General features: G+C 41.1%; 1 long non-coding RNA gene across 1 annotated transcript; it reads right to left on the bottom strand.

Annotated features, from left to right (window-relative positions):
* Positions 1–11,679: 11,679 nt before the first annotated feature.
* On the bottom strand, positions 11,680–29,257 carry Gm39461. The gene is made up of 3 exons (XR_880297.2): positions 29,122–29,257; positions 13,683–13,874; positions 11,680–11,857 (listed from the first exon to the last, which is right to left on the bottom strand). It is a non-coding gene; the product is annotated as a predicted gene, 39461 (long non-coding RNA).
* Between the last annotated feature and the right edge of the window lie 40,896 nt (positions 29,258–70,153).

Genomic DNA, 70,153 nt, shown 5'->3' with positions numbered 1-70,153 from the left:
CTTTGTAAACTCGGACAACTTTTCCTGGAGTCCAGTTCATTCCTTTTGTATCGTTGTGTGTTATGCCTTTATAAAAAATTAATTTCTGAGAATTAAACAGCACAGTCAGGATTTAGACATAAATTCATGTCTAATTATAGTAGCAGGGCCACCCTTTAATGAGGCCCCTGTTACGTTGTGCATTGTGATGGGTATCTTGTCCCTAATCTCCTTTAATTAACTCTAGGATATGCCTGTGATGACCTTCTTACTGAAGAAAACCAACACAGAGTGGCTGATGAAGACATACTTAAGAAACTGGGATGAATTTCAAGGTTTGGTATGTCTGAATCCAAAGGCCAAGGTTAGTAATCTAGGTCACTGTTAAAACACTTTAAAAATATTACTTTTGCTTAGGTCTATTACTTTTGCTTAGGTCTCCTTCTGCAGATAATATACAGCATGAAAGTGGCTCTCATTTTGACACTTCTCACCTCAATTTTTATCCTTCATCTCCTCCTTTATCCCTCATTTTCCCCTGGTTCTCTTCTCTGGCATCTAGCCTCAGAGGGCATGCGATTTCACGGACAGACAATAAATTTATTACTGATACTTATGGCTCACTAGGCTGACGAAAGTTACCTTACATTACCGATCGCACTCCTGTTTCTTCAATGCACGCCCCAACAGAGTTCAAACTCACTAGGTTTGCAAAGTCTGATTCTAACCACTTCGTTCTTGAGGGGTTTTACGACGAGTGCTTGACTCAGAAACACAGTTAGGAAATTTTGATCTCAGTCCTGTGAAATTTGAACTTCCTTTGGGGATTCCCCGTTTACCCAGGGGGGAAGAGAAAGACATAAAAAGAGAGTTGAGAAGAGATTAAGGACTTGAAACACAGCCCAAGTACTGACAGCCTCTTGCATTCAGTGTGGGTATTCAGTTAACGTAGAGATAAAATTGGTTGACCTTAGTTTTGCTTTCAACGGCAGAAAACATCCCAGATATTAAAAGAGAGAAATGATGTAAGTACTTCCTACCTGAGGCAGTGTTCTGGGTACATTAAAGTTCTTGCTTTTTAAATGTGCATGCCCCTTTCCATGGGATCTGATTGCAATATGAACTCACTGATGCATGTCTAGAGTGGTCCCTGAGAGGGAGCTCTTTCAAGTAGATCCCAGGAAGTCCTGAGGCCATTGGGCAGGTGATCCATGAGAGCTTAATCGAATTCTACCATTCTCAGCATATAGCCCTTTAGTTTACCCATAGTAACCCGCTAGTGTTGGGGAATGGCAGGACATTCGCATGTTATCACTGACGTCAGGTAGTCAAACTACTAAGCCTCACATTTTTCAGTGTATCTGAAAGAAAAACAAGAGTCTGTTTCTGCATCCAGCTCCAGGCTGAACCCTGCGACATGCATGCTGATTCCTGGGGTAATTTTTATCCTGAAGTAATATCTTATTTTTTCTTTCTTTTTTTGTGATTTTTTTAAAAGTATTTAATCTTATTTTACACTCCAGATTTTATCCCTCTTCTGGTTCACCCTCTGACTTTTCCACATCCCAGACCCCTTCCCTCCTCTTCCCACTCTCCCCATCCCTCACCCCATCAGACTTCCACACTCCTTGAGGCCTCCAGTCTCCTGAGGGCTAGGTGCATCTTCTCTGATGCGCCTAGCCCTCAGTCCTGGCAGTCCCCCGCTGTATATATGTTGAGGACCTCATATCAGCTAGTGTATGCTGCCTGGTTGCTGATCCAGTGTCTGAGAGATCTTGGGAGTCCATATTAATTGAGACTGCTGGTCCTCCTACAGGGTCACCCTCCTCCTCAGCTTCTTCCAGCTTTCCCCTAATTCAACTACAGGGGTCAGCTGCTTCTGTCCATTGGTTGGGTGCAATTACCTGCATCTGACCCTTTCAGCTGCTTGTTGGGCCTTTTGGAGGGCAGTCATGGTAGGCCCCCTTTTGTGAGCATTCCACAGCCTCAGTAGTAGTGTCAGGCCTTGTGACCTCCCCTTGAGCCTCATCCCACTTTAAGCCTGTCACTGAACCTCCTTTTCCTCAGGGTCCTCTCCATTTTTGTTCCTGTGGTTCTCACAGACAGGAACAACCATGAGTCAGAGGTTTTGACTGTGGGATGGCAAGCCCATCCCTCACTTGATGCCTTGTCCTTCTGCTGGAGGTCGGCTCCACAAGTTTCCTTGCACTGGTTTTATCATCCCCGGACCAAGATGGTCATTCTGTTTCCTCCAAACAAGGATCACATAATTGAAAAACTACTCAAGCTCAGCCTAACGGGGATGTTTGAAAGGGAATAAAACTGTAGCTTTCTTGGTGTTCATACCCAGCAGTGGGTGGTTATTGGATCACGGGCTTGTGTAAGGAGGCTTTGGTCTTGAAGGTTGTATCCCAGTACCTATATCTTAGTGAGCGGTAAAGCATCTGTGTTTGACACACTACTTTTAAGTATCAGTGTAGCCGGGCTTTGGTCAAACACTAATGTAGATGCTGCCATGCTATTCCTCAGATGTGACTGACATTTGCGATGAGATGTTGACATTCTTGATTACTCGAATGAGCCTTATCTGGGCATTTGAAGGACACACGAGCACACAGTAGGGTTTGCTGAAATGGAAGGGCTTATGCCACGACTGCAACCCTGAACTCTGCCTGGTGTCCTGCGTACAGACAGCTCAGTGGCTTTGAAGCTTAAGACTGTGACATCATTATGTTTTAGCTTTATTTTCAGACGGCAATTTGATCTACAGACTTTTGACTAGCCAGGGCCTGTAATTATGTGTGCCTATTTATTAACAGTAAATCCCTCACATAGGCTCACACTCATATGCACAAGCACACATGCACTTATACTCACACACATACATGTAGGGAACAAATGCTCATATATCGTACATGTGTATACACACAATACATACCTCTCTCTTGTTTGCTAAATAGCCCTTTTGATTGACATATTAGACTTTTCATCTTACTATCCAAATGTATGGATTGGCTTATGTAGGACATGTTGTCTGAAATAATAGCACTATTATTATTTTCTCCAAACAAATACACATTGGCATTATTCTCAAATTACACTCACAGTATCCAGAAGTTTAATGGCCCTACATTTTTTGTAGAGATAGGTGTGAGTCAAAGGTACTTTATCAGTTACTAGAGCACAGACAGAGGCTTTTGCAGTGTATCTACAATCTCCAAAGCAAAGCGTTCATATCTCCGCACAAGTGCACCTTTAGGGTATGTACCGCAATTTTGGGAGAGTGACCATTATGGGATAACCGAAACAGTGGGCAGGATTGAAAAGCCCACTGGGCCCGTGGACTACTGAGTGTAAGAGACACCACTGTTCAACGGTGGAAGGAGAAACTTGACTGTAGTGGGTAGGATTGACTGGAGCTGTAGAAGAAGTGCTCAAAATATATGGTCTTGTGAGGTCGTCAGGATTAGGACATTAAAACACAGCTAAGCCTGTAAATCAGCAAGCAGGCATGAAAGAGATATAGTGAGATAGAGGGAATCCAGACTCATCAGGTCATCTTGTTTCTCTTACTCCCCTCCCCCCACCACACACACAGATTTGCAGCATCTGTCACCTGTGCAGCCCTCCTCCTTCATGACAATGCAGGCAAGTATTTTGAAAAAGCTGAGCCTTCCAAGAGAGTGTGATTTCTATCATTGCACGTGAAGGACTTTACAAGGTGAAGTTGTACACGGCAACCCATACAGCATGATGTGATGGAAATTAACAACACACAATATATGTGTATGCATGTATGTGTGTGTGTGTACACGCACATGTGTGCACGCGCACACACACACACATATAACACAGCTCCATTTGGACTTTTTAAAATGACTGCTTCCTGCATCTTATGACTAAGCCTACGTAATTAAACCTAGATCACTTTTTCCTTTCCACCCATACTCCATAAAAACCTGTTGTAATTTTTTTCTTGATTTACTTGCTCTTTGTATTTTTTTTCAATGTGTTCAGACTAATGATTTTAAATGAAAGACTTTCAAATCATGGGTGACCCAATGATTAACTGATTCTTTTAAAACTGTAAAAAGAGAAATCCATTATGTGCTGGGGTGGGGGTGGGGGTGGGGGATGGAGCAAGGCAGAGAGGGAGCCTCCTAACAGCGGTATGCTATATTTATAGCTTTGGGCTCTGGCTCCCGAAGAGGTGATGGAGGTGGTGGGTGGGGGCTGTGGTGGTGGTGGTGGTGGTAAATGATACTCATTTATAAGCATCAGCAGTATTCACCAGGAAAAATAAAGAAGTGATTTGTGGAACCCATTAAGATATAAGCATGAATAATAACTTGAGAGCTAGCAGTGTGGGCCTTTAACAGGTATTTGAGTTTTAAAATGCATTATGCTTTGCAATTTCCAAAGCATGTGTGCTAAATGGTTAGAGGTATGCCTAGAATTGCTCCACGAAATAAAACATTCAAATCAAAAACTTTATGTACTTTGGCTTTACTTTAACCTTCCTCTTTTATCTAAAAATGTGTCAATCAATTAACCTTTTCAAGGAATCAACTTTGGCCCAGCAGTGAAGTGGGGAATATGGAAGAAACAAGGATTATTTATAGAGAGATTAAACAAACATCTTTGAAACACAGGACAGTTTTCTTGTGGTCAATCTTTCCTTTCCCATTGTCCCCCCAAATATCTATTAATTCATTAGCCCAAGTCTTCACATTTAGGCTTGCCAGCTTTAAATGTAAAATACCTCCATTTATCTAGCAACCAAACTGTCCTTATATTCCTGAAAGTTTTCTTCTAGATGAGACTATCAAAAAAAGGAAAGGTGTCCATTACCTCTTCAGATAAAGGTGTGGGCTCCTGATCATTTAGATCCACTAGAGATTGGTTATTGGAGTCATTACTTTTAACACTAAGATCAGTAACGCCTACTGTTTCTCCTGCCTTGTTCTTTTTCTCTGACCTCATTTCACTACACTGACGAGGTCTTTGCTTTCATGCTAGCAAAGCTGAAGGGCAATCATTGACAGAGCCTACTAAGGAGTAGTCAAGTACCTACAAAACCATATCCACTTTGTTTTTTGGCACCCACTGCCATGTTGCCCACTTTAATACCAGCACTTTTAACAATTAAACTATACTTAAGAGTAAAAACCTTCCAGGGCCTTTTCTCTGTTCAGTTTTTCACGGCAAATACACTTTTTCTCAATTCTCTGGCACTGTTACCCATGGATGGTTACACCCCCAGACTGTGGTAAAAGTACCAGTTCTGTTACGTTCTCTTTTAACATAAAATCTCAGAGATCTTTGTAACAGTAATCCCTTGGAGGAATGAGTGGGCTTCAATCCAAATCTTCAGAATATTACATTTCTATAAAGATAAAATTGTATTTGGAGGGGGCGGGACCAAAAATAGAGTCCTTCTCTCACAGCTCTTATCTTTCACTCTGCCTCCTGTGTCTTTGCTGTCTCCTCCAGTCCTGCTTCGGGAAGCGCTGGCCATCTAAGACCTCCTCAGCTAGTGAAACTGTTCACTTGGTAAGGCTGCCACGACTGTGGGCAACCTCTGCTGCCAGCCCAGTACCAAGGCCAGGCCTGTCTAGCATTTCGCTGACGCTTGCAGACCATTTGGTACTTGTAGACGAAGCTATGATTACAGATGGAACTCGTTTGATATGTGGTCACTCGTGTCCCCGTCTGGCAGAGGAGATGATGCTTCGTTTTGTGTGGGTGTCTTGGGAGGGTGTGCAGAAGAGGAATGACAAGCACCAGTGACGGGGAAACCTCTGGTGAATTGCGATTGCCATGAGTCACTTACCAAACCTCCAGCCCAAAAGGCTTAAAGGTTATCTCTTTCCTAATAGAATGGTAATTTATGTCTACTTTGCATTTCTATTGGGTCCTAGAAGGACTCTCAATTCCCACCATCATTCACTTGCCTCTTGAACAGAATAGACGACTTCGGGCAGTGTCAGAGTCCTGTAGAATACGAATACCATGGTGACTCAGCAACACAGACTTGCTGTGCCTGGTGTTTCTGGCCACAGCCATAGTGGAAGAAAATGATACCTAACTCCAGTTTTCCACTTAGTTGTGGGAGTTAAGTAGACCACTCCTGCCGTTACTCAATAACCAGAGTTAGCATTCTTACGGGCTAATAACATGGCACATTTCTTAAATCAGGAGAGCATTTGAACATGGCACCCTTACTTAGAAATGGATTGTAGATGATTTTCTTTGTTGATCAGTTGATCAGTTCAGGATGGTCTCTAACAAGCAGTGCCTGGCCTCCCTGCGTCAAGTCTTTATCAAAGTCAAATCCAGATGTATCTGAAGTTTCCAGATGAGTGCCGTCAGGGGAACCACAAGAGTCTGAGAAGGGGTGTCTTCTTGGCACAACTCTTGTACCTGGAGGCTCTGAGCTCTCAGCAGGGAAAGAAATATTTATAATATTTCTTCTTCCTCAGTGAAAGCCTTCTTGCATGAATTCCGGGGTAACCATTCTTTTACATTGTCCTCCAAAGGAGAAAGAATATGTACTGTTCTCCCACTGTCCGTTTCTTGCTCTGAAATGGCTCACACACGTTAGCAAAACCACTTCCTGCTCTGAAGGAAGGGCCGTGCTGATTCCAAATGCTACAAGTCATCAGGTTGAAACTGTTCATTATAAACTTTATTTTTCTGGTTAATTTGAGGTCTTGTCTCGGATTATTTCTTATGTCAGAGGTAGAAGAAATAAGAAGGTAAAGGGACTATTATTGTACCATGGGATCCCAGGCCTGGGTGTGGTTTTCAAGTGGTACCTCCAGACAGCAGCAAGGTGCCAGGTTGAAACTCAAATTAGGCCTGGCAAGGTCGTGTAAACAAAGCAGGGACTGTTAGTGTTCTTACTCCCTTGGGTCTGCTTTTCCTTCTCTCGTGTTTTACCTCCCTTCCCATGCACTCTGTTCCCAATCCCCTCTCCCAGACATAGAAATAAGCAAAACATATAACTGAAGAAAAATACCTACCTTTGTGGGTATGGATGTGACCACTGCTAATGGCCCCTGTGTTGGGTTCCTAACAAACTTAGCATCCTACAGTTTCCCTAAAAGCATGAGAGGCAGTCATTGAAGTTGCAACAAAGAGGGTATATGAGCACCCCCAGAACAAGGTTTCACAGCAGCTTGTTGTGGTGAATTTCAAATTAATATCTGTTTACAAATATAATCTAGATTCAACCAACAACATTTCCTAAGTTCATACATATATAATTTTTGTGAATCTCATACACACAAACACACACACACACACACACACACACACACACACACACACACACACACACACAGAAAGAGACAGAGAGAGAGAGAAAGAGAGTCGCAATTCAGTGTCCTGCCTCCCAGGCTGGCCTCAAACTATGAAGTAGAACATGAACTTTTGTTTTGTTTCTTATTTTTTCGAGGCAGGGTCTCTCTGTGTAGCCCTGGCTTTCCTGGAACTCACTCTGTAGACCAGGCTGGCCTCGAACTCAGAAATCCGCCTGCCTCTGCCTCCCGAGTGCTAGGATTAAAGGTGTGCGCCACCACACCCGTCGAACATGAACTTTAACTGCTCCTCTTTCCGCTTTCACCTCCCGAGTGTTGGGAATACAGATGGAAGCTATCACAGCAGTTTATACAGTTCTGGGGCTTGAAGCAATAGCCTGTTACATATGAGACATGCAAGCTACCAAGCAAGCCACACTAGCTCTGTCAGACCTTTTGAAAGGAAATCATTTCACATGTTTTAGAGAGATAAGAAACAAAAGACTTGGATAAGTCAACTTTTTGTCCTTCTCAAGCCTTGAAATTAAACTTCTGCTGGGTATGAGGGGAGTGGCGACAGAGTTCTAGAGTTCCTGCTAACAGTGAGGCACAATTATTTACCAGAGGAGACGGTGATAATGATGATGACCGGCATGGTGGTGAGCATTCTACGTGTTTTAATGCTGTCTTCTTTCTGTGCATTGGCTCATTTGATCTTAAAATAGATATCATTAATGAACTAATGTCAATTAATTTTTCCATGGCCACATAGCTGCATGGATCCGAATCCGTGCTTTTACATGTTCAAGTGAGACATGGGTTATGCTCTTGACAAGTGAGCAATAACACAGCACTTCACTGAGCAATGGCTTGTGACTTCAGAGAATGCAAGGGATTCCTGATCGTGACTGTAGACTTCGTCTGTGGCCAGGAGGAAGAGACACCATAGACTAACTAAGTAAATATGCATTGAAGGAAAAGCAAGGGTTGACCTTAGAGAAAGATGGTTGTTTTTAAATCATTTACTTGCATGTGAGTGAGTGTACATGCATGTGTATGTGTGTGTGTGTGTGTGTGTGTGTGTGTGTGTGTGTGTGTGTCTGTGATCTGTGTGTCTATGTTCCTGTATATAAGTGTGGCGTGCAAGTGAAGGGCAAATACCGATCTTAGATGTAGGCTCTTGCCTTTTACTTTGTTTGTGATAGAGTCTCTTGGCATTCACCTCAGCACCCTACACAATAGCTGGCCTGATGTCTTTCAGTAATTCTCTGCTTCTGCCTCCACATTCTGGGATGATAAGACATGTGAAATCTAAGCCTTGAACTAGGGTCCTCATGCTTGCCTAACATGCATTTTACCCACTAAGCCATATCTCCAGGCTAAATTGAATTATTTTTTATTTTCCTTTGACCTTTATGAAGTAATGATCTTAAGAAACATCTATGGGGAAGACAGGTTAGGTGTATGTTTCATTTACCTGGTTGGCTCTTTTTACAGTTCAGTTTTGTATGCTGTGTCCATTTTGTAAGGAGGAAGAAGAGAAGATGTTAGGGGGAAAAGTCATGGCAAATAATTGAGGACCCAGGGAAGTGAAAGGGTTGCTTAAATGCTTGCTATCCAGAGATGCTTATCTTGTTTTCAAGGATGGATGCAGAGCACAAAATCTCCTACACTCCAAGTTAAGACTTTCAAACTAACAGGTACAAGACAGAAGAGAACAGAATTTCTTATCCATGGGGCTGGTGAGGGGGCTCAAGAGTTAAGAGTACCTAGTATTGCTCTTTCAGAGGACCTGAGTTTGATTCCTAACATTCATGCCTGACACACCACAAATGCCTCTCAACTCTAGATCCAGGGAATCCTGTATTGTCCTCTGGTCTCTGAGGGTACCCTTGCACATAAGGCATATACTCACTCATACAAAGAAGTAGTGCAGATAAATGAAAATACATACTTAAAAATAATTTCTTCCTTGTGTCCCTTCTCTACTGTAACTATTTCAAATAACACTCTGTTGTCTTGACACTAGTTTTAGCAGGTCAATATTGTTATATTCAGTCACAAACACTGGGGGTCAATTGTAAGTAATTTGGTCTAAGGTCACACACCTCATTAGAAAGTCAGAGATGCCTCAGACACAAAAGCGAGATCTTTCTGGCTGTAGATGGAACGTCAATTTAGTACATCCCACTGTCAGCTATGTTTAAATCAAGATTGTTGCTGCCATTGAGATGGTGCAGTGGAAAAGGGTCATTGCTGCCAAGCTTGGCCACCTGAGTTCAATCCCTGGAACCCACATGCTAGAAGAGAAAACAGATTTCTGCAAGTTGACCTCTGACCTCCACATGAGTGCTTCTGATATCCCTCCTCCCCTTTCATATAAATGAGATTGATTTCCTCTCATTTATATAAATGAGAAATTTACATCTTTAATTATGGAGCACAGGTCATGGTAGCATAAATTTTTTTTTTCTACTTCTAGCGCCTTGATTATGCTTACCAGCCTAGCATCGAAAGGACGTGTAACATCAAGGAAGTTCCTTTCTTCTTTTGAATGCAAACAATCCAGAAGTACGTGCCCGAGAGGTCAGGACTCTGGAATGGGGTCACCAGAAAGGCAGGCTATCCCTGGCATCTCTTTGCAACTCCATGCTTAAAGGTTACATCCATCCCTCATGTCCGCTGATGTTCCTAGGTGACAGCTGGAGTTTCAGTCATTGGGTTTGTACTTTCCGCGGAAAAGTACAAGGCATTTTGAGACCAAAGAGCCAGCGCATGCCTCAAGTACTGCTGCCCAATCCGGATCTCTCAAAAGACACCCCCTCCCCGCTTCCAAATTACACCTTATTGGCCACCCTTAGCATATGGGAGTTTGCAAATCAAGTCTTTTGGCTGGGCATATTGCCACATGGATTAAGTTTGGGGTTCTATTACTATGAAAGAATGGGATAATGGATATTGGATAAGCTACTTGAAGTATTAACCGCAATAAGCTAATCAAGCCCTCGGCCCCAGTGGCAGGACTTCCAATATAAATTCATTAAAATAACATCCTCATTGCTGTGTGTGGTCTGTGATCATTAATAAATAATTGGATCAGCTGCCCACTCAAGGGAGAAACCATGGAGCAGGCAGGGTTTGGAGACTCTGGGAACCAAGGAGTCTCTCAGCTGGGAAAAGGATGGATGACTCACCGGCGTTAAGAGATCTTCGTCAACACCCTCTGAAGCCATGTTCAGTAAGCATAAGCCAGCCAGGGGTGAGACAGATATTTCAGGGCTACAGCTCCGACTGGCATCAATCCAGAGAGACAAACAGGGGGCGCACCCACCGTAGGTACGCCAGCTTTTTTTTTTTTAAATAAGCTGATTGGATTCTAAATATGTGTTTTATTATAGGAAAACAATCATGTGATCATAAGACTAGATGGAACTTAGGGTGGTTTTTCTACTGGAGGTAAGACGATGTCTGTACCTTACCCACGTAGCTTTTCAGGGTAGGTGTCCAGTCAATCACACAGCAGAGTCTGGGCTTATTAAATACTTTAAGAGTTTTAGCCATCTACCCTTGAATTAGTTTTAACAACCCCAGAGATTTTTCTGTCTTTCTCTTCCCGGACTCCTACTTCCTTCCAGCGTTTGAGACAAGCCTAGCTAGGGGCAGAGGCGTGGCTTGGATTTCCATCCTGCAGCCTCCCCTCCAATCAGCCATGTCATGGTGGAATTTTTATTAGCCATAAATTTTTTTACTGGCTAGATTAATGCGATTGAAAGCATCACACCCAGTAAATAGTGTCTGCTATTTGTTTTAGCAATACCTGTGGAAAAAGGGCAATTGGGACCCAGGCACAGCGGAGCTGGTGAAGCCATTGGCTGCACCTAACTGTTGGGGGCCCCTTTGACTGATGACCAGGGGATGTTCTTCTTCGAGGGAGGTCCGCCCAGCAAGAGGCTCCATTGGTGCATGCGGCTGCCATGTGTAGCCATGATTCACTTCACTGACTATCAAAGCTTTCTACAACTTTGCTTGCTGACTTTTGACCAGAAGTTCCCTTTCAACACAAGGAAAACCTGCCTAGAGAGAGACAGAGGGAAAGCCCACTGCAGGGAAATAAATGGTAGCCGTATTCCTGGCGGTCTACGTTTTATGGTCCGAGGCGCTCCGGCTTGAGTCTGCCCCGTGGTGCTGCCTGGTGTGGGTGTGTTTGGTGACATTTTATGGAGCATGGTTTATAATCAGCATGGATTATTGTAACAACAACAAGTGGGAGGGATATTCAATAAAACCTTGTTGGATAGCAAATGCCCTACACAAAAACACTGTTTTAGAGGCCCAGGACCCAAGCGGTGTGTTTATAAAGGCACCTTCGGAAATGTTCTTTCACAGAAACCTATTTTTTTTGAAACAGATTTTTAAAAGAAGGTGTGGGATCTGCAAGACATTGGTCCCCATCTGTTTTCTACCCCCCCTGACCTTGGTTGTTTGACTACGTGGTCATGACCCCTTAGTGAGTAGGGTAGACGGTCTGGGGAAGACGGTTAGTGGAAGCTTCGGCATCGGCGTTTGCTCTTCCCTTCCTGGAAGAAGAAGAAGAAGAAGAAGAAAGAAGTCAGATTTCTCTTCTTAAAAAAAAAAAAATGTTATAAAAGAGAAGCACAAACAGAAAACGAGCCAAATTGCTAAAGGGGATCAAGAATTGAAATACAGCCTCCAAAGTTGCATGTACAGAAAGAAACCCTAAAACGTTCCCAAACCCCAACCTGGAGCGTTGATCTGCCTGAATTTCTTTAGTCTCAGGCCAGTTTCAACCATTAGACGACTTACAATTATAAAGTTGGCAGTGGCTACAGCCCATGGTGGCTGGAGGGGATTCACTTTGTAAATTCAGTTCCTTGGGTAGGTGGTATTGGCAAGATCATCCTGTTCCCCCGCTGCCAACCCCGAAGACGCAGAATGCCTTTCCTGGATCGAAGTCCAGCAAGGCATGCTGGGAAGGGAATGAGTCTGGACTGAGGATGAGGTGGAAAGACCAAAAAAGGTGAAGATGGGAAGGTTACGGGGAGGAGGCAGAGGGATGGAGGACACGAACAGTAACTGAACAAAGAAAAGAATGTGATTTGAGGTGCAGAGAGAATGCCTATAGGAAGATAGACTGATAGGTAAGAAAGAGATAGGTAGATAGGTAAGGAACAGATCTTGAGGAAATAGATAAAACAATTATAAACATCTTCTTCTGAAATCTTCATTTTTGAGGTCACAAATTTTCTTGATATTTTGGAATATCAGCCTCGTATCTTCTCGTTCCACGGACCAAGCCCTGCTCACCATAGACAGGATGGTTCGCCTTGTGCTTGCCAATGTGCATCGCTCCACGGTGGTAACTCTGCCTTTCTTCCAGTGCAGTGATAGATGAGTCACAGAAACGGCTTTTTCCATGAACTGCCATCCAGTCCCCTACCAGCCAGTGGCTCTAATCTCTGCCGAATGTGCAAGTGTTTATTTTTCCAAGCCTGGTACCTTCTATGAGTCACAGGGCTCAGATGCCACTTAGTAATGGGCCCTTGTAGAAGTCAAGAATGTGACACACGGTGAGGCACACAGCTTAACAATCACAAACAACAGCACGGTTAATGGGGGGTGAAACTTCGGTGACATGTGTCACACCAAAGAGCCGACTCCTTGGGCTCCCGGTGTCAACAGATGAAGGGTCTCGGTATTGGGTAATAATGATAAAATATTGCCATCTGTTGGCATCCTGTGTAAGCAGACTCTCACATGCACACCATTGATGACTTTCCAGGCTGCCAAGGGAGAGGGTGTATGGAAAATACTGAGTAAAAAAAATCAGAACATGGAAGGTTGAATCTCTAAGAGAAAAAATACAGCCTTCTAGATATTCAAAAGAGAGCCGAGAACATCACAGTGACACACTCACTTACCGCCCATCCCAGGCAGGAAGGATAGGAGCTAAGCCCACTAACAGTAGCTGACCTTTAACTCAATGAATCAGAGGATTTGGACTTCTGGTGGGTTGTGTCATTAAATAGTACTAGGAACGAGAGTCCTTGGAATGGGCTCAGAGAGTTTTCTATCATGTCTGATCTTTAGATCTTTACTACAAGAGTAATAGGTACGGATGTTAAGTTGTGTGTGAAGATTATGCACAGTTCAGGCAAAAATGGTAAGCCAGAATAATCTAAATTATCTCCTAGTATAACTATCCACACATTCTGAGGACAATAGAATAAATTAGTATTTCTTATTTAACATTTTATTGATTCTTTGTGAATTACATATCATGCACCCCAATTCTACTCATCTCCCCACCCCCTTGTAGCCACCCCTATTCTTGCAACCTCCCCACCAAAAGAAAAAAAAATCCCCTTGTGTCCCACACTATACCCTTTTGTCCACACATCTGTACTTGTGAATGTTCATTGCAATGAATGAGTCACTTGTCTGGTTCAAGGCCACTACACCATCAGTACTGGATCTTCACAGGGACTCCTCTCTGGTCTTCTGTTGTTCCCCTGTGCCATGATGATCTCTCCTCTTTGGATCTGTAGGACCTGCCTCTTCATGTGTTCCAGTAGTCTATTCATGGGGCAAACAATAATTATAGTCATTCAGATGCCCAGAGAGGATTTATTAGGCCTGATAATCTAGACATTGCCTATAATGCCCATTCATGAACAGCACTATATAGTATTTTAGGACAAAAATTCTATAAAACCAAAACCCCAAAACCAACCAACCTAACAAACAAACAAACAAGAAGCTGGGATCTTGGGGCTGGGGAGAACAGCCCTTGAGTTAAGAGTGCCCCCTGTTCTTCAGAGTCCCTGGATCTGGTTTATTGTGCCAGTAACTGGCAGCTCCTCTTCTCTTATAACTCCAGTTCTGAGGGATTCAACGATCTTCTCTATCCTCTATAGGATCTGACATACACATTGTATAGACTCACACAGAGATGCATGCATACATACAGATAACAATCCATCTCAAAACCCTTTAAGATTTATAGGTATTTGTAGTGTCCATAAACAATATATAAAAAACAGAACAACTTTAAACCTTTCTGAATCTCATTAATTATTTCCTTCCATATGCAGCTGTTAAGCTTTCTGTTCATACTTATCTTGAAAGATCACAAAAACGTAAGAAGAAATAGGCAAGTCCAAATTATGGAACCATTAAATATTGAAGAGCCAAAGCAGGTGGCAAACACAGAAATTACTCATGATGATAAAATAAGGGTTTGATTACATAAATACATGTCACTTTCCCCCCTTGAAATTCTTACTTTTAGGGTCATAGAAACTCAACCTCAGATTTGCCTATCTTTCTTTTGCTGATCTTAAAAGGCAATAATGCATACACATGGATGGCTGTACCAGACTACAGGGAATATTTTCAGTGTAGTGTATATAGTGATACAGTATGATGTATGCCGTTATAATGTTATTGATAACATCCATCCTGCATTATCATACACTGTTACTGTCTCTTATTTTCCCTTTTCCTCTCCCTTTTTGTTTTCCATTCACCCTCCAAGCCACCCCCTTTGGCTTTTGGATCCTAGTGTTTTCTTTTCTAGTTATCAAAAATGAGAGAAAACATGAGACTTAGCTTTTTCACCTGACACAGTTGTCTCCAGTTCTGTCCAGTTTTATACAAGTGACTCATTCCATTCTCTATCTCTTCTTTAAATCACCGAGTAAAATGCTCAGCTTTACAGTCCTGGCTGATACTACATCATTTGACTAAGGTAGTCTGAATGTGGTGCTTGTCAAGTTTGTCATGTGAACCCTGACTCCTGCATGGATGAGTTCAGTAGGCTCTGCTTTCTGGAGAAATACCACAGCTCATATTCTTGTGTCAAAGCAAAAATGGAGTGGCGACTGGACAGATGTCTCAGTGGATAAAAGTTCTTGCCACACAACCTGGCAACCCGAGTTCATCTTAAAAACCTGGGTGATGGAGGATCCAACTTCACAAAGGTATATCTGATTATAGTAGCATTTTGGTTCATCTCACAAGCCCTGCTTCTCTCTCGCGTGCACGCTTACACACACACTAAATGATTATGAATGTTAAGAAAAATGGAGAGACTATCAAAGAAACTAGAGCAAGTAGATCAGCTATCCAGAACCAGCAGTCTCTTAAACTTCACATAGATTCCTAAACCCACAGGCCTTAACTCTTATCTGGACAATTTACCATTAGAAAGTTCATCTCATTGTTCATCACTGCAGTTGGGCATCACCATTCAAGAATCCAGTTTAAGCAAGAGGCCTGTGCTGCAGAATTAAAACTACAGTTTCCCCACAGGCCCTTTCACAGATAGTGATGGTATTATGATGCAGAAGGATCAATCTATCAGCGCTGAGAGAACACTAAAAGCTGGACGTTGGATGCTGGAGGAATAGATAGGTCCTTCGAGCCTGGGTAGCAATACTGACCATGCTGGCTGCTCAGTAGCATTTCTAAAATGAGACTGTGTTTTGTTTTTTTTTTTTTTTAGCTGAATGAAGTACTGTGTTCAGAGCAGCATCCCCACAGCCATTTCTGCCTCCGATGTTTATCAATCCATCACTGGCACACCTAAGATCTTTAACATTCAGTCGATTAAAAAAATAAAATAGAAGTGTTGCAGCGTGCCAACAATGTCACAAAACGGGGCTCTCGCCTGGTATCACCTTCCTGGGTACAGGCTCCACTCAGAATGTTAGTCCCGTTACAATTAATCACATGCTTTTCAAATGTCAACATAATTTTCATGGTCTGCTAAAAAGTAGTATTCATAATAGAGAAAAATAATAGAGTAACCATTAAAAATTGATCTGTCACTGTTCATTTTGAAATCGTTGGTTCTGCCTGAACAAACCATATGGAATTTTCAAAGTTTCCATCCATGGATCCCCATGTGACTGCTTGAAAAGTCTACCTGGTTCTCTGTGATCGCCAAACTTCACCATTAAGCAGTGCTGTAACTTGAACAAACATAGGGTGGAGGAAGCACGGGGCTTGTTTATTTCAGATATAAAGTCAGATCGCAGTGTCTGATGGCCTTTATTTACAGGCAGTAGTGCTATAGCTCATGTCCTCTATGCATTGAGAGTCAAAGTGTGGATGGCTATTAATGCAAAATAATGTCAATGTAAAGCCATCTTGAGTATTTGTAAACTTCCTAGATGAAGGGGCTTCTGAGAGGGGCGATCAATTCCTCTCTATCCAAGAGTACTCTGTAGTTGGGGTGCCAAGAATGAAATCTATATTCTTCATTTATGGGGGAGGCTTTAGAGGCATCTATCTGTTCTTTGGAAATAAATGTATTCTCTATTTAGAAAAAAATATTCCTCATGGAAATCATGTTCTTGCTTGGTTAAAATGCCCCAAACTTACACTATAATTTTCCATAATGACTTCGAGTCATAGGGGTTACATAGACTAAAAGAGTCCGTAACTAGAAACAAATCATTTGGAATGACTGAGTCTGCATTTTTCCCACACTTGACTTTTAGGTTTCTATACAGCTAAAGATTAGGACTTATTATAAGGTACCCAAGAGAAGATCTACTATTAACTGTATATTTTAAAAGAAAGAAAAAAATAAAGAAATGAAAACTAATCAGATAAAATATTCAGCTCAATGTTTTTTAGTGATTAAATATCACCTAGGCACTATAAAATCAATCAACATATCAGACTGACTTGTGCACGAACACCCTCTTATCTCGTCAATATAAACTACGGTAACATTAAATAACTTGAGAAAATGTGAGGAAATCTCCGCGTAGAGGTTTTCACCACTCTGTTCATGCACAGATGAATCCAGTTAGAGTCACTCAGGCATGCATTTTAGCTCACAACCCAAGGCCATTGATGGAGACGTCTAGTTCCATCGATCCATTCGGCTGCTCTTGATCCACATTACCCAGGATGAAATTGTCTGAATCTGGGGATGAAATCTGTAGCAGATTTGCTGATGAAACCTAGTAGGCCTATGTAGAAGTCAAATCTATGCCCACTCAGACATCACAATTGCTTTCTTTCCCAAGAACCAGCCCATTGCCAGCATATGTCAATAACTGCTTTTCGAAAAAACAGTGATCTCAAACTGTGTCACAAATTGCCATTCAATCACATAATTTATAAACTAAAAATACCTGGAAACTAACTTGTAGATTTTTAGTTGTGGGAACTGAAATTTGCCAACATTATTATTTTTTCTTTAAGTTTTTGTGTTAATATTGTGGCTTCCCTGAGATGGACTGGTACTTTTTGATGAGGTGAGGGAGAGGGACAGCTGTCTTCTTTTTGGGGAAGCCAGTGAACACTGTCATCAGTAGGAGGTATGGCTTTCTAGTGTGTAAAAAGTCTTTGGACTTTTCTCCCTTTCATATGTCCCCCTTTAAAAAAAAGTCACCCTGAAATCCTGGAAACTTTTCTGAAACACATATGTTCAACAAGGGTTTAGAATACTGCAACTGGATAAGAAGAGGATCAGTGGGTAAACTATTTAGTGTACAAGTATAAGAACTCAACTTCAATCCCTGGGTCTTACTGCATGTGGTAGTAACCCCAGCAATGAGGTGATGAGAAAGGGGGATTCAGTGGGGACTTATTATTCTACAGCCCAGCTTAATGACAGACTTAATGTCCAATAAGCGGCCCCGTGTCAAAAGCACAACGAGAAGTACATTCAGCTGGAAGATGGGGCCAATGGCTGGGAAACGCCATCCTCAAGAACCGTTATCATCATAATCCACAACAATTGTGGTTACCTGTATCAGATTCGCATAGGACTGGTCCTTCTGTCAACAACAGTCATACTATGCCAAAGAGGATCATGGAGCCCCACCCTTCACTGCTGAACTATGTGGCTATTAATCGATCCTAGGAGAGAAGTCACTGTTTCTAGTTGTGTACCACCTGCTGAGCCTAGACGTCTACATGGGATATCTCCAGATCTACGGTCACATATTTTTTTTTTCTGAACATACAAATATCCTCATTACAAATAGCCATCCATTAGGTGTTCGCTGAAAGGATGGTCATTTCAAGAGGACAATCTTCTAGAGCTGTCAGAGAAAATGAAGAGGTGCCCCTGTGCTTTGTATGGGAAGAAAGCTGTGAAGCATTGGCTGATAAAAGCCAGAGATGCGCCCATGCAAGATAGTTGACATGGTACCACTTATATAAAAATAGGAGGCGCCTAATCATATCTTCAATCGATTTTACTTTTCTAAAACGAAATGAAGAGGTATGGGAACATCCACTAGATCATGGAAACCAGCCGGTGCCCTCAAAAAAGAACGACTCTCATTTCCCCAGCAGCCATCAACTGCTAGCGGCTCCTCCACAAAAGGAGGGGGCTGGGAATTATCCAGTTCAACCTAATTGACCTTAGTGTGTCAGATTCTTTTTAAAAAAAGAACATAAAGTTATGACAAGAAGAGAGTGAAGTGATATTGAAGTAATAAGAAAGGAGAAGTGGAAGGTGGATATAATCATATTTTGTTTTATATATATATATATATATATGTATATATATATATATATATATATATATATATATATATATATATATATATTTGTTTTTATTTTTTTCGAGACAGGGTTTCTCTGTATAGCCCTGGCTGTCCTGGAGCTCACTTTGTAGACCAGGCTGGCCTCGAACTCAGAAATCCTCCTGCCTCTGCCTCCCGAGTGCTGGGATTAAAAGTGTGCACCACCACGCCTGGCTTGTTATATATTTTTATACAGTTCTAGAGAAAAAAAAATCTTAGAAATGTGTGACTACACAAAGGCTAAGAAATGTAGCTACCTATGGGGGTGAGAATGTTTAGTACTATACAGATTTGATAAGATAGAAACAAGATATTAAAGTAACTTTTGGTGAGGGAGTTAGATGTTTATTATAAATTCATAAGTAAGAGGCAGGGGACTATGCCATTTGAGTTAGGTGTGGCACCCTGTCACCCGGGTGACATTCAGCTGCATGGCAAAGGAGGGAGAGGGACTTCAGAGAAAGAGTCTAGAAGCCGGGGTACGGCAAAGGGATACCTAGGTTCTGGCCAGCAGCTGAAAGTAGAAAACAGAAGAAAAGGGGAAAGATATGTCCTGAGTTAGGACTTAGAAAGAAGAGCAGAACCTCAAAGCAGCTGATAGGGACTGCCTAAAAGCCCTTTATTGTTCAACATATATTTAAAGATGAAAATTAGGCATTGAAGAAATGCCTTTCTGACACTTCTTCATCTCCCACCAAAATCTCTCTTCCAAGTAAGCCCTCCTCTACATCTTATGTCTCTGTTTTGTCTCCGATCTACTCAGTTCACGAGCGCTTCTTGCTCTAGCATGATGGGAGGTGATTTATGTGAGGAGAGGAAACTGATCAGTGACCATTCCACTGAAGAAGACGAAACCATGTCTCCACTGATATATCACGAGTATCACATCCTCCAAGGTCCAGAGAAAATGCCAGAAAAAGAGGCAGAAAGGGTGTAAGAGTCAGAGAGGGAGAAATATGTAGAAATAAGTTGTCTTCTGGATGTAACATAGCCACTGTATGAATGAACTCATTGAAAGTAGACATTTCATGTTTCTTAAAAAAAAAAAAAAAAAAAAAAAAAAAAAAAAACTTTTGAAGCCAAATAAAACTTAGCCCCAACATAATTATTTAAGTAATCTAAGCATGAAAGCAGTTGTGGTACATTTTTAAAAGTTTAGTTTTAGAGATTTTAGATGATGAGAATTTACAACCATAGTTTTCTCTTGACAGTACAGTCTTAGAGTAAAATTCAACATTACTTTTGAGATATGCCTTTAAAAATCAAATCAAATAAAGTCCAATGTTGAAGAGGCCAGGGCTTGCAACAGGGTGCTGTCAATAGTATATGGAACTCTAAGTGTTTTCTAAATCTTATAGCATGCTCACTTTACTTTCCCAGAGGTTTCTGTGATAATCTTTGCCCTTCATCTCCACTTTAGTAAAATCCTGAGACGGCAGCAGACACAGAGCAGTGGTAACATCCTGCTGATGCAAAAGGGGAGTCATCTGAAACTCAAAATTCTAGGGAGATTCTGGAGGAGGGTAAAGAGGTCAGATAGCAGATAATGATTTTCATGAGTATCCAGAACACCTGGGAGGCCACACCCAGATCATCTTCCCTTGGTCCTTTGTGTTTGAGGTACACTTGAAGAATAATCAGGCACACATATGCCCACTTGTGCAGTATGAGCATGTGATATAGAAAAGTGGCCATTATTTGAAGTTAGAGTTAGGCGCTTTTATGGAGTTTGGGTGTAAGAAGGACAGTATAGACTCTCTTAGTAAGATGTTTCTTATATATATATGACTTCACTCTTCCCTAGCATGCCAGGGGAATACTTTTGACTGTTAGGCATATGGGGATTTCCAGTTATCCACCGGACCTCATGCATATCGCCATGTTGAAGCTTGCAGAAGGGATGGGCAGGTACCCTAAGGCTTCTACCTACTTTTGTTTTCCCAAAATATTCACCTCCTCCTCCTCCTCCTCCTCCAGCAAGCATGGCCCTTGTGGCTAAAGGGTTTGGATCCCTTTTTCAAAATAAAAGAGATGAAATATGTAGTCATTTCATTCCTAAGAGGGTGACTCATCCGTGTAAAAATGGCATAGATAAACAGAAATAAAAGATAGTTGCAAATATACCATTATTCATATTTATCCCCTTCTCAGACAGATTGGGCACTAGGCCTCTTTGGAATGGCAATTGGTGCACTGTCCTCTCCATTTGATCTTAGTTGAAAGGCTGGGAAGGGATATTATCCTCTCATCGTCTCTTGAGCTGATAGTCCTTGTTAATTTTTTAAAGCTTTTATTATATGTAACAGTTGCTTGAATCTATAGGCAGAGCTATGGGGGAACCAGTGACCCTCTCCCTTCAGCCATGGAAATGGATTCCAACCCAAAGAATGCACCCTGGGCATGAGTAAAAACCAACTACAAGTCTTGCTATGATTGGCCTTTAGTGGTTCCCTAAGATGTCACAGCCAACCCCTCTGATGCTGTTAAGTTCGGTCTTTGGTGAGTGTATAGGACCTAGAAGTTAGAGATCCCATAATGTTCCCACACTTATGAATGTTATGAATGTTGCTCATATCTCAGTCCTTGCCACATACATACTACACATCATATAATATGTTAATCATATTAATAACAGTGGCAACAATAATAAAAATAACCCACCACAAATGAGGTTTGTTTTGGAAGGAACTTTACTGTATTTCAAGCTTAGTTTTTCCCATAAGAGAAACAGCTGGCCATGAGACAGTGAGATTTACTTGGGTCTTCATCGACTTAGAGATCATGGATGATACCTAGGTGACAAACCTCCTGATTTCCAGCTTGGGATTACTTCAGACTCCCTTTGTCACCTTTGCATCATCGTTAAAAACATTGTGATTCTAGGATTTAAAATTGTGTACGGGACTGGGAAGATGGCTCCATGGGTAAAGCGCTTAATGTAAGGACCTCAGTTCAGATCCCTAGCTTCATATGAGAGCCTAGACATGGAGGTGTCTGCCTATAATCCTAGCACTGGACATGGACCAGCCTCTCTAATCAAAAATGTGATGTCTCGGTTTTGTGAGAGACGCTGTCTTGAAAAATTAAGGTAGAACATCGGAATGATGATAGAGAGGAGCCATCCATGCCTGTCCTCCATAGACACATACAGGAGTGAGATACACACACGCACACACACACACACATGCACATACACTCAGACACATGCACACACAAGTGAACACAAAGACACACACGCACACATACAGACACACACAGGCACACACACAAACACATGCACACAAATGAACACAGACACATGAACACACACATGCACACATACCCACTCACATGAGTGCACACACACACACACACACACACACACACACACACACGCAAAAAAGAAAAAAACCCAAATGAATAAGCCTTTCCCTTCTTAAATGTGTACAGTGTTCGTGTCAAAAATGTTTTTAAATGCTCTGTTTTCTTCTTTAAAATCATGTTTTATTGGTCTTCTTACAATAAGCAGTAATTATTTTATAAGCACTTATAAAAGTACTTTTAAAAGATGTAGTGATGACGTCACCCTGTCTGGAAATTTCTGGAAAACAGAAAACACAAATTAAGAGAGAAAGCATAAAAGCAGGATGGAGCTGAGCCAAGGAGATTAAAGGCTGTTTTGTTTTGCTTTGCCTTTGATTTATGCTATCCCTTCTGCTGCGTTCTGTAATGTCTAACTACTGGCTTTTGACCCTCAGGAGCCAACTCACAGTCTCCCGGGTAATAGTCCTAGTGAAAAATGAGAGCCCCAGACAAGTTTTGTCCTATTGTTTATTCTGCCTGACTCATTTCTAGCTGGTTCTTCACTGGGCATGTGGTAGGCATTAAGGACGCTGAAATCTTCAGTTAGAGTGATACACGTTGGTTTGGATCCTGTTATTAACCTTCCCAAAGTCCACTTTTATGATACTGTGCTTAAGAAAGTTAGAGATAACTTGTGTAATATGTTTCACAACTTGTGTAATATGTTTCGCCTATGTTTCTCACCTTCAAAGCGGGACTTTTTAATTTTCCTTGTCTTCAACATTGTCAGGAAAGATGGTAGGGAGAGTTGGAAATTCTAGGCAGATCAGGGTTTTGAGAATAGTGGAGTCCTCACATAATGTGTTTGGGTATGCAAACCACAAACTAGTCGAAGACATAGCTTTTTCCTAAGTTACTGTATCTTTTTGTTTTTTCGAGACAGTGTTTCTCTGTGTAGCCCTGGCTGTCCTGGCACTCACTCAGTAAACCAGGCTGGCCTCGAACTCAGAGATCCGTCTGCCTCTGCCTCCCAAGTGCTGGGATTAAAGGCATGTACCACCATGCCTGGCTAAGTTACTGGATCTTATCTGAAGATGAAGCAAGCAGTCTTTGTGCTCTCTAAATGATCAGTTCCTGTCCATTTCAGAGAACTGTTGAAGAATATGTGGGCTTTTCCCTACTTTTTTTTTTTTGGTGGTGGTTTTATTTGTTCTTTGGGGGGTGATTGCCTAGGAGGCAAGCTAGGGGTGTAACATATAGGAATACAGAGCTGGATGTTTGTCTGAATGCTTCTGCTCCAACGTCCATAGTTTGGTCCATTAGCTAAGTAACTTAACCATCAGCATGCATTTCCTAAATTGTTAGAAATTTTCTTGGATTTCATGTTCTTTCCATGGAGGAAAGAATATATTGATGAGGTTGAATCCTTTTTCGTAGATGTTGTGGAAATACCTAGGATGGGAATGTAGAACTGTTGGGGTGAAATCATAGAACAGATATTCTACTTCTTCATAGCAACTCAGCTCATACCTGGAAGCAATGTTATACAACTAGGGAAGGTTTTTATGTCCCCGCCCCTCGAAGGATTTGACTGACAAGGTGAAGAATTTGTTCACCAACACTTTCTTTAAGTTCTAGGGGTTTTCCAGCTCTAAGAATCTCAAGCTGTATTTGCTTTTAAACATTTTTTCTTTTTGTATATAGACTGGATTTTTTTTTCCTGCATGTTTGCCTTTGCATCTTGTGCATGCAAAGCCTGCAGAGGCTGTAAGAGGGCTTTGAGTCTCCTGGAACTGGAGTTACAGATGGCTGTGAGGTTTTTTCCTGAGTACTGAGAATCAAATCTGGGCCCTCTGCAAGAGCAGTGCTCATAACCAGCGAGCCACCTCTCTAGCCCCTTAATATTGTATTTACTAGGATAGTGGTATAAAAGTTGGCAGTCTCCTGTGCTCATACTTAAATGTACAATATAAAGGCAGTTTGTGGGATCCTGTCATAATTTTCATCCTCTCCAGGGAATCATTACAGTCTATTTATTTTAACTTTCAACATTGCTATCTCAATTAGAATTAGAGACAATCAAAATAAGAGGAATATAGTTGGTTGCCCAAGACCACACAGTGAATCACATGAAGGCTGGCAATAGGACCCACATTTAAAAACAAATTTTGTTGAGTATGGAGTCTAACAACTCACCTGAAAATTGAAAACAAGTGTTTAATCTATTGTCGCTGACACGTTGAAGGGTATTTATAGCACTTTCAGAACGCTCAAGCGGGAAAGCTGTTTCGAATCACCTAGATCTAGCTCTGAGATCTGCACAAGTAGCCCCGGGGAATGTTTCTAGCAGTGTCTCCATTGAACCAACCTCTTTACTCTAAGGTCAGTCATAAAACTTTCTAGCCCAATACAATAACAACAGCAAAATGATCCAATATGAGACTTTATCAAAACTTGACTTAGAAAATAAAAGTCTAATAAAAACTGGTTATGGGGGAACCTACATTACAAGTTCGTTTTATCAAGTCTATCAAGGTTACAAGATATCAAGGTTAAAGTAACTGACATACTTGGTTTTGGTTGACTGGTTAAACTTGCCACTTTCTAGTTAAGTCTTTAATAGACCCCTTGAGGGACACACAGTCAGTCACCTATTTAATCTGTTTCCAAAGGCTACTGTGACAGACCTGGGTGTGAAATCAGAGCAAGTTCAATACCAGTGAAGAAACGTGAGTCTCGATTATAAAAATATTCATCCCGATGCCACTAAAGGGTAGTGCCTTGGACCCACTGGTCACATGTCATTGTAGGGTGATTACTCACTACATCTTTCTCTTGCTCTGTCACTCTTGTTCTTCTGTATCCTTTAGTGTGAGCTAATGCTGCCATCTAAAAGACACACCATTAATGAATGTCTAGCTCAAATGTTGGTATGAACCATACACTAACTGTCATGAACATATTGTGATTTAAAATAAGGTATGCTAACCCTACCTTCAGTCAGTACACATGCTATGCCGAAACTGCTGTGCAAGAATGCTCTAGACTCTGTGTCTTACAGATGCAGTATCCGGCTCACACCTTATCATGGAGAGAAGAGAGTGTGGCGTGAAGACGTATTCATGGCAGTGTGCATGACACTTTGGGTGCAGCTTCCTCTATACCTTACCTTCTCTTGTCTCTACTACTTCTGAGGATCCATTTTATCTCCCACTTGACAGTTTGGACTCTATTTTCATCCCACATATACACGCCTGATTTTGTATATTTAAACAAAAAGCTAGGAGCCACAATGAGAGAAAGGAAAGGGTATTTGCCTTTCTGAGACTGGCCTAACTTGCTTCACTTAAGTATTTTTGCTTGTGGTCGCTCGCTCTTCTACGGAGGGTAAAAAGCAGCATTGTTAATTCTTACTACCAGTCAGTTGAAATTTTCTCCTACAAAATGGACACCTGTGAAATCAAGGTTCTTTGTGAAAAGGTCCCTTCGTATCCACTTTGAAATTCACCTTGAACCAAAATTAAATACCCTTTAACTTACTCCTGACCCCTCACTCCTGGCTCCCCTTACAGGGTTCTTATGTATCTCGAGATTGTGCAGCCTCAGCTGCCTTCCGGAAGTGGTCTACGCGTCAAGCCAATGGCTCACTTGGACTCTGAGTGAGAATTCCCACTACGTATCAAGCTCGCATTTTTAAAAAATAGGATTGCCATTGTAAATTTTCATGTAAACCCTCTATCTGTAATAAACTCAAGCACGACTATCTGCAGAACGACCCTTTCTGGGATCTATGAAAAGAATGCCCCAGAGTCAGGTACAAGGTTGCCGTTCCCCACGGACAGGACTTACGAGACTAGCTTTGCCTGATGCAATCTCCCTGCCAAGGTACCCAGAGACTGTGTCTTTGAAATATTCCCATTCCAGTAGTTAAAATAAATTAAGAGGTCTGCCTATTCCAGGAAGGGCCCCTAAAATGACTTTTTTTTTTTCACGTCTTAGTGATTATTTTTTCAAAAAGGTGCTTTTTAAAAACCACCGTTTTTTGCTAACGAAATGCATAATCTGTCCAAAAACAAGGCTGCGGCTTCGCAGGTTGTTCTGCTGAGCTTTCCAACCGAGAATAAACAGGATGCTTTGCTTCTTTTCCCTATTTTTCTTCATTTACAGTCCTGCCGGACCGTCTCCTCCCTCATAGCCCAAGGCAAGTTCAGATGGCGCCACTTCCATGCGGTCATACGGAGAAAAGAAAACGTTTTATTCAAGCCCTTGCTTTTAGCCCAGAATTTGAAAGGAGAATGAATTAAAGCAAGGATGCTGGGCTTTTTAAATCTATATGGTGATATGGTGGTGGGGGAGGGGGGAAAGATTCCACGGAGTGCTCAAGGAGACCCCACAGTTTACAATTATTACCGCTGTCAAATATATGGAGGAACTCCCAGGAAGACATAAGGCAAGCATGGAGTTTTGGTGGTTGGCGTTCACAAGAAGAAATCCTTAACAGAATCATAAGACACATTTCTAGTTTTGGATTTGCAGCAACAACAAAAAAATTAGATATTGAGAGTGTGATCTGTGGGCATTGGTGTAGAAAGACTCTGTGGGGATTGTTGGTGGATCATGGGTAATCATTTGGGGTTCATGAGATATACGCAGTGATAGGTTAAAAGTGAGCCAAGTGTAAGCTATCATCGCTTTCTTATTTTTCTAGTTTTACAGAGGCACAAGTCAATAGAAGTGCAGGCTGATGTCTTTGGCCAACTAGCTACACTCCTCAGTCAAAGGCTGTTTGTTTTGTACATGCAAAATGTACATTGCTGGGGCTAATTATGCTGTATCATCCCCTTACTCGATGTTTACTCGATGATATTTTAGTATTCTAGGCATATTAGAAAATAGTAATTGGTATCTCTACTTTGTAGTCTTGCCTATTGTCAGTACCATCCAGCAATGTTCAAATGGGTTTGTTTATTGTGTACATGTATGTATGCATGTGTGTGTGCCTGTGTGTGTGTTTGCCTCTGTGTGTGTGTGTGTACTTGTGTGTAGGATACAGTTCAACTTCAAGCTTTGTTTTTGTTTTTTGTTTTTGTTTTTTTATCAATTATTTACTTTAGTTCTTTGCTTTAAAATGGGATCTTTGCTAGACTGGGGTCCATCAATTCAGCTAGCCTGGCTGGCTACTGAGCCCAGGGATCTGCCTGTCTCCAGTTCTCCAGCACTGGGATTGTGAGCATATACCACCATCCCCTGCATTTTTCACTCGGGGTCTGGGGATCAAATTCAGGTCTGTATTCTTGCAAGGTAAGAACTTTACCAACTGAACCTTCACTCTAGCCCTGTTTTTTTTTTTTTTCTTAATGCATGCAAGTCAACACTCTTTTCCTAGAGACAGCAGCAAAACCATCTTACAATTGAGTATTCCAGAGATGACCATCTTTTAATTATGACGACTGTGATGACTGCCAGTCTTTTTTTTAAAAAAATATTTTTATTAGGTATTTTCCTCATTTACATTTCCAATGCTATCCCAAAAGTCCCCCATACCCTCCCCCCCACTCCCCTACCCACCCACTCCCCCTTTTTGGCCCTGGCGTTCCCCTGTACTGGGGCATATAAAGTTTGCAAGTCCAATGGGCCTCTCTTTCCAGTGATGGACGACTAGGCCATCTTTTGATACATATGCAGCTAGAGTCAAGAGCTCCGGGGTACTGGTTAGTTCATATTGTTGTTCCACCTATAGGGTTGCAGACCCCTTCAGCTCCTTGGGTACTTTCTCTAGCTTCTCCATTGGGGGCCCTGTGATCCATCCAATAGCTGACTGTGAGCATCCACTTCTGATGACTGCCAGTCTTAAGCACTCTGACTTATCCTAACATTAAAGACTGTCTATAGGCTCTTCTGTGGCAAGCCAGATCCACCAGTGATTACTAAGAGTGGAGCTACTCTTAGAAATGAAAAAAAAAAAAGAAAAAAAAAGATTTATAAGTTTTAAAATCTGTTTCTAGACCCCTGTCTCCTGTAGGTATGCTTATATAAAGCATACAATGAAAAATAATAAAGAAGCTACACTCATGTGGACCGGGTACCAGTTCCACGATGGGTTCCTGGCAAACAACACTTAATAGGATGCCATATTACATAGAATATATAGGACATTGGTCAGCAGAAATAAACATTTCCTGTTCAAAGGTCTACACCTTGGGCTACCCAGTAGACTAAGCTCTACGTGAAAATCGAGAAAACCAATGATTTGAGGTCATTAAAGTGAGAAAAAAAAAAAGAAATACATATACAAAAAAATCAAAGTACTTCAATTATTTCAGTTACAGATGAAGCTCTGGGCTTTGAGCTGAAGTCTCTCTATTTTTCTTTTAGCACAATGCTCCTATGTGGTTACTAAATCCAAAAGAGTGTCCGATTTCTCATAGGGCTTTAGGCACCCAGGGCTTGGTCAGATTAACTTTCCATTCGTGAAATGCTTCATTCAACTGCTCAGCCATCTTGCAGGAAAAATAAATGAGACCTTAATATGCATCTGCATCAAGTCATTTCACCATCAATAACCCGGGCTTACTGGAAAATTAGAAAGATCAACTGTAAAATTGTTTATGTTCATTAGGAAAATATGCTATCCATATTTAGCAGACCTGTTCACACAGCAAGATGAATGCACACCTTTCTGTTTCCTCCTCCATAAACAGACCCAGAAGGGACCATGAAGTTTATATACACAACAGCGAGTTTAACTTAAATATCACTCATATTGCAGTTGTGTGGTGTGTTTGCTATTTGGGGGAGGGGAGGCGGTTATTTGGGTTTTTGTTTTTACAGTGAGTACAAATGAAAATTTATCATATGGGCCTTTAGTTGCCACCTGTGTAGGACATATTTTTCTTTCTGGTGGAACATGGTGCTTCCTATATTATAGTTTTATACCTTCTTGTGCTGTATAATTTTTGAGTGGGCTCTTTCTTTTTAACATTTACCTTTAATCTATGTGCATGCAGATATCAGAGGAGGTGAGCGGAGGGCGTCAGAGATCCCTTGGAGCTGGAGTTACGGGTAGTTGTGAACCACCGGAAGTGCGTCCTGAGAACTGACTGCCCATCCGCCGGAAATGGAGTAAATGTTCTTAACCGTTGAGCCATCTCTCCTGCGCTGTGAAAGAGCTTCGAAAGAAATCTCATTCCTCATAGGATAAACCATGTCTTCATTCATTCATGTTGCCTAAGAAAATGGATCTTATAAAAATGTTTTAGATTTATTCATTTACTCATTTTGCCTGATGTATGCGCACCACATGTGTGTGTGGCACCTACCAATATCCGAGGAAGACATATCATGGATGCTGAAGTTATGGATGGCCATGAGCTACCATGTCAGTGCTAAGGACCAAATCTGTGACCTGCGAGGGCAGCCAACGTTCGTAACCTCTGTCAGAACTGTATGTGCAGAGAACGTCTATGTGAACATGAGGAAGAAAGACGATGGAAAGGTCACCTGCCCAGAAAGGAAAAGTTGACTATGAAACCTTAAAAAAGAAAGCAGGTGATATTTGAGTATGTGTAATATAAAATGGCTCCAACAACATCATACGTTCCGGCTGAATCATCCTTCATCCCTTGTTACGTCATTCCACTTGCTTTGATTTAGTTCCTCTCCTCGGTGTTTAGTTGGGCTTTTGCAAAGCTTTGCTTTGCTGTGCCAATGCACTATGTCATTAGACACTGAGTGCATGAATGTACCCAGGAAATGAGTCGGCGGCTGGGACACGTTTGTTACTTCAGGGGTGGCAGCTATTGTAAGAGACCTAATGTCTTTGCTTGAGAAGGCAACTGAATCCTGATCCAGACCCAGTCCTTCAAAGACTAGGAGAGCAGATAGGTCATGTATATGTCTGATTAAATACGAGGATAGATTTTGTTTCAAACTATGGTCATGCCATCCTAAAAATGCCCACCTTGCATCCTCATAAAGCTACGCAGGGTTGAGAAGGATGTGACTTGGATGGGAGGCACGTTTTCATCAGCACACACTTATCTCTTAGGTTAGAGCTTTCCGCAGTCTATTTCAAAACACTCATAGCCCCCTAGACATTTAAAGTGGAACCCAAAATACCTTCTTATAAAGAAACTGGGCTGTGTGATGGTTCAGTCAGTAAAATGCTTGCAAATCTGAGGACTATCTCTGGAACCCACACTTTAATAAAAAAAGAATGGGTGTGGGTATACATGCTTGTGATGCCAGCACCGGGCTCTTAGAATCACGGGGGATCTCTAGAGTTTGCTGGCTAGCCAGTCTAGCTTGCTTGGTAAGAAAGACCCTGCCTAAAACAAAGCTATACTGCCTGTGGAGTGACACCCAAGGTTGTTCTGTGTCTACACAGACACCCACTACTTGTTCATACACGTGCATCCACATCCACACGAACCACATACAATCACTTTATGCACAAGCTTAATATTTTGTGTTCACTTGAAGGAATCTAGAAACAAAATACGATGTCACCTTCTGCATATAAGGATGGCAGGGATTAGAGTGTTTCCCGACTCTCCACTTAATTCAGTGAGACCTGTTTAGTTAAATCAGTCCTTGTGTCTCCATAATCCTCCACTTTGTGTGTGTGTGTGTGTGTGTGTGTGTGTGTGTGTGTGTGTGTGTTTCCTTCAAAAGATCAGTGAACATTACAGTCATGAAGCATCCTCAATGAGAGCTCCTTTTCACAAAGCGGAAGTGAAGCCAGTCACTTCCGGGGTGGGGGTGGGGCTGGGGGAGTGAGTCAGACACAAGATTAGCTCGTACCTGACTGGCCTATCACAGCTTCAGCCTTAGGTGTTTCCTATCTCATCCAGAGCACAAGAAGAAAACTGCTTTTACTTGACCCACTAAGTTCATCAATTTAGAGCAGACACGCTCCCCAGATTCTTCACAAACCGCTCTAACAACTTGCCCGCTTCCCCAGGCAACCTTCCCTTTATCTTTCTCTACAGCAGTGAAGGGTTCCAGGGTTTTGAATTGCCTCTGAAAGGGGCACTGGAAATGTCAACATAAACTGCTACCGCAGGAGCCTTGCTGCTCGGGGGAAGACTTTAGTCTGTAGACACTAGCCTGTGTGACAGCGAATTTTGCAAGAAAGTGGATATTCTTTAGACTGTCACCCTGCAGAGCAGCTGACCGTTTCCTGTCTGTCAATACAATCATATAAATCACTTCTTTGTATCTAAATCTGGGAAAAATAACAGCAGTGAGGAAATGACGGAGGATGTGGTTATCTTGAGATAATAACTCCCTGGGGAGATCAGACGCACCTGTGTTACCCCACCCAGGAGAGTGATTAAGGCAGAAAACCTGCACCTCGCTTCCTTCACCCCATCACACCTCGATCAGCATTAGCCCCAGCTTACAAATACATCCTGATAAGATCAGCTCACGTTGCACACAGCCAGCGCAGGCTGTCCACAAAGACAAGTCACAAATATCACGGGAAGCTCGGACTGTTATTATTTTTCTGGCAATGATTCCTAGACAAAAATGAATTGCAAGAACAGAGACTAGGGAGACCACAGCTGGGTCCTCTGGGATTAACCCTGTAAGCCATACCTGTTGCATCTGGGAGAGGCCCACCCGAGGGAAAGACTTTGGAGACACACAGACACACACACAAATTCCTCCTCTCAAGTCCAAGAGTTGGTGCATATGAAATCATTAGATGTAACGGGAAAGACAGGGTTCTCTTTATTTCCTTTGGGTCCAAACCTGTTTTGCTGAGGAGCCTTTGGTCACGAACCACTTTTCTGCCAGGTGAAATGGAGTGTTTACAGGCATGGAAAAAAATTAAAAAGATGAAGAAGGTTTTATTTCCCCCTCTCTGCTCTACATGCATTTCATTACCCCAGACTCTGCAGGCTGGGTGCCAGAAATGTCACATACGAAGGAAAACTAGTTAAATTAAAACAAAACCAATCCCGCCCATTTCTATTTCAATGTGGAAAAAAAATCTTTCCAAGGGTCAGTTACAAAGCAGGAGTGAGGAGCCACGGCAACTGGAACTTGCGTGTGTGGTGTGTGTGTGTGTGTGTGTGTGTGTGTGTGTGTGTGTGTGTGTGTGAAGGATTCCCACTCGCTTCTTTCTTCCTGTAGAGAAGGTGGTACACTAAGACAGCCTCTTTAGAAGTCTGAGCACCACAGATGCTAAGTATTCTTTGGCTTTAAGTTGAATGAGCACAGGAGGCTTCCATCTGGTCAACGTGCATGCAGCAGCAGCAGCATCCGAAGAGATGGGTGTCCTCTCAGGAGAGATGTGTTTGCCCACCGTTTCGAGATGGTTTCGGTGCCCAGGCCTGCTGCAAATGAGGTCTGTCTGTGTTGAACTTTTGGGCTTTCAAATGCAGCCATTATTTGAGAGGTGAAAAAGGTCTTTGAAGGTGATCAGTTTGGAGACAGGAGAATCAGTTAACAGTAGGGAGACAGGACTGGCGGAGGGATGAGAGGAAACCGGTGTTTAGTGAATACACGACTCTTACATCACACTGATGTGTGCACACTCACTTTACCCTTTACCTCTGTTCCTGGTATCATCAGCTCTTTCACAGTATCTATTTTTTCCAGTCTAGTGTAGTGAAGGAATGTCCTCTGTCTTGTTACATTTCCTTAATGATTAGACTATGTGAAGTCATTCAAATCTATAACTTTTTCTTAAACCCGTGTCCATACTTGGGGAACGAAATTTCGCTGGGCAGAGGGTCAGTCACATGGTTCAGTGACATTTGTCACACCTTGTCACACGTGCCTGGCAATCAGAATCTGATATCTGGAACTTACAGAAAGGTGGGGGGGGGAGGGGGGAGGGGAGAGAAAAGACTTCATGAAGTTGACCTCTGGCCTTCATATGTTCAGTGATGTACACGAGATCACACACGAACGCACAGTGATAACATACGTAAATCAAAGTAAAATTGTTAAGGTAACCTACACACATCATGAACTATGCCCTAGGTTAATATGTGAATAGATTGTACCCAATAACTGAGCTGAAAGTTGACTCAAACATTGCCATGTGAGGCAAATGCCAAGTAAAGCCAGTCATCTTGTTTTGCCATGCCAATTCCTTTGCTATGACTGGGATTATAACTAACACATGTGGTGATACGGGATGTGCACAGACATTCTGCTTTTGACTGCTGTCCAATTCTAGATTATTTTCCTTATTCAAGCAAACATCAAATTTACATGCTTTTAATTTTTCTTTAAACATTAGGTATGAATTGTGCCACTAGATTATCATTCAGTGGCTCATTTCCCCCCAATTTTTTAGTCAACAATTAGGTGAATTTTGTTATATTTTTATAATATACCCTGCCTTTTATCCGTTCCTAAGCATTATTTTATTATTTTATGTGTATGGATATTTTGCTTGCATGTAAGAAAGTACAGTTTGTGCGTGTGCATCTGACCTCTTAGAACTGGAGTCAGATGGTTGTGAGTCACTATGCGGGTGCTGAGAATTGAATCAGGGTCTTCTGCAAGAGCAATAAATGCTCTTAACCACTGAGTCATCTCTCCAGCCTCTAGTTTTTCCATTTTTATTTAAATGTTGTGTGTGTGTGTGAGATGGGAGGGAATGATGGGAGGGAGGGAGGGAGGGAGAGAGAGGGGAAAGAGAAGGAGACCATGGGGGGAGAGGGAAAGAGAGAGGGTAAAATGGAAGAGAGGAAGGGAGGGGTCTCAGAGGAGTATTCTCAATTTACTCTTTCTTCTGCCCACCCGAAGCACAGGCAGGTGGGTTGCGCACATTTGAATTTCAACTTGTTCTAACCACCATGCAACTTTGTCTTTCCCAACAGCAGCCAAGAAGATCACACTGCCAATGCAAGGACCAGGTTTTAATTATTCCCAGAAACAGATGGTGGTTTCCCCTGGTAGGGTGCCCACCTACCTTGGGAAACTGTGCCCTGCTGTCTTGTTGGTGATAAGGCAGGTGTACATTCTCAGAGTTTCCTACCCAGATTTCAACATCACTGCCAACTGGCAACCTTTGAGAGGTATGGCCTAGGGCTACAAAGATGTCTCTTTGTTTCCTCGAGGTTGGTGTCTGCATTTATTTCTTTTCTTCTCATTCTTGTTTGGAGTAATTTCCAAAGATGTGCTCTTGTCTTTCCCCTAATTATCATAGAAGTGAAATTTTATTCTACTGGGTTGGGTTTGTGATATGTTAGTGATTCGACTAGAAGTGTTTCGCAACCTTTGCTGTGCTTTCTTTCATGTGGTCATGGTTTATATAAAATATTGATTTTTAGAGTCTATACAGATTTCTTTGGTGCTAATTTTAAATGATTTGCTATGTTTCCAAACAGTTCAAGAATATGGCTGTGAGTGGCATTTTAAATTTGTTGGTTTCTGTTTTGAGTCTTCAGGTATCTTACTCTGTTTTGTTTTAGAAGTTTTATGTGTGTTTCCAAGAAGAAAAGAAAAGAAGAGAAGAGAAGAGAAGAGAAGAGAAGAGAAGAGAAGAGAAGAGAAGAGAAGAGAAGAGGAGAGGATTGTACATTCTGGATGCCTGCGAATCAGAAAAGGCTATTAATGTTGCTGTTAATATTCATAGGATTATTATTAAATTTTGATTAAATTTAAAAATTTTTAACTCATTAGAAAATTATTTTGGGCCACCTCAATGTCATTCTAGATTTATCTTTTCTCCTTTGAAATTCTCTTCTTTCTTTCTTTCTTTCTTTATTTTATTTTATTTTATTTTATTTTATTTTATTTTTTATGGCTTTGCTTGCAGATGCAGGATACTTCCTGTTTTGGGATCATTGTTGTCATATTAAGAATGAATTAAGAATTCCCTAGTGGCTTGAGCACCCTCCTCGTTTTTTCAGACCTGCCTTTTTTGAAGCCTTGTTGAGGTGCCACCTTGCTTTGGAGTAGCACATTCATGACGTTCCTCGCAGGACAAAGGACTTGGTGGCAGTGGCACAATCTACATGTCCGGTCTAGCGAACACTGTCTCAGGTGGAGCGGTCCTTCACGGTCAGGGAGAAAAGGCCCTTGCAGTGAATCCATCCCTGGCTCGTGCATCTGTGCTTCCCATGTGGCATGCAGACTAGGAGGCAGAGAGCTGGGCCTCAGTGAGAAGCAGGGTATACCTTTTCTAGTAAATAGAATTATAAAAATTAAATATAGTTTCACATGTTCCTCGACTTTCACGACTATGTGGCTTTTATAACACTGGGGCTGGAGAGATAGCTTAGCAGTTACCGTCTCTTGCCACTCTTGCAGTGAACCTGGCTGGATTCCCAGCATCCACTTGATGGCTCACAAGATTTCCTTAACTCCGATTTCAGGAGATCCAGCGCCCTCCACTGTCCTCCATGGGCATTGCATGCATATGGTGTACATAACATAACATTTCTAAATACATACAAAATGCATATATACATATATACGAGCAAAAACCCTATAAACATAAAATAAAACTAAGTAGTTAAACATAGAAATATATGCATCGCGATTGTGCTTACACGGTAACAACCCAAAAACATTTATCTAAAAGTTCTTTACTGCCTCCCAAGCAATCTCTTGCTGCCTCCTTTGTCCCCAGACTGCCAAACAGGAACGCATCACCTAGTTCTCTGTATCCTACACTGAAAAGAACTTTCAGAGTCGTGATTCAGATGATTATCGTCCTCTGGCTCAATATCTTCCTGCTTCATTTCAAATAAATTTTAATCACCTCACCATGGCTATCTTCTAAACCTAGCTTCCGATTTACTTTATTTATTGTATAGTTTAATAGAAAAGATTGATTTATTGTAATGAACTCACAAATAAAAATGCCACATCTGAACATTTGTTGAATACCATCCTCTATACATCTCAATGAACTGTAATATTAGAAAGGTCATGAGTCACAAAAGAATATGTAAAGATAATTGTATTTTCTATTTTTGTATAATATTTTTATTGATAATTTGGGAAATTCACATGATGAACTCTGAACTCAGTCACTCCCTGCCCCTTCCAGGAGCTTTTCCTAATCTTTATGAAACCCCCTCCAAAATAAAACAAACAAACAAAAACAAAGAAGCAAAGAAAACAGAAAAGGAAGGAGAATAAAAAGAATGTGTTCAACTTATGTTACCTGCATATTCACTGGAGCGTGGTCAAACCCCTTAAAGAAAACTGAGTCCTTCCCCGCATGTACCCTGCCAGAAGCCATCAATTGTGGAGTAGCACACTTCACCATCCTTGTCACAGTTTTCAAGAGTTGTCTTCAATGGCTTTCTGTCTAGGCTGTTACCTTTTGTGGGGCAGTGGGGTGGGCATGGGGGAGGGTGTCTGGAGTTGGGGTTTTGGTTGTCACAAGAGGTTTTTATGTCTCTCTTTCTCAACCCCGAGTCTTCAGTCATCAATACCACGGCAAAAGCAGCTTCCTTGCCCTTCATCATACATACATCATCACACAGCTCCCTGGCTCCATCTCCAGTCTTCGCCTTCTCCAGCGGGTCCTCCATGACAGCAAACACAGGCTGGTCCTTTTCCAAGACACTTTATGTAGATTTACAAGTCTCTCATTGTATCCCAGGCACGTGTCAACATCCAGGGCCTGCTGTATGGACGGCAGAAGAGATAAGGTCTTGAATTTAAATGTGGGATCTACAGCATTCTGGTCATGGAAGGTTGAGGACTGCTCCACACAGCTTGAAGCTCAGCTGTACCAGCCATTACCATAAATTGCAGGTATAATTAGATCTGTTTTTTTTTTTTAAATCATCATCACTACAGTTAAGCATTTATTAATCACAATGTGGGGAAGGGTTAGAGTGGAAGAACTGGCCCTGACCCTCAGTAGCTGCAACCTCACTTGGGCAGCAGGGTAGAGCTGGCCCTGCTTGCTGGGTTAGTGCTGAGCTAGCCCTGGGGGTGAGAGTGCAGGAGAGCTAGAGGGCTGATTAGCTCAGATACCTCTCAGATCCAGATCCAGGGCTTTGAATTGGCGCAACATCTACCCCAGTGGTCAGCTGCTGGAGTGCATGAAGGGCCTGTCCTGCAGATCCAAAGCTACAGGGTCTCCATGACACAGGGCTACAACAGGACATCTGAAAGGAGTCCCAGAGAGGTTCCAGTCTGAACAGAGTAGCAGAAGCCAGAGGCCTCCTACCAGACAGACCACCAGTCACTGCAATGAGCATTTGGAAGTAAAGAGACATCTGCAGAAAGTACTACTGTGGGACTGTGACACACTGCAGCTTTTACAGTGAGGTCCCCCCCCCCCCCAATCTGGGAGGGGGAGGTCTGCAAGGGTGGGAATTCAGGTACAATGGGAGGGAGAGATGAGTGGGAATGGGGTGCATGAAGTGAAATTCACAAAGAACAATACAAAGTTAAAAAAAAACTTTAGGGAAGATGTCACAAAGACAAATGTATAAAAAGGTTGTATCTTCGTTTTTCTGGGAAAATCCTCAGTGGCCATTGAAGAAAAAGCAGTTTGAGTTTTTTTCCTACTACGGAATTTTAATTGTTTTTACTTCAATGAAAGTGGTCACTAATTTTTTTTACTTGTTCTCAGAGTTAAAAGTTATTCTGATATTATGCTAAACATTGATACCAGGCAGTTATTGAGATACAAACCCCTAAACATCTCTCTCTCTCTCTCTCTCTCTCTCTCTCTCTCTGTCTCTCTCTCACACACACACCAAAACTATCTGCCACACAAATAGTTCACAGTTTCATATAGAAAATCTGTTGTAATTCAAGGTGCCAATTCCAAGGCATGAAACATACCATCAAAAATCCAACAGCAAAGTCTTAAAATGTATTTAATGTAAAACAATCTGGATATATCTAAATTATTAATGCTTTCCTATTGCTGTGTACAGGATATAATATACTTTTTGGAAAACAGTGGTTTAAAATCATTTACAAAACCCCATGCATCTCAGAATGAAAATAATAATAATAATAATAATAATAATAATAATAATAATAATAATAATAATAAATAAAGCTCTAAAAGATAAGCGAAAACTAATGCTGTCCCACTCAAACTTGGCTGGTCATGATGCAAAGTCAATCCTATTTAAGAATAAAAGCTAAAAGCAAGCAAACACAGCACCAAACAACTCAACATTAAGCATACACAAATATCTGGCTTCACAGCATTTACAAGGTTTGCACTGGGAAACAATAAGATATGAGATGCTCAGCAAGATTTCATTTGTAGAGCAGGGGAGCAAAGCTTGAATGGGGGCCCTGAGGACACAGCTATGGCATTTTTTTTCCTGAAGGTCAAAATCATGTTCGCTTCACTGTAAGAAACAAAGATGCCAGTAGCATGCATTCTCCAAACTGGTCTGACTTGAGAGTGATTTCGAGAACAAACCTCAGCAAAGAACACAAGAGCAAGGCCAATTTGAGATCAGAACCAAAGCCCAGAATCCAGAACTATACAGAATTAGTGTATAAAGCAAAGGAAATAGCCTGTCTTTTTCTACAAGTAGAACTAATAATTTCAGAGAAATCTATTTGCTGGTACTGATATAAAGCTATCGAATTTTAAGGCAAAACAAAAGTCAAGCATACAATTTAGGACACTTTTTTTTTTTGGTAGTATGCACACATGAGAATAACCCTGAGTGAACTAAAAGCTATTTTTCTTAAAAATATTTAAAATACAGATTTTATTTGTTACACTGCTGCAGTTGGTTATATAATGTCATGTCATAGCCTTTGTTTCATTTGATTAAAATGGAGCCAACTTTTTTAAGTTCATCGGGAACGGTCCTCAGACTTGCCGAATGCCGCTTAGAAGCTGGAAGCATGATTGTTGGCCCTCAGGATTTCCCAGCTGCTCATCTGTTTTTCAAGGTTAATAATACTATTTCTGGTTTATTGGGGATTTATAAGTGCAAACATATTTTTGTTTTTCACTTTGTGGTCTTCCATCAGTTCTTTATCTGCCAATGTAGTAAGAACCCCCCAGCAAAAGCCAGGTGACAAAGGAAGCATTGTCCTAGGCTTATAGTTCCATGGTACTGTCCACCGTGGTGCCTGGAGTTTGAGGAGGCAGCTGGCTATCATTTAACTTTCTCCTTGTAATGCAATTCAAGACTGTAGTCCAGGGATTGGAAACACCCTTGTTTAGGGTGAGTCTTCCCACTTCAATTAACCCAAGGAAGATGATCCCTCACTGAGATGATCAGAGGCCTGTCTCCTAGGCAATCCTAGCGCCTATCAAGTTGACAATCAATATGTATCCCAAGCACGTTTACTCATATTTCCGATATGATCCCCACATTTTACCTTGTTCTAAAATGACACGTTTGTAGTATTTTTTTCTATGATTCTTAATATAAGGTTAAAAAAAAGGGTAAAGTATGTGGCCATTTGTTGGCTGATATGTTCTCAGAAAAACAAATAAACAGACAGACAGAAAGAAAGAGAGAGGAAGGAAGAAAGAAGGAAAACATAGCCTCCCTTAAACTTCTGTTGAGTGAATTAATGTCTAAGATTTTTTTTTAATAATACATAGCTTAATCATATAGATGAGAATTACCTAAAGTCTTCTCTTGGAAAGACAAGTGTTATATGTGGTTGATAGTTTTATATGAAGAGAATGGTTCTGTAGACGTGGCAATTCTGGGAAATATTTGCCTGTGCAAAGCTAAACTTGCCAATGCATTTTTCCCAGGTTCCCATTTGCTGGAACTATACTAGTTGGTTCAAGGACAGCGGTTGTCTACGCTGACCCAACTACTGTCCACCCTAATTGCTATGAGTATTCAAAGAAGAGCATCACACGTCTGCTTTCCTTCCAAGTTCTTTGAACAATGAACCCCTTCTGAGGGACATGTCGTGGTACTAGTATTTCATGGAACACCCTTTGGGAAACCTGGCTTGAGCCATAAAACTAACTATTTTTAATTCAGAAACTAGTTGGGAATTTTTATGTGCAATTAGTTCCAGGCTCTGTAGTAAATGGGGACTAATAGATTATAAATAGTACCAGATAGGGTACTCCAAACCCAACTGCATTTAGGAAAAAGTAGTGGAAAAACTAGATCCCAGCGGAGATATCAATCAACACTTAGTTCCAAGGAGGGGGAAACTAATGACTTCACTTACCAGTCAGCTTTCCAAGCCAACCTCCGAGGTAAAACCCATTGCATCTGGACAACATGCTGTCCAATCAGAACCCATACCCTGGGCCTTGTCACACAGGAAGTGTCAGAATTTCAGAAAGACACAATGATGCTGTGGAAGACACTGCCAGGCTTTCCCAGGGAGCTGTTTTATAGGCCGACCATCATGATGGATGTATTCACATACCAGTCCACCTGCGTTACCCAATCACAAATACCTCAAGCTCACAGGGGATGTGTTGGAGGAAGGCCAAATGCTATTAATTAACTTTTATCTTTCTATTGCTCTTTTTTCCTCTGTCGTACACACATCCACACTTCTTTTTTTAATGTAATAAAGTTTCAGTAAACCTTAAGAATCGGATGTTTATTTTAATTAGCAATAAGCTTTTGAACAGGAAAAACACAGAGTTGCAGTATATTAGCATATTGGTCTCCATCCCTACATAATACATGCTAAAATTGTCATTCCTGGCTTTCCTTACTTGTTTGTTTTTTTATTATTTTTATATTTTCTTTTTTTTATTTCAGTTTTGTCAGCGCTACAAGATCCTCTTGAGGTTAGCATATAAAGGTGAGACACATTCACACTGATAGATTGTAATAGTAACTAAATTCCCAAGTGATATTCAAGTCAAGTGATATTCCATCCTACTTATGATTATGATCAAAAAATATAACAATAAACTGTCAGAGAATTCACTAGGATAGATGCTGGCATTGCCTAATACACTGAAGAAGTGAAGGAATACACTCAGATTATAATACCCTAGACAAGCTTACACTTTACTTCAAAGAAAGTCCAGCCAACCTGTAGCTAAAGAACAAATCATGGTGGCCTTTACACACAAATCAGCAAAACAGGAGGATGTTCAGGAACGAGACAGTTAGTGTTTCTTTAACTCTTTACTGTGTATGTTAAATTGAGATGTAAAGGCAAAGTCATTTTTATCCCGTGGGAGTTATAGTAGTGAGAATATAAAGAAGCCAATCGATACAGCAGGGCTCATAGGAGAACAATAGAGAGGATGTTCGTAAATAATAGATATTTCACCAGAGCCAATGTGTCCAGTAGTTTATGGTCACATTCTGCCCACTTTGGCAATGGTCCAGAAGGAAGCGGTTTGTATTGACATTGTATCAACTTGAGGTAAAGTGAGACTTGACAGTATTCAGTGCATTGCTTGATAACTTCTTGCGTGGAGGACTCCAGTCAAAGCCCGGCTCCATCTAACTCCGTGATTCTTTCCAACAAGTCAATCCCCATCTAAGACACAGTCCTATTCATACCTCTGACATCAGATTTAACTTGTCCTTAGTTGATGTCTCCAAATCAATTGTTTTTCCCCATGAATTAATTTAGTTATTCATTTTACATCCTGTCTGCAGCCCCCTGCCCCCCATGCCTTCCCCTCACATACACATAAAAGAAAACAATTATTGTCTTGTGTGTGTTGTGAGAGCCAAGGACACATCTCAGTTAATGTCAGTAAGCCAGGAAGGATGTATGTCTGAAAAGCATTAGCAAGGTGCTCACAGTAGCTCAGGAGACTAAATACTCTTTGATAAAGGGGACAGGTTTGATCAAAATACATTCTGTGTATGTATAATATTATCAAACAATAACAAAGATTCTAAAATACTCTGGACATTTGATCCTAGAAAGAATGCCCATTCTCTAAGCAAACAGCTGCCAACCTCTATCCCAGAAGCCAGGACATGGGTATGAGAGCTATTTTCCTGCATCATTATACAGGCCTAATAGAACCATCTCTTCAATTCATGTGACAAGTTACTCTACCTGCACAGACTTGTGTGGGAATCGGTTGCTGAGAGCCTGTCTGGGCAGGTTGAGGCCAGGAGGTAGATACAGAAGCATTTCAATCATACATACACCTGTGCGCATGTGCAAGTAAGCACACACACACACACACACACACAAGGTTCTACCGCCTACCCGCTCAGACACCTGTAACTTCATTTGCAATTAATAAATTAATTAAAATGTTCTCATGGGAAAATGCCTTAGTGCAAACATGGGTTTATTGAAATGAAACTCAGCACTCAGAGCCTGTCTGTAAAGCCAATCATACCAGGGGGCGGAATGATTGGCTGACAATTTACCCAGGCAAAATTGAGTGGTCCATCTCACTGCCCAGTGTTATGCTCTCCCTCTTTCTGATCCTAGGCTGGCACTGTCTACTTGATGAGATGGACATAACTTAACGAACAGAAAAGGAGAGGATTTAAAGGATGGGGTATCCAATATCAAAAGATAGATCGATGACAGCCATCTCTATCTGATGTCTCTGTCCTCAAAACAATAAAAGTCGACATCAAAATACACACTAAGATACATTGAGAAATAGTTTTTAAAATTAAGTATCAGAAACTTTAGGCAGTGTACATCACTGTGTAGCTTTTTCTTATTCGTTTTTATTACATGCACATTACATTGACATGGGCACAGAACAGGAGGTAGGCTGTGTTTCTCCTCAGAATCCATTGGAATAATTAATATATTAATAGGATCATAGAATTGTTTTTAAAGATCTGTTTTATTTTTTAATTATTTGTATATGTGTGTTTGTGTGTGGGTCTGTGCATGGGCTGGGAAGAGAGACAAAGATTACAGATCCTCTTGGATTTGAAGTTACAGGAGGTGGGTGCTGTCAAACATGGGTACTGGGAGCAGAACTCAAGTTCTCTGCAAGAGTAGCTCTGTACTCTTATATGCTAGTTCATCCCTCCATCCTTGCTGTGTAGTTAGCGCACATCTCAATTGCAGTGACTGCAATGGTTGATGAAGATACAATTCAATAACATGTACCTCACTGGTACTACAAGGTATAGCTACTGAGTGACCTAGATATAGCTACTGAGTGACCTAGATATAGCTACTAAATGACCTGCATGTCTTTTCATGTGAGTTGGCTCTAGTCATTCATTCCCTTATCCACTTGGCTTGTTTATTTGCAGGAACTTAGAGTCTAAAGACATGTAGTGAGAGTAGAATGACCATAGACTTAGCTTCTTAAGTTTCAGCCCTAATAGGCCTCTTCAAGTCTATGTTGCCCAGGGTTGTCTGGGTTTTAGATTCCTGTGCTAAAAGGCGACTTGAGAATGATGCTGTCTGCTTAGCAGGACTTCTGGGATTATTAAGTACAGTGATAGGATAAGGAAGAAAGATAGTGTGTGATCCATACTAATGCCTCAATTTGGTTTTTGAAAGCTATGCAATTTTTTTGAGCTTCTAGCACCTAGACCTTGGGTTTTTTTTGTTTGTTTGTTTTGTTTTTTTGTTTTTTTTAACCTTGTGTAAAATGATGTGGGATGTAATTCCCAGCTAGCAGATGGCTTTGCTAGACACTCAGGTGTGTCTGATCAGATCTTGATGCAGCGATGAGTCAGAGCTGACTCTGTTTCAGTTTCTCAGTCCAGTGAGTGTCTGATGGAGCTACTGCATCCAAGGCCACTGGCTGTGTGGTCAGGCAATCAAGTTTCTCAGTTGTTCTACTTTGTGGCAAAAGAACTACTATAGGACTCTGGGTCAAATATTCTGGCACATTAATGGGAGGATATATTAAGACAGAAACAGAGCTTCAAAATCTTCCATTTTGCAATGTTATCTTGCTTTGGTAGCTGAGATATTTGTAAACTAACATATCTTTAGTATATCTCTTTTAAAAACTTACTTAGCTGTGTGAAAGTATATGCTTATCTGAACAGATGATGGAACCATCAGAGCTCCATACCATGAAAGAATAATTCCAATGAAGAATAAAAAGCCCTGTCCTCTATTCTCACAGTAGTATCCTGCCTTTTTGTGTGACCATAGTGGAAACTTTGTTGGTAAATACAGTCTTTGCCTCCATGATAAAGGCCTCAAAATTTAATAGATGCCCTTAGAACATATCTACTATTATGCGTTATAATATTTTTTAGGCTTAGAAAAGCTGGCTTTGTGCATTTAATTTCTCTTACATATTTTCTCTGCAGTCTATCAGTCTATTTATAAGTTTTACTCTTTCCTCCTCACTTCAGAGTAACTTAATCTTTTTTTTTTTTTACCATCATTTGTACCATGAAATAATGACTAGAGTGCAGAGAAGCAGAAGGAAGAGAGAAAGACGATTAACATTATTTGTCAGCCAATAAGAACAATGGCATAAGCATTTGGAAAAGTTAGCACAGGTAATCATGATAATGGCATCTTAAAATCCATGATTTTGCAAGCTAACAAAAATTGATTTCATTCAATCTCTAGTGGTGCAGAAACCAGACAAAACAGCCACAGTTCCAGCAACCAGGTAGATAGTGGCAATAGATCAGAAGTTCAAGGCTAGCCTCAGCTACATAGTAAATTTGAAGGTATCCAAGGGTATGCGACACCATGTCTCAAAAATTAATAAGATATTAAAAAGAAACTAACCCCATTTAAATTTAATACTGACCTGGAAAGATATTTCATATGCATTTTCATTTGAAAGGCCAGAGAAATTAAAGTGTAAGGAAATTAATTAACACAACAGAAGTAATAGCTGTTGAGTTAGCTTTGTACTTCTATGGATTCTCGATAAATTGTATTTGACATATCTCCCACACTCTTCCTCTCCCTCTGTTTCCATCAGAGCAGGGGTGGGCGGAATGATTCATGTGGAGTTTTCAGTCATCAACTGAGTCTTTGCCAACTCTGATCTCTGAGACTTAGTATGCAGGTTCAAGACCACTTCCCATGTGTGTTTCCAGGTTTGATGCTGATGTAGCTCAGATTCCAGAATGGGGTGAGCATGTCTCCCCCTTTTCCTTAAGCAAGCTAGGCAGCAGTTATTTCAGTATAGAAGAGGAAAGCTTAAGTTGTTCAAGGCTCATTGAAGAATAATTATGCATTGAATACTTTGATAAATCTTCCAAACTCCTAATGACTCTACATCTGTTGCCCTCATGATGTAAATGAGGGCACTGTGGACTGGCTATGGACCAGACTAGGGATTAGAAGGTCCAAGCTTGAGATCATATGACAGAGCTGGGAATCAAATCCAAGCTGAGTCTACCGACAGACTAGACTCAGGATGCCACACTGAACTACAGACTCCAAACTGGAGTAAGTTGGAGCACTAGGGCCCAGAAATCCCCCAGAGCTAAGCCCAGCTTCTCTGTTGTTTACGCAGAGTATAGCCAGTGCCTGGGGCAACAGCGCTGCAGTCCCTCAGCAGAGCCCCATCTTGGGCTGATGCATCCCTTGATATTTATGCAAATTTAGAGAGCCAGGATTTAATTTGACACTATCATGGGGAAATCTCATCAGCGATCTCGGAACGGGGTTTCCGGCTGCTGATCCTCCCAGATAGTCAATATGCATACCGTGAACATAAGCAAGGCAAGAGTCTCAGCAAGGTACGTCCAGGACCTGGGGCAAAGAGTGCTGACTCAACCCAGTGACTCAGGTGTGCAGGTAAGGAGCACACAGGCCTAAACCTCCTTCTCCCTCTCCTGCTAAGGTCTGGAGACACAAGATGAAGCAGAACTCTTCCAGGAAAAAAAAAAAAAAAGAAGAAGGAAAGAAACACAAACACATGCAAAGCAAGCAGTGTTTGGTCTAATTAGCGTAATTGGGCTCAGCTGTCAGCTTGATGCAGCTCTTGGGAGCTGATGCAGGCATAGAGGATCTCCCCTATGTAGTGACTACAGACTTACGTTCTAATGTACAGGGGTTCTAGTTGTTGGGAATGGTACAAGAGTGCAATGTGCATAGCTTGGGTACAGTAGGCTTGGAGTCAGACAAGCTTAAGTGTGAAGCTTAGCGGTAGCATCTTTATGGATCTGCACGTGCCTTTCCTAACTGTGACTTATTTCTTCATGTGGAAAAAAAAATTAGACTTGAAAGTGCATTTCTCAGGGCAGGTCTCACTATTGCTAGGCGGTTAAGCCAGGCATTCGACATGGTCCGTGTTCGTTGACCCCCATTTGGATCTTTTATTGCGTGAGGGATGGCTATGAAATCACGAGTTGGACAATTAGCAGCTTTTGCTTGTTAAGTGTCAGCTCTAGAGCAGGCCGTGTGTACACGTGTGCTTTTCACAAAGTCTCACTGTGTAGCCCAGGCTGATCTCACTTCCCCATTTTCCTACCTTTGACTGCTAGAGTTATCCACGGGAGCCACCTAGCTAGCTATGCTCATTTTCATGCCTTAACAATAATCCTAGAAGATGTGGTTGAAGATGTGCATGTATTTGCATCTTCTTTTGTCTATTTTAAAAATCCTCTTTCTCTACTCCTCCCTCCCTCCCTTTCCCACTGTGTGTGTGTGTGTGTAGGGGAGCACAGCACAGCACATGCATGCCATGGCTCCTATGTGGAGGTCAGAGAACAATTTTCCATAGCTGTTTTTCTCTCCCACTGAGTTGAGGTGGTCTCTCTTGCTCTTCCCACAGCTGCACTGTGCATTCCAGGCTCCCTGACCTGCCACTTGGTGGCTGGCTACTCTGTGTCTACATCCTATGTGCACCACCTCACCGTGTTATCATTTTTAAAATTACATGTATTCTCCCCCTTTCTCTCTCTCTCCCACCCCACCCCTCCTGCTTTGGAGGCCGGAGAATGACCAGAAGTCTGTTTCTCATCCTCTATAACAATGGCCAAGCCGGCCAGCCAGCTTTCTCGGTGACTGAAATATTCCCATTTAGTACAGCTTCAACTTCTTTGAATTTGCTATAATAAGAAACACTAACTACAACTGACAGCTGCTTGCACAGGCAAACTTCGTTTCCTCCTAAAGGAGTCTCACTGTGCATTCAAACCACCCTTAAAAGGAGGTCCCATGCCAAATAGTAGGTGGCCAACCCAACAAAAATGGTATTTTTGGAGGTGCTTTGTCTCATAGGTTTTGTTTGGGCATTTTTAACCTTACCTGTCTTTTACTTATATGTTATAGTTTCCGATTTTGTGTTATCATGGGCTTTTTGTATGAGCTCATGCAATCACACTCATGTGTATTTCTTATACTTTATCTTTTTCTTTCTGTTTGTCTCTTTTCTTTTCTTTTCTTTTCTTTTCTTTTTTTTTTTTAATTCTGGTCTGGTTTGATTGGAATGTTTGTTTCCTAAAGATAAAGGAAAACAAAAACAAAAACAAAAACAAAAACAAACAGGCATGCAGTTGCATGTATGGAGTCCTGGGGAGGACCTGGGAGGAGATAAAGGAAGGGAAAGTGTAATCAGAAAATATAGTATAAAAGTATTGTCAAGAAAAAAAAAGAGATACTTAAAAGTAAGTCTGCAGATGCCATTCACTTCAACATCCTATTAAAGAGAATTTATACAGTTCTAAACTAATTAAATTGAACTGACAATCAAATAAATGGGATTTTATATCCAAAAGAGAAAACAACTTTCCCCTTTAAAATGGACAAAAAAATCATTTAATAGATGAACATTAGGCAATAAAGAAGAATTATTTCGAAATACTCCCATGTTCATTTACATGTATCTCTTCATGCAGATAGAATCATAATTTTAGGTTGGGCTGATCTACTTTGACTTTGATATGCATTTAAACCTGGCTCTCATCAAATGCTCCTTTGACAAAGTCAGCGCGGTATTAGTAAGTGTGATTTCACCCCTTCTCTCTGTCCTCACAGAACCCTAAATCTCAAGTAAATAAAGAATTACACAAAACTAGAATATAAGAAATTGTTTTAGATTTCAGAAATCATTGGAATGATTTGGGAAATGGCCTTGGAAATCAGCGTGTTTTAATATTGTGGTGTGTGTGTGTGTTTCCTGTGATGTTGAAGGTTCAAACCAAAGGTCTTAGGCATGCTAGGCAGTCACCATGCTTTGTTCCCAGCAGAGAGTTTTATAAAAGATCACATAAACTATCACCTATGTCTTAAGCACTAAAATAATTAAGTCTTGTTTGGAAAACAACCAACTGGCATTTAACACTAGCTGGTAAAACCTTTACCGTTATTTGGTAGAATAACAGTAACTTTGCAAAACACACTCTTCAAAAATATTCTGAGCTTCTGTACAATTGCAAGTGCAAAATTCCACAGTAAGCAAGCTGTCGGTTTGCTACTTGATGCCTAGTGTAAAGTTTTTCCCTGACAAGCGAGCTCCTGGGAGTAACAGGATGCTGTCTGAGTTCTAATGTCTCTATCAAGCTTCTTTCTTCTTCCTCTACAGCTAATCTCAGCTAGAATTTCATCCCCCTCTTGGCTGCGAACTCTCATGATGAATCAAAGCTTCCATGGGTTTGCTATTGTCTTGTTATTTTTGAAACAACATTATTTTCATTGGATGCAAAGAGATGTATTTTCTTTTCTCCCAAGCAAATAGATGACATCTGGCCATTCTCTCCCTGTCGGAAAGACATTCTGCTGTGACTGAGCCCATGATCGCACGGTTGTTAAACAGCAGGGATTATCCTGCAGGACAGTATTAAGTGGTATTTAACAGCAAGAGCAACGTTCTCTGTCAAATGCCTGACGTAGGGCTTCTTAACTGTTAGCATCCCAGCCTTGAGACCTTATGCACGGGGCCATTTTTCATTCTGACAACAAACTACTGTGACTATCCAGGATTTCTTTGCTAGAGCTGACAGCCAAGTATTTCTGTGGCAGAAATATTGCCACAGAGTGGGGGATCAGGGGTGAAGGGGAGACATTTTTATCCCCTTTCACTCCAAGTGCAATGACATTCCAAGCAGTAGGTGTCCCGAGTCAATGACTGGTTAATCTATTCAGTATGATCCCCTGTCTAGTCAAAACAATAGGGGGGTTGAGGGCCAGGGAGTGTGGAATATGGGCTTCACAATACAATTGTCTAAAGTATGCACTGCCTTCGCTGTATCTTCTGTGCACATTCTCATTGACATGGGCTGGGAGGGTGACCAGTGAGACTGTCAATTTAAGTACCATTCTCTAAAAGGTTTTTTATTGGGGGGTAGAGGGGAGAGGAAAAGGTGTTTGACAGGTCCCTAAAGTTCAAGTGCAACCATTTTATGACCACAGTAAGACATCAGCTGTGGAACTTACCATACGATGGGTGCAAAGGCAGGAAATAAAAGAAAGAACTTAATGAAAGTTTAATCTTCTGGGGAATTTGTTCCTCTCAAAGGCATAAATTGAGTGACCTGAAACTAAATTTCCCTGTCAAAGGCTGGCATCGAGTTCATGCACATTTTACAGCTCTACTAGAAAGGGATATATTTCTTAGAATAGCTATTTCTATTCTTAAGTGAATACCTGAAAATGCTTCTGGAGACTGAGGAGTTAGCCCTGTAGATTTATTGGGCGCAGTTATTGCTTCGTATGCGTGATGCGGGAGCAATGTGACTTCGGCAGCCTGTAGATTGTCTGGTCTTTATTTTAGGTTTGTGTATTTGACGGAGCAGAAACCCAAGAAGCACCTTTGAACATTTTCAAAATAGAATGGGGATCTGGGATACTTATCTCAACCTCGGCTTTGCATTAGAAATATTAGCACTTGGGAAGTATTGTAGCTCACAATTTCTTTCATACATGGGGGAAGACACATGCTGGAGGTCATGTAGCCAAGCGTGGACTGTCTTGTCATAACTCCAGGAAGACCAGTGTAGTTTTGGTTAGAAGCATAAGTGGAGAAAATGACCATGGCATGGACAAAAACATGTTATGTTCACTATCTTAAATACTTTTGTTGCTGTGATAAAAACAAACAAACAAACAAACACACAAAAAACAAAAACAGAAACAAAACCAACAACAACAAAAACCAGAACAAAACCAACAAAAGCAAATTAAGGTAAGAAGGATTTATTTTGACTTAGAGGTCCAGGGTAATGTCCATCACTGCAGAGAAAGTCATGACAGCTGGAGCCCAAGATGGCAGCTGGTCATGATGAGTCTATAATCAGGAAGTGTATAATTATTTGTTTTCAGCTCACTTTCTCTGTTTTCTTCCCCAGTTCAGGAACCGACCGAGCCTAGGGAATGGTGACACCAACACTAGATGAGTCTTCCCACCACAGTGAACCCGATCTAGATAACCCACCTCTGGCATCCTGAGAAACTGATCTCATAGGTGATTCTGGATCCTGGCAAGATGACAATATTTCCTGGTCAGGCCTTCTCTGGCCAGTAATATCATGATTGTACTGTGTGCACACATCTGCTTTTTCTTGATTGAATGTAACATCTTTATAGATTATGTATAATATTATGTTATCAAAATGAATTTACAGAGTTACTTCATGATAGATGTGATGAAACCTTTAAACTCTTTGCCTTCAATTCATAGACTTTCAATAGCAACAGCTGATCTTATGGTCAGTCACATTTGCTCTGAGAGAAATTCAACAAGTAATTAGTCAATGGAAGTGCAGTTTGCAAAAATACTTTCAGTTAGTTTTCCTTGTTAATTAAGTTAAATATTGTTTTATTCCTGAGGCATTTGAAACTCTCTGAATGATAATTCCAAATGGATGTTCAGATGTCTTCTGACTTCAGTGTCTAAATAGACATTTACTAATATTCACTGTAGTGTTATATGGGTCACTATTTGGTCAAAACTGAAGTAGAAGCTAAAGTCAGAGATGGCTGTGAAAGATGTATATTTGGGGATATAATCATATATATGATTGTTATATAAGTACTGCATACTGATTGCATATTGGAGAGCTCCCGTCTATGTAATTGCTAATAAATTTTTAAAATAATGGTATAGTTTATTATTAAACTCATGTTTGTCAATAGTCTGTGACATTAATGCTCAATACTATATAGCAAAAAATTATGCCTGGAAATTATCAGCTCCAGGATTGCTTTTGTCTATTCTACCATTTATTATTATAAACAAATCCTATGAGTTTCAGTTATCACATTTAAAAGATTAGTAATGTTTTCAATAATCAGAGCCTATAATATATTTCTTTTTCTGAATATTAGCAATATTTTAAGTATTTCTGGGAAAAAACTTTGTTCTTAGAATTATTACTTCTATAAATGTTTTAAAAATTCCTTACCTTCAACTACTGAAAATAGCTGGCAATTTGTGAGCAATTACTGTAATTTTTTTTTGTTCAAAATTGACCTCTAGAGATTCAAACCTATACATGATTGTCTTCTTAAATTATTCTCGTCATCTGTGACCTTGAAGCTGTAGCCAAATGTAAGTGTCACACGACATTTTCTGTTTTGTTCTCTTCATACAGCTCTTACCTGTGGTTTTGTTTCCACGCACAGACGGCCAGTCAGCTGTGATATCAAAGCAGTATATGAAAATTTCAAATGTAAGTAATTCATGAGGCTCAAATTCCGCATCATTCTGAATAGTGAGATGACATCTTGCACCATCTGCTTTTAGAGGGAGAAACTTTTTTCTCTCTGCAGTGTTTCTACACCATGTACCTCACCTTCCCTTTAGAAGCTGCTTTGAGTATCGATCATGCTGACTAGGAGGGCTTTACAGTGCTTGAGGTCAGGGAACCCTTGTGCAGTAGTAGACTAACACTTTGTCACAACCCCTGTCTCCATGAGGTATCGCTTCAGCACCTCACACAGACACTATACTTCTCCCATTGTCAGAATCCAAGCTTTCTTTGGGGGAAACTGAATCTGGTTTTCTGGACAGACAGTGTTGAGTTCTCTGGTTTTCTCATGAGGCTTGGTTTTGTTTCTGCCTATCTGGACTACATGATGTTAGGAATGTTACCAACCTTCAAGATCGAAGACAAGACAGATGCCAAGTTTCACCTAAAAGAAAACTGTGGAAGTCCGCCCATCACTATTATCTGCATCTCTAAAAGCCTTTGTAAACTGTCCACCCTTACTCCTTCATCTGCACTTCCTGACATATTTCTATCATCTTGTTTCCAAGGGGACATCTTCTCCCTTAAATCCATCTTCAATATTGTCAATCCCCTGGGTTTCCAGTCTCTTCAAAGAAACACTGGCTTGGTTATACTGTTTTATTTGCGACAATGCATTCAGTCAACTTACATTTACCAGAAGGGGAAGCTTTCTGTAAGTTCCACAGGCATCAAGGGCATGGGAATCCATGAAAAGCTAGTGGTCTAGTCATGGTCCTGAGAAGATCCAGGAGTGAAAGCCTGCCTGGAATCCAAGAAGGGATCAAGTTTCATAACTCTAGCAGCTAGAACTGGGAAGGAAGGACCCCTCTCAGGCCACATATTTTACAGAAGCCCTTGGCCTTCCTCTGGACCCACCCACCATTCTCTACAAGGCGAGACATCTACAAAGCAAACACATTCAGGTAGGGTCTGCACCTCACCTTCTGTTGACCATGTTTCTTATTATGGGCCATAATTCTCTCTTAATGACACAGACCATTCTTCCAGTCCTCCTTAGAGACAATCAATAAACAACTTTCTGTTTATGTATATGAATGTGCCATCTCTTATTATTCCATGGGAAGGATATGAGCCAGAGAAGAGGGAACAGATTTCAACCAGGAACAGGATCTATCCATTCCCAAGAAGCATTGTTCTGGACAAAAAAAAAAAAAAAGCAAAAATCCTGCAGGTTTAAGATTTTTATTTTTTTCTCATCCATTTTAGAGTCTTTGCAAAGGTACAATCAGGAAGAGGGCTCATATTGTATTACTCAGCCTAATGTCTTGGTTTGCAATTTCTAAAAAAGTATTTAAAAAGTATTTCTCTTGTAGTTTTTATTTATTTTCATTTTACATGCATGAAAGCTTTGCCTGCATTCATGTGTGTGCAACATGTGTATGAGGGGCTTGTGGAGGCCAGAGGAGGGTGCTGGAACCCCTTGTTTGTCCTCATGTGGGTCTTGAGATTTGAACCTAGGTCCTCTGCAAGAGCAGCCAGTGTTATTAACTTCTGAACCATCTCCCCAGATCTACAAATTTAAAATATACGAATAGATAACATTTTATGTTCTGTTTATATTCTTGTCCCATATAGAAATTGAAGGGAGTCTTCAAGACCCATGCTTGTAATTGCCTCCCAGATCCTAGAAATTGAATTATTCACTTAACAGCACACTCCGCCTGCCAGCCTCATAGTTTTCAGTGATGGACGGTTGATAGTACTTCCTACCAACCCCAGCTCCATAGTTCCCCAAATGGGCCAGATGACCAGAACTTAATCTTTGCTGCAAAGAGGCCATATCATTCCCGGCCTTCTGTAAGGTTTTACAGACTGAATGTAACCTTACCTAACACATCAATGGTAAGTTAAAAGGCAAGACTAAGCCAAAGACCAACAATGATCAGCTACCAAACACCCACTGCTTGCCCCATCAAATGTGCTTACAGACAGGATAATACAGTTCATTATTTTAAAATGGCAGCACATAAGCTTTCCTTTCCTTGGGAACAAAGGATAAAACAGTCATCCGAGAGAAGAGTCTGTTGAATATGAAGACCCATACAGAGTACATCCATTTTCTGGCCAAGACATTTTAACTTGAGTGCAAAGCCCTTGAATTTTTAGGCATCTGTCTCATCAAACACGCTCCACTGAGGGCTTTTATATATGCTTTGTTGTTTATAATTTTCTTCACAATCCCAAAGTGTCAACAGTGTATTATCTTGATCACACCCAGAGGGCTCTTAGTTAGCACATGAAGTGTCTTAATTTGTAATGCAGATCCTAGAACTGTTAGTGTGTGAAAGGTCCTCATTGGGAGTGTTCTGTCCTGCAACAGATTTAAAAAGCCATCATCAGCTGGGTTCCCTAAGTTGCCCAGAGCTCTTTGGTCAATGAGCTTTTCTGAGTGAAATCACTGCTGCTTGGTATGGATTGGAGCTTGCATGGTGTGAATAGGAAAGACCTCCCGAGCCCTGGGTGGCCCCTCTCTGTTAGCTCCGCAGTAGTTGTCTAATCAAAGGAGAAGGCTGAGCAGTTCCTATTGCTAAGATAGTAACAGTTTCCTCAGGAGAGAAACACCCTGCACCTGTTGGAAGATCCAAGGCACTGAAGAGGTAGGACACAGGGAGAAGGTTGGGAGCCTGCTCTTTAACATCCAAAGGTTTTGATGTAATTACTTTCAAAATGAGGCCACCACCTCAACTTCTAAAGTAGAGGAAGTAATGTATTCAATCATATCAATTCTTATCCGGGAGATCAACTAGCTTTCTAGCCCAAAGACACAACTAACCTGGCTCCCAGTGGTATGAATCTCTACTAGTTGGTGATCAGTGTTAGACTGCAGGAAGACTGTCTTGTTCCTCTCACTTGGTTTGGGTACCAGAGGATACGCTTGCCTTCTCTGACCACTGTCCCACTCCATTCAAAAAAATAATGCAGATGAACGGGATCACAGATGAGGTCTATAAGGTGGGAATGATGCAGCTAATTTGCCAAAAGTCACCTGGAATTGAGAGGTAGAATTTTTCAGATTTCATGAAAACAAACCAAAACCCCTCACCACTGTTCTCTTAAGACACAAAATAAAATCCCTTTATCTACAGCCCAGAATCTGGCACCTTGCATGTGGTAGGTAGCTGATGCATGCTTTCCTAAAGCTGGTCTTCTGGATGTTAATTTCATAGTTTGGTCCATAACGGAGTTGAACGTTCAGTCGGTTGTCATGGACGACAGTGATTGTGCTGCTTCTGAGCTTCTGAGGCTGGAGATTTTCCTCAGGAGAATAAAGCCTAGGCTGGCCATCTTTCTTTCTTTCTTTCTTTCTTTCTTTCTTTCTTTCTTTCTTTCTTTCTTTCTTTCTTTCTTTCCTTCCTTCCTTCCTTCCTTCCTTCCTTCCTTCCTTCTTTCTTTCTTTCTTTCTTTCTTTCTTTCTCTCTCTCTTTCTCTCTCTCTCTTTCTTTCTTTTTTTTATAATTTTTTAATTTATTTTTTTAATTAGGTATTTTCTTCATTTACATTTCAAATGCTATCCCAAATGTCCTCCAGACCCTCCCCTCCCCACTCCCCTACCCATCCACTCCTGGCCCTTCTTGGCCCTGGTATTTCCCCGTACTGAGGCATATAAAGTTTGCAAGACCAAGGGGCCTCTCTTCCCAATGATGGCCAACTGGGCCATCTTCTGCTACATATGCAGCTAGAGACACGAGCTCTGGGGTTACTGGTTAGTTCATCTTGTTGTTCCACCTATAGGGTTGCAGACCCCTTCAGCTCCTTGGGTACTTTCTCTAGCTCCTCCATTGAGGGCCCTGTGTTCCATAGGCTGGCCATTTCTAAGAACAACATGAAGGAGGCAGCGTCTCCCTCATCCAGAGAAGGGCAAGGGCCAGGGGCAGCTCAGTGAATTTCTCTCTCTCTCTCTCTCTCCCTCTCTCCTTCCTTCCCTCCCTTTCTTTCTTTAGCTTTGAGAAAATACCAATATAACTATATTTTGCAAAGAAGAAATGGTCAGTTTTAAAAGGTTATTGGGAACTGGGGAGATAACTCAGTTTGACTTGACTAGTAACCATGGAGCCTAAACTCAACCCTCAGAATCTGGTTAAGATGGCACCTGCTTCTCATCCCAATGCTTCAAGGCAGAGACTGGGGAATTCCCTGGGGCTCATGGGCCAGCCAGTGTAGCTTGCTTGAAGAGCTCCAGGACAGTGTGTGACCCTGCCTCAAATACAAGGGGGGATAGCATCCAAATCTTGACACTCACAATTCACTGCAGCTCTTCACACTCCTGTGTACCCACACATACACATGTAACATATACATACACATATGTACATATACTTCCTTACACATGAATATACATACATACATACATACATACATACTCAGGATAAAGAATGAATAATAAACAAGTTTAGAAGATTAAAGTAGATGACTTATAATTTTAGGTTTGATTTAAAAAATGGTGCTGAGCTGAAAGAATCGGCAAAGGAAGTTACTATGTGACATAAAAAACAAATTATTTACATTGACCAAGTTTAAGACCAGAACATAGACAGATAATCATTCATTTTGTAGATTAGACTGATGTTTGACACCACCTCTTGAGAAGCAAGCACATAACAGAGAAAATATGTGTGGAACAAGCTAACAAGCCCTGGAAAGGTGAGGCAATATGTGGCGTCATGAAGGAAACCCACAAGGGCCACAGGAAAGACTTGAGAGCAGGGATTAGGAAGTAGGAAGCCGACTGTAGGGAGCAGATAAGATCATTTTCTTTGGGATGGCCATCCATCTGGGGTTCTATAAATCAACACTGTCCCCCTTAGTAGAAGAATTCTATTACTCACATGGTTGGAGGAGTTCCGCGTTTAAAAAAAAATAGTAGCTCAAATGCACATGAGAAACAATGTCTCTGAATTGTGTGTATACATATATTTGTGCATGTGCATTTGAGTGTGCACACCTGTGAGCACAGAGCAAGGAGCCTGTGCTAAGAACATGAACTTTGTTCCTACCCCATCTTAGCACATGTGGTAGAGAAATCACTCAAGTTGGCTGCTTTTGTGGCTAATAGCCGAACACTCGCTTTTACCTGTGAGGAGATTCTTTGACAGCCCTCTTTTGAACAGATGTCAACTTTTCCACCTCTGCCAGTCAAAACTGTCAGACTGGACTCCTTCATACCATGAACGGTAGAGAGATCCCTAAATTAAAGAAATATGGTTGCTTTTTCATTTCTTTCCCCCCTGAATTTTTTTTGTTGTTGTTTTGTCTTATTCTTATTTATTTATGTTTCAATTCCTCACACCAAAAAGACTGGAGATTTCTCCTACCTCCACCCTTGCTGCTATGTCTTAAAAATCTACAGAGATTTTTGTACTTCTGAGTTAACAACCTGACTCTGAAATTAAAAGTATGGGGCTATTACCTAACAGAGTCCAAGGGAGCCTGTCTTTTATTTCCTCCTTTGGAAAAAGCTGTGTATATTAAAGGAGACACAATTTATTACATGGTCTTTTGGGCTAATTTATCAGCTATTGAAATGTGTTCCTTTGGCCCTCTAGAAATAAGTTGTAATGGTAGGTGGAGAAAGGTCACATAGCCTTTACAAAAAAGGTCCTTGGCGTGGATGGCCTTTTTAGGAGACCAAAGTTCAGCGTGAACCTAACAAAAAGAGCAAGGGATGAACCTACAAAGAAAGAATTCCAAACAGGAAGAAGAGGAAAGGGGAGACGTCACAGGTTAACCAGGAATACCTACAATTGCCTCTGTAGTTTTGAACTTCCTAGCATCAGTGTTGTGTATAAGAGACTTTTCACTAATACTTGCCAATGGACCTTTTAAAATATTCACTTTGTGGGTACTTCATGAATCGAAATAGAGACTTGGGAGGTTTTTCTAGATAGAAAGCAACAGTTTGACTTATGAATGAAAGTCATTTGGAACTTCAAGGGGAAAATGTTTTCTGCCTTCAATCCGGTTTGATTCTGGTAACTTACGAGCCATTTGTGAGATCTGAGCATGCTCTTGCAGATGCTTCAGCTTCCCAATGAAACAATCCTAGCCTGAGCCCTTGGGACAGCTCTGTGGCGAAGGGTGACTGTTGCCCAAGTGTGAGCATCTGTGTTCAGATCTCGGCATATGTAGAAAATGCCAGGCTTGTCAGTGTACTTCTGCAACCTCAGTGCTGAGGGACTAGGAAGAAAGAATAGTGTTGCCGTATTATTGTACAACACATAGTGTGAGTACAAGTGGATGGGTACCAACATATGGTACCAACATGGACACGTTCCGTGTCCAGGGAAAGACTCTGATTCTAGGAAGTTGGATGGAATGGAAGAGCAGAACACTGGTAGGTCGTCCCTTAGCTACCTAAAATACACAGGCACACTCACCCACACACGGTGTATGCATATATTCACCACCATCCCCTCCATGTACAAGAATTATAACTTAACAGTTTGCACAGAATGATGGTAAATTCTTAGCTTCCTCCGAGATTCCCACTTGATGCTTTGATTTCATACATGTGAGCAGTTTACCAGCTGCCAAGTTCACATGAGGAGAGACTGTTGGCAAACTTTGAAATCCAAGCATTCGAGGAGGCCGCTGGACGGGCACAGGTGCACATACAACACCCCACCATGCCCTGGAAGCACAGAAGCCAGAAGATTCATAGTGTGGGTTTTTCTAAGGATCAGTCTGATGAGAAATGGTCAGAAGTCTTTAGGATCTGGTGAAGAAATACTTTTGAAGAAATTTGTTGTATAATTTGTTCATAGTCTGTCTATATGCCTCAGATTTCCAAATGAAAATAAAAGAATCAGGTGCCTGATATACTTAGCTTACCTGCATCTTTGCTTTTGACTGAAATAAGTGCTCCTAGATGGGGCTTCCAGATGTGAAGACTGACTTCTCTGGTTGATTACTATCTGTGATAGAAACTCACACCTGGATCAGACATAGTCTTTCCTTTCCAAAGAAGAAATAGACTTGATAGGAACTGAGGATGTAGATTAACCCTATGGCTTACTAACTGGTTTTCTTTGACTGATCTGGAGAGACACATCTCTGTGGTCTTTGGATAAAGTTCCCGTGGAAGGATGATTCACATGGGATTTTATCTTAATGGAGCATTACAGCCAGTCTCACAGCCTCCAAAGTCTGGAAACACGGATTTCAATCTGGCCCCTACCATGTGGCAGGGAACTTGAAGGATACTTCAATGTGTGAAAGTGAATTGATTTTCCTCTCTCTGTGTTTCTTTTCTGTATATATGTATATGTGTGCATCTAAACATGTGGGTGAGAAAGTGTCTGTGTGTATGGTATGTGTATGTGTGTGTGTGCATATATATATACACATTGTTATGTGCATATGGTTGTATCCACAGGCATGTTCAGGCTCGCATGCCCATGTGCATATGTACAGGTCAGAGGAGTATATTAGTGTCCTGCTCTGTTACTATATCTTATTCCTTTGAGACAGGCTCTCGATAAAACTGTAGCCAGCTAGCAGCCAACAAGACCCAGAAATCCTCTCAGCTGCACCTCCTAAAGTTCTGAGGTGCCCAAGTTCTTACACAAGAGCTAGAGATTTGAACTCAGGCTCTCAAACTTGTATAACAAGTCTGTATAGCTTACCTAGATTTTACCCACTGTGCTATCTCTGTAGCCTCTATTTACAGTTTTTAAAGTTAAAAATGTATTCTTTGATTATTCTCTCTTTTTAGTTGTGTATACACGTGTCCATAGGGAAGGGCTTTATGTGCACGTGAGTGTGGGTATCATTAGAGGCCAGAAAAGATCATCTGATTACCCAGAGGACAGCTGCACACTGAACCAATGAGTGTGGTTTGGGGGGGAGACATTTAGCATGCTGGGGCTTTCCCTGATCATGCTACATCAAAATCCATTCATAAAACTTTCCCTGAGGAGGTGAGGGTACTCTGTACAGGATGCAATGACCTAGGTATTGAGCATTTATGGGCAACACTATCTGATTTCTACCTCAGGAATATACTCCCATCTCCAACATCTTGAAAACATTATGCCCTCAAGAAGCTAACCATACATGTGGCCTTCTCTATTTCCAGGCAGGTGACAGGTGTGGAGAAAATATATTTCTTTGAACTCACAGGATAACTGTTGCATCCCGACAATTAATGAGTATTTTTCTTGAGGAAACTCTTAATGTGTCAGGGACATTTATTAGTCAGCCTTTGATTAAGAATTCCAAGCTATGTCTCTGCCTTAAATGACTCCTAAGCCCTTTAAGATTAAGTTATCTGTGTCCTCTCCTTTAGCCATCCAATGTACAAACAAGCTTAAAAAGTTGGATGTAGAATATGAAGAGATAGCCTAGTGGTTAAGGATGCACACTGGGCAAACATGAGGACATGAGTTCAAATCTTCAGTCCCCCACATTAAAAAGTGTCCTGTAGCTACACAAGCCCATTAACCTCAGCCTTGATAGACAGAGATGGCTAGAAGTCAGACACCTATTGGTCAGACAATCTAACCAAAATGTCAAACTTCAGATTTAGTGAGAGTCCTTGTATCGAGGGAGTAAGGCTGAGATCGATAAAGAAATACACCAGGTATTCTCTTTGAGGCTTCTGCATGTACACACACACAGGCACACATACCTGCATACAAATGCACACCCCCCCACTCTCTCTCACACACACACACACACACACACACACACACACACACACACACTTTTTAAAATGGTAGCCTGCAATCGTACTGCATTGTGATTACCAAAGTATCCTTAACTCCTTCTCACCATCTCACTTTGCCCACCCCTGCCCCCTAACACAAATGCACATTCAGCTGCCCAGAAGGTTCTCAGGAGCAGCTATGTCAGACTTAAATCATCTGACACCCACATAAACAGTTTTGTTCCATCTTTTATGAATTGGGCTTTAAGTCTTTACCTTGGTTTAGTGAGAAAAATAAAATAAAATCAGGCAACAGTCGTCATTCCATTTGTATATATTTGTATGAAGTCTGTAACCCGAAGATTAGCTCAGATCCAAGGAAATGTAACCACCAACCTCCAGCTAAACAGTTCCCAAAGACGCTTTTTCAGAACTAGCTTTTAAATACCCAAGGAGCTCAAGCTAACGGCAGAGATATTTGAAATATACACAAACATACAAGCCTTTTAGATAAACACATTTTCGGGGAGCTTTTGATGAACGTGATAAGTTACATTCTCTAAAACTACACACACTGTATTTTATTACTCTTTAGCAGACACTTATCAGCTGTAAATGTTGGGTGGTTTAGGCTAGGAATCAACCCTGAGGGAACCCGTGTGGGACTCTGGGACTCACAGTTCTATAGATCAACATAAACCCGAGACTCGATTTTATTTTCATTTATTAAAAAGGTCTGTCGTCCGCTTCTGCAATTTCAAATCCATTAGCTTCCTGCCCCTTTTAAGAAACAAAAAAGGAGGGCAACTGCAGATTTTATGGACTGATTGCTGATGGCTATGCTACTGCTATATTGGTTTTGAGTGGAGAGTCCATTACAGACACATTACCCATAAACCATGGTTCCAGCACAGCCTGTAGCTTCCATTCTGGCTGGGGAGTGAGTGGAAGGAGCCTGCTCAAAGAGAGGTTGGAGAGAGGGTCAGATCTCCTGGAAAGTAACACAGGCGAGGCACTGGTATAAATTACCAACTTTCTTTCTCTTTCCACGTAATTATGTCTCAAATGTGCAGCGGTTGGGTTTCCTAGCCAGCCACCAGATGAACTTGGAAATCATATCGACAGCAGATTAGACTGGGAGTTTTCAACCTTTCTCCCTGCCATGTATGCTCAGACAATATATTTGTCTATCGCAGAAGTCCTGGGATTCTTGCCACAGGTACTCATGGTTTTTTTTTCCCTAGTCTTCTGTATACTGTGCTTAAACCTTAAGCCCCAACAAAGGCATAAAATGTTTCTAGAGGCAACAAAGCAGATGAAAATACGGTTTCATATTTCTCCTCTGTAACTATAAATTTTCTGTTTCTGAAAATAAATAAATAAATATATTAAAAAGAGGTGACATGTGTCTAGTGTGATCACCTTTCTCATTCTATAAAATTCTGTTTATGAAAGGAAACACACGAATAAAGGCATACTCAGAATTACAATCCTGGCACATATATCGCAGTAAGGCCTTCTGAGGATCCCTGGTCCTCCTCCAATATGTCATGCTTGAGAGCTAGTAGGTAAACCGATGAGGCTGTTAAATGAAGATGCATATTCAAAAATCATTCTTAAAATGAAAAGGCACTTCCTTCCATTTATTAACACAAAACAGTGCTCACTTAAGCTCATTCTGAGAAATAATTGACCTTAATTTACACCATCCTTCTTGTTTTGCTACCTACATACTTTGCTCTGCTTCACTGGCAAATTTCTTCTTTCATTTGATGGTGCTTCCTCAAGATGTGGACAACCAAGATGATCCTGGTATCTTTTCCTATCTGGGTTTGGCCTTAGCAATACAATCAATCAGATATTACAGTTCAATTTTATTAAGCAATTATTCCAGTCTATCCATCCATCCATCCATCCATCCATCCATCTAATTTTGATGTCTCCTTAATAAAGACCAAAGTTTAAGCAAAGCTTTTCTTTACGTTAACTGCTCTTCTAATTTTGAGAAAATACTTGATCTTCATTCCTCCCCCGACTTCCTAACTTCCTAATTTACCAAAAGCTTTATAATTTGCTATGTGGGTCAAATGCCATGACCCATTTAAAAATATACTAGATGTTAATTTAAAAGCCCTGTGAGTTAATACAATCATGATCAATAGACAGAAACTATGCTGGATGCTAAAATGACTTCAAAGATGGATCATCACCCACTTCATTCTTGATCCACCTCGATGGGAGACTCCACTGTCAGGCTCCATCATCACAGAGCTTTCAATCATCAGTCAAGGGTGCCTTGCCAGTAGAATGAGGTACACGTGGGCAGGCCTGCTAACAGAATCTGTTAACAAAGATCTGCTGACCCTGTGATCTTTAAAGATGTTTTAAATTCCATCCCCTGATGACATTTAGCAGAGTGGTATCACCCCCTGATCTGAAACCACTGCGCTGCAATGAAATTATTCTGCCTTGCAGGTGATGGTCCTTTGAATGGATAAATTGGCCATTTGAAAATTCTGTAAAAGTGGCGTTCTTTATGCCTGTCCCTAATTTTAAAAATATGCTCTTCCCTGGTCATCCTTCGAGCTTATCAAGCAATAGCAATGACAGCAACAACAAAGCACTGCCTTTTTTTTTGGGGGGGGGGATGTTTTCTTCCAGGATGGAAAAGATGATAAGCTTTGGAGCCATCAGGCAGCACAAGCAAACCATGGAGAAGAGCAGTATGAGACGGAGCCAAGATGTTCAGAGTGGGAGTCCCAGGACAGTTACTGTCGGTCATCACATCTCCCATCATAAGACCACAGAACCAAGGTGGTGAAAATGAGGAGGCTGAGCTTCCCTTCTAAGCAAGGTAGACGAGAAACTGAAGAAGCGGTTGTCCTTCCCCACTTTTGTTTTTGTTTGTTTTGAGGGACTGCCTCTTGCGGCTGGTGTTTTCACAACTTAATCTGCAACCTGACCACTGCATAGCAGTTGATCTGTCTTCTCTAGGTGTCATAGGTTTTGTCAGGGCCAGCATCGACTCAGTGGCGATTATGCAGCTTTTGTCAACCTCTTCTCTCTTCTCACCGTTGTAAAATGAGAGTGGTGTGTGTGTGTGTGTGTGTGTGTGTGTGTGTGTGTGTGTGTGTGTGTGTGTGAGAGAGAGAGAAGTGTGTGTGTGAGAGAGAGAGAAGTGTGTGTGTGTGAGAGAGAGAAGTGTGTGTGTGTGTGAGAGAGAAGTGTGTGTGTGTGAGAGAGAGAGAGCGCACAGAGGGGGGAGAGGGGGAGAGGGAGAGAGAGGGAGAGGGAGGAAGAGAAAACACAAATCACATGACCATCTTGGTTTCCAAGCCTGCAATTAACATGACCATTCCCTTTGGAAATATGTTGAAAGCACTCCTTGGGAGAATCATTAGATGAAATTCTTTTAAAGTACTGTTATCAGCCTTGGATTGTTCCCACACTTCATGCACAGCCATAGAATCTCAAATTTGAAAAGGATGCTTCTTTTTAGTGTCCATGTTAGCTCAGCAGTCAAAGTGTGCCATGTGAATGATGTCACAGGAATGATTGAATGCCTCTCCAGGCAACCAAAGTATCAGGGAGTTTGAAATGGCCTTTCACACACACACACACACACACACACACACACACACACACACACACACATACACACACACACACACACACACACACACACACATACACACACACACCATTACTTTATTCTGTAGGTGAGGAACTGTATCTCTTGGGGTTTCATGATTTGCACACATTCACCCAGCAGATGATATACAGCCAGTGAGGCAACCTGCGTCTTTCTCGCCACACTCCTCATGAGCATCTTTTAATATGTAGCATCAAGCCATCCTCGGACAACTGCGGAGGAAGTGCAGTGCCCTTGGAGCTCACTAACACATTCACTATTAAATCCTGCAGTGGCATCACATAGGCCTTGTGATATTTTGTTTTGCCCATGATTAACAATGGGCTTGAATGGCATACAGCTCAATTTCACTCAACTAGAAAACAGCCCTGGTATGTGGACATAGTAGGGCAACAGGCATGTAAAATCCTTGATGATCTCCTTTAAGATATGGATTTTGTTGTTGTTGTTGTTGTTACATCTTCTTGTTTGTTTATTGTTTTTTCCTAAGGAATCGTGAATACATGTCCTTTATAGAAAGAGGGGGGAAAAACCTGTTGGGTAGGAGAGATTAAGATGTAAATGGGAGGGGAACAAGAGACCCTGAAAGGCATCCTGCTTCAACATCCTTTCTGGTTCCTTGGCAATGCTGCTGCTGCCACAGATTGCTTAGCACGTAATTAGCTTGGATCTTGGAAGCCCACGTTTGTAGATCTCACTTAGCACATTTCCTGTATATTACTAAACATTTCAAGCCGAGATGGAGGGAAAGCAGGAGAAAGTGATTTCCATTGGCAAGAAGTTTCATGTTTCTTCTGTTTTGGAGAACAAAAGAGGAGGAAAAAAAATTAGTAATTGGAAATTATGCCCTGGTTGCCCGATTCCTTTCTTAACTCTACTTCAAATAGAAAGTAATGATGTAAAGTGTTGCTCTACTTCTCACTCTGCAGTCCATCAGTTTGCAGTGGGCATGTTTTCTTATTTTTATTTTATTTTTTTTAAATAGCCACGTATTAAAAGTGAGCCAGTCTTTGCCAGCTTTGGATAAAAGGCTATTTATTTTCAACCAATTTGATAGCTGCAGTTTTCAGTAATTGAATTTTCTGTGGTCAGAAAAGCAGTAATCTTAGAAACCAAATAAATATTTTTTAATAAAACGGAACACTGAGAAACCCTATAATAATGTCAAAAATGTAGCCACTTATGGATGGATAAATATTTTAAGAAATTTACATTTCACCCAAAGCTGTATGCTTCAAGCTTCCCCGGAGATTCTGAGGAGCATAACAGTTTGGAATGGAACAATGTAAGGCTTAGACGGAGCTATACATACGCTGTTGAAGACTTTCTGGATGATAGAGCTCTGCAAGCTGGGAGCTTTGTCAGTGCCTCTACCAAAGAGTCCAAAAGGAAATCGATTTTGGTGGCGCTGAGTAGGCTGCATTGTAGCAGCTTCTACAGACTGATAGATATGACAGATGGAAGTCACTATAGCAACAACCTTCATCCTTCCAGTTGTAACAATCAAATATATGTCCAGGCATTGCCAGGAATCTCTTGGCTGGGTGATGCGATGATTCATCGGAAGACATCAGTGTAATTGGTTAAAGGATGTCCCAAAAGCTGGTAAAAGAATATCTCTGGGTATATTGCTTCATTGGAAGGAGTGGGACTCAAGAAAATGCTTCCTCATTGATGTAGGCATGACTAGAATAAGAAGGCAGGTCTCCAGACCCTAGGATCTATCTGACCACCACCAGTGCTCAGGCCCCCAGACTCCACTTATCTTTCCCTAAATACATACATTTGTCATATTGTTTCTCTCCTTGGTGTAATCATAAAAAAGTGTGATTTATATTAGTTACTTTTCTAACCCTGTGATAGAATGCCCTGACAACAAGCAACTTAGGGAAGAAAAGGTCTTATTTGAGTCTATAGTTCCAGAGTAGAGGTACTGTCTATTATAGAAGGAGCACTGGGCCAGGTTGGTAGTCAGGAAGCAGGGTGATCACATTTTATCCACAGAAAAGAAGCCAGGAGAAAGAACAGGAAGTGGGATAAGGCTGTGCAGCCTCAAAGTCTTCCCTAGTCATGCATTTCCTCTAGCAAGACCACCTCCTAAAGATTCCATAACCTTCGCAAACTGCACCACCAACCAGAAGACCAGATATTCAAATACATGAACTGAAGGGAAAGCATTTGATTTTCAAACTACAGCAAGGTACAAAATCCCCCTTGAATGAGAACTCCACACAGGATTAAATAAGAGATTTTTGTAGCAGGGCTTTTGGATACTTTGTGGGTTCTTTTTTTTCTTCCTTCCTTTCATCCCCCTAATACTAGAAAAGAAAAAAAGAAAAAGATACAGAGGAAACGGTGTTGGTACAGTTAAATTTCTTACCACTGATTAGGGGAATCCAGTTCCTTGTAGAAAATTCAGTCTTTGCTGACATGATATGTAGTTTCTTTTTTTCTTTCTTTTTCTTTTTTTTTCCCCCTTTGAGCATAACTACTTGAGAAATCACAACCAACAGCATCCAAGCAACAACCCACCAACAATTCCCCACATCTCCAAATGTCACCAAATCTTAGAAACTACCCACAGCTGGCAAAATCACACCCCTGCTAGAGCACAAAGCGAATCATAGTCAGCTGCTTTGGATGACCTGAAGCAACCCCATATCCTACACCTGGCATTAAAATGAAAACGCATTCTTGTAATATTTCTGTGGTCTTTTTTTTTTTTTTAAAGAAACCAAAATTCTCACTACAGATTTGGTACACACAATGTCTCCAATGTTGGTTTCTTTCGCTTCTTTTTCATGTTATGTCTTGTTTCATAGTGAGGGAAAATATTCAGGTGACTGTGCAGAGATGCACAGAGGAGAGTTATTGGAGCAGAATATAAACAGGTGTTTGTTGAAAATATAAAATCCAAAACTGTAGAGGGAATTACATTTGGTTTTTGGCTTACCTTCAGGTTATTTTCTTAATTCTTGATTGCTAGATTTATACTTGGCTATCTAAATTGATATTAAATTGAACTCTCAGTGTTAAAATCTCTATTTTAATGCTCTACATGCTTATTTTGACTTTTCTTTGTGGTGCAAATAGTTGACGAATGGAAAATAGTCAAGAGGGATAAGTATAGTCACATTTTCAACACTCAGATAAATATTCCACACAGAAACACATTGTGACTGGCACTTTGGAAATGTATTTCGTTTTGGTCCTTACCCTAGAGAGCAGTGTCATGGTAGAAGAATTCCTGTTCCTTGAGTAGAGAGCAATGATATCAGTTTAGCAATAGCATCCCCAAATTTCTGGTATTTGAAAGATTTAAAATTGAGAGTATATGTCTTTTTGTTTAACTCTTTCCATAACCACTCTATGGAGTGGAAAGGTGAGATTTAGGATGTGTAAAAATATCCTTTACAGCTCTCAAAGAACTGACAAGCAAGTCTTTGTCCTTCTTACTTGAACATGAGGTGGACTCCTGAAATAGGAAAGTGATTCCCTTACTGGTCTGGTTCTAGTTTTATGCTATCCATCTTGTATGACTTCTCTTTAGAGTATCAGAGTTACTTATAGAAAAATAATTGAGTGATTATTTACAGGATCATGGATGACTCAGAGGCAGCTACCTCACTGGAAAGGCCATCTCAGGCATGGGTAAAAACTCAGGAAAGCTGTTTGGGGCTTGCTGCACAACTCAAAGGCAGCTTGGCTGGTAGAGGAGCCTCCCCAGAAGGCTGCTTAAGTGTCTTGGAGAAGGAGCCTTGTAAACCTTGACAGTTTTAGGGACTTCCTGAGACTTCCCTAACTCCATGTGTGTGTGTGTGTGTGTGTGTGTGTGTGTGTGTGTGAATATTTCTTCACAGGAAATTGCATTACTCTAATTAGGAATGTCCAATTGTAGAGTGAGTACAGTCTAGGGCTTAGACTGTGGGCTAAGGTTGCTTGGTGTGATTTCTTCTCTATTCAGCTCATGAGCCTGAGATTTATTTCCATGTCTGTAAATTCATGCTAATAGCTGAACTGTCTCTCATGAAAATTGCCCTCTTTTTAGTTTGAAGAATGTCTAGTCTTTGATCAGCATTCCCTTAACAACCCTACCACCTAGTAGATTTTATGCCGGCGTACTCTTCTAAGCTTAATGAGAATAGGGAAAGCAAGTCAGTGTGGAGTTGAGAAGGGGTTGGGTGCTCATATGAGTTTATTCTAGGCAGAAGGCAAATAGGTAGATAAGCAAGCTTCTACATTTGGCTTCATCTATGTTGTTAGTGATGTGAGCAGAAGGCAAAGACCAAGAGTGTAAGTTATGGATTAGCCTTGGGCTGTGAAAAATTCCTCCAGAAATACCTGGCAAGACAGAGGAGACAAGGATGTCTTACTGGGTGCAGGTATTTAACATGTTGCTCAGCACTGGTGGTGCTGTTTAGGAAGGCTGTAGAGGCTCTGTGGGTGGACCCTTCTTGGAGGAAGTGGTTCGCTAGGAACACATGGGATTTTATAGTTCAGATTTACCTTGTAGCCTCCTGTTACTTCCTGGTTGCAGATGCACCGTCACCACCATGATGGACTGTATCCCCAAGACCTGTAACCCCAAACCAGCTCTTTCTTAAGTTGCTTCTTTCTTCTCAGGTATTTGATCCTAGCAGCAAGAAAAGTAGCTAACATAAACACACACACACACACACACACACACACACACCAAAATTTTAAAAAACCCACAAAGTTCCAGCCCAGGCCAAAACATGTCTGACAAGGAGTCCATTGTCTTCAGTCACTACAGACTTGGTTAGATCTAAAGGCACCACTGTCAATGGCTGACCTTGGTGTGTTTTTAATCTCTAATGGCATTTTCTATTCAATATTCATTTGGAATCTACATGACTAATTTCATATGTCGCAATTTTAAACTCATAGATTTAACTTTTTTTTTTTTTTTTGCTTTTTTTTTTTTTTTAAATCCCACAATGATTACTTCCTTGGTGTTTCTGGAACTTTCCCAGAGGCAGTGGGCACCATTTCAGAACAACTCCAAATGTGGTCCTTTTGTGGAGAGAGGGGAAAGCATAGTCCCACTTTTATTAGTGGATCCAGACCTATCCGTTGGCCTGGAAACTTCTTTTATCCGTCTGCATATGCATTTATTTTTGCTGATTCGAATCATTATTCAATTAAATTAGTCCCAGTTTAATAATAACGACCTCCCTCTAGCTTGTCCCTTTAATGTTAGTGAAAACTAAAACCCAGGTGGTTTTCAACATGACACTCACTGGAAATCAGTTATGAAATTACCTGTTTATTAATGACGTGTCAGGAGACTGACATGCTAACTGCAGGCACCGGCTGGGGTGGTGCTAATATAGAAATAACAAGGCCATATTATGTGCAATATGTATTCTATGGAACTGTTACTTTCAGTCCCCAGGGACAACTCTGAAATCCAGATGTTTCATCTCAAGATTTTAATCCCAGAGAGTGAAGATTTTAAAGAGAAATCAAGTCCACTAAAAGTTGTTGCTTGGCCACACTTCCTCACTGGGGAACTCCCTTGGAGCAGAAATGTACTCTCATATATTCAGAGGGTTTGGGTTGTGTAAGGTGATTGGAGTGAGAGGAGTCACTTTGCCATCACAGGGTTGATTTAAAGCATGACTCTAAAACACACATTGAAGACCCATCGATTGATTAGTATCCATGAGGTTTTCCAGGTAAGGGGGCTGCAGAGCAAAATGAGAACTCATTTTAAACTAGGGAATAAAAGGGTAATTTTTACTGAAAAATAAAAGAAATTTTTATAGGAAGGTTTTACATTTTTAATCTTAAAGAGCTGTGGCCACAAAACTATAAATGACACACTGGACAGATTCATGCAGACTGTGTTTTTCTTTGTCTTCCTCCCCCCCCCCCCCGCCTTTTTTTTTTGAGCAGACAAAAATGTGTCACAAAGTTGATATTAGCAACAGGTAAAATAAACTAATGATTCTTGCAACTTGGGTGGGGAGGGCGTTACCTTCCCCTCCTCTTCTCTTTCTCAGAATGTTCTTTAAGCTAGCTCACACAGCTGACTGACCAGACAAATGCTAATCACCTGACAGCCTTCTGTTATTGTAAATAAACTACAGGATGTAACAAGGCACTGACGCATTTGGAATGGTGAGTTTTGCTACGTAGCTATGGCTCGAGGATGCGCACCCACCCAGGAGCTGTCTGGATTCGTGAATGGAACACACACACACACA

Source organism: Mus musculus, chromosome 11, assembly GCF_000001635.26.
Source record: "Mus musculus strain C57BL/6J chromosome 11, GRCm38.p6 C57BL/6J".
NCBI lineage: Eukaryota > Metazoa > Chordata > Mammalia > Rodentia > Muridae > Mus > Mus musculus.
The sequence above is the reverse complement of the archived record's forward strand: the minus strand, read 5'-3'. Positions and strand labels throughout refer to the sequence as shown.